Genomic DNA, 60,948 nt, shown 5'->3' with positions numbered 1-60,948 from the left:
TGTTTGTCAGTAAAGTCAGAGTCCCATGTTCTCACTTTCCTGATATTCATAAATCTAAAGATAAATTATATGATAATCTGATCCTCCATAGTGATTCCTTCATAGAGGATGATATCAACCACCTCGAAGTAGTCTCTAAGTAGCAGTGTAATTAATCAAGCTAGCAGGCCCCAACCCCCGGACCTTCTGCCACCTGTTAAGGTTTCCAAGCACAACCGGTAGAGTACGGTTTCTCCCCAGTCCCTCGTGCTGACCTATCACATTACCCAATGAATATTTCATCCATTCCTCCAGTGATAGGATCCTTCACCTCCCAGAGACCAGTGGAGTAAACACAACACTAGACAAGGACTTAATTCCTGAGGTAAGGAGAGTATCTCTTGGTGGGATTTGGCAGTTCATGAGTTCCATCCATACTCGAAGCCTAGTATACCTACTTGTCTACTTGTAAGGTTGAATCAGGTGGAATCGGACCATATCTCTGGATCTGGATTCAACATGTCGCTGAGAGCCACATCTCACAGCAACCTGCAGTGCCTCTCTTCACCAAAGCCTCTGGCGCTGGACAACGGGATATACAAGTCTTTCTCCCTGAGCAGCAGCAATATGAATGGGAACGGGGGAGGTGGCGGGAGGATAGTGTTTGGGAAGGAGCAGGTGGAGGAGGTGAAGGGGTTCTCTACGCCACACAGGAGGCCTGTGCGGGCCGTCAGACCGGTTAGTGCCCACAGCGTTAACGTCAGCGGATCCTTCCTACAGATCAACCATCTGCAAGGAGAGCTGGTGAGGAAGAGAAAGGTAAGGTCTAGGAGGGATAGGGGGATACCTCGTCAGCTCTAAAACTGAATGCATTCAACTGAAATGTGACTTCCGCATTTAACCCAACCCCTCATCGGTGCCCGGGAGCAGTTGTTGTTGGGGGTTAACTGCCTTGCTCAAGTGCAGAACGGCAGATTTTTCCACCTTCCGGCTCAGAATTCAAACCAGCGACCTTTTGGTTACTGGCCCAATGCTCTTAACCGCTCGGCTACCTGACGACAGTGTGTGCATGAATGTGTTGATTGTATGAAACCCAGAAATGTAGAAGTGAAAATGTGTCTGTCTTGTTTCCATGTTTATGTAAACCTTAGGAATGTGAAGACCTAAAGAAGGAAAATAAGTATCTATCCAATGAGATCCACATGGAGCGGATTATGATGCGGACAGAGAATGAACTCACCATGAGGAACCTGAGAAACCTTAACCAGGAGCTCCAGGCCCAGGTCAAAGAGGTACTGTCCCTCTTCCTCTCTCCAACACAGCAGAAAAGACAGGCACTATTTAACGGCGATGCAGTAGAAAACACAAGCTAATTCAACACATTGAGCAGTGCTCCCAGTTCTCATAGGTCATTTGCCAGGTCCACTATAGCTTTTCAACTCCACTTGAAAATCATTCTTAAAACGGGTCTAATCCTGCATCGTCATATTACAGCTGAGAACAGTAACATTTCTCCTCTGTGTGTAAAACCCATTCGCTCTGGCCTCCGCAGCTGAAGCACAAGGTGTACCTGGCCCAGCAGAGGGCGACGTTGTGCACCCGAGTGGCGGATGAGGCAACCGATGCGCGGGGCGAGGCAGAGAAGCACAGGGCCCTTGCAGAGGCCCGGGCCCACAGTCTAAGGCAGGACAGAGAACTGACAGAGGCAGACAGGAGCCAACTGAGCGAGGACTTGCTGAAGCTAAAAAAACAGGTATCTAAACACACGCACGAACACAGACATTCTCTCAGTTTGTGACTAATTACAGTCCTATAGTAGTGCAACAAGTAATAGTACACACTAACCTTTGGCTCAGTCAGGTTTGCCCTATGTAGAATACAAGAGACCCAGTAGCTTGTGATGTCTATGTCTCCAACAGCACCAAGACGCTCAGCTTCTTCTGGCACAAACAGAGAAGAACTATTTTGAAACAAGGCTGAAGCTCGACAGGATATCAGGAGAGAAACAGGCTCTGCTGGAAGAGAACAGATGTCTGGAGGGGGACAGGGATGCTCTGAGGCACAAACTCAGACAAATGATGGATGAGAACACAAAAGTCAACGAAAAGTAAGGCTACAGATGTGGCATCATGTAGTTCTTATGTTATATATTCTATGTATACGAAGTATAATGCATTCTGTAGGAGAATGACAACTCGATAAGACTGACACACATCCTGCTGAGGATGTCCTAATATGGACACCATAACCGTACATGCCATGCCAGGCTTTAAGGCTCTCCTATAAAATAGTTGTAGACCACACAGTTGGTGAATTAGACTATCCACTGTGATGTCTGTCTGCAGGGAGGTGAGTTCGAGGCGCAGGGCGTTGGTAGCGGAGGAGCAGAGTAAGAAGGACAACCAGGCGAAGCAGGAAGCTAACCAGGAGAGGCGGCTGGTGGAGAAGGAGAGGCAGGATCGCACAACCGAGTGTCTCAACTGGAGGGAGAAACATCAGGCTCTGGCAGACATCTTCAAAGCCCAGGAGGACCTCAAGTCTCAGAGGCAGAGCAAAGCAGTGAGTCAGACTCAGACCCCTTCTACAGCACCAAATGTATCAGCAATAATCCCACTTTTGTCTTTCAGTGGGCTATAGTGTAATGAATATCTGGGATGTCAATCAGGTCCCATCACAATAACAGAGGTAGTTGAGATGAGACAATAGCGCCATCTAGCTGTTGACCAGGCCTAGGATAAATTCTTACTCACGAGTTGTTAATTTATGTTGACTTTTCTCTCCCGTGTCAAGCTACTATCAAAAGCTTTTTCCTCTGCGTGACAGAAAATGACCAGAGGGTGAAGATTCTAAAGAATCAAGATGGCACTCCCAGGAACTTCACAGTGAGAGGGTTTAACCATCATTGCACAGAACATCGCTATTAGGTCAAATGATGATGATGGTGCAAACTGAAGGCTATTCTATACTCTTCCTTGCCCTGCTGCAATCATCTTCACTCTCTCTCTCTCAGGAAGGGGATCCAATCTTCATCTCCACACCAGAACACAGGGCTGAGGATGCTGACAGGAGCTCATCCAGGTAACCAAGGACTTGACCATTTTTATTTTTCTAGAATCCCAGTGGTTGTTTTTTTCCAACCCTTGAATAGGTTGTTCCAAGGTTGAGCTTGAAATAGACAGTTAGAGGTACAGTACTAAACATGTTCACACTTGAGTGACTGCTTCCTTTTCCCAGAAGCATGTTCAGAGTATCTGCCCCGCGAGTGGGAAAGGACCTGGGCCCATCTCACTTTGGTGATCTGTCTCCCGGCCTGGGAGGGGAGCACGAGGCCGTGCATCCACGGAGAAGCAGGAAAACGGTGGAATATTTCTGGATCCCAACAGATGAGGAATGACGGCATTACGCACATTGTTCACTGACGAGTTACAACTCATTTCGGAATAGCCTGTTTTGTTTGTTGATGCTTTTCTATTTACGAAGGGAAAAATGGAATGTGTCGTTTAAATGTAAAGAGTAGTCAACTTTCATGATGCAAAAGATGAAACAATTAATCATGATCAGCACGGGAAAGAGGAACGTGAACACCATTTATAAAGACATTTGTAATACTTTGAATTAAAAAGTGCAAAGGACAACAAGTTTCAGTGCTCAAGTATTGGACTTTATTGACAGTTATGCAATAGGTGCACAATAGTCATTCCTTGAATACAACATGATCAAAATCTATTGCTTTCTAAATACACATGGCTTGAGAGCACATTGGCTAATCTTGTTGGGCAAAGTTAAAATTGTATTTCTCATGATTTCATTAAGACTTGAGTTACTGGTCTGTTGAGCCTTTTTCCTGTTCTACAAGGGGACGACCGAAGCAAGAGTACTTTCTCTTGGTAAACCTTTATTCACCAATAAAGACAGGATAAAAATGTATTTGGTTCCAAATTTCTGGTTTGCGAAACAAATCAAATATATTGTTCTACTTTCATAAACTCAATATGCTGGGGAGAATATATTCCTGAACCCCAACTTTGACAAATTGCAGGCAAAAGAGATAGGAAACAACATCGAGTTATCCAATTCAAGTGAAGTGGATTTTTCTTACGTTCCTAAACACTAGTGAACCGCATAAGGGGAGCTCCATTGGAAGTCCAATCCAAGGTTGTATTGTGGAAGTAGACCGCGATACTCATTTAGAAGACTTCTGCATTTGCTTGGACTTTCGAGTATAAGTCTCTCTAAAAAGGATCTTCTGTATCCCAGCACAAAACACAAAGCCCATCTAACTAAGAGGTAGAAACAGACAACTTATGAAACGTTACGGCAGCACACCAATGATTAACTTACAGTTCATATGATTCCATGTTAACGGAGTCTTGCAGCAACTCAGGTATGACAGAAGGATGTGTGTGGCTTAAGTGCTTGAGAGGAATAGGTTCCCCATATACACAAATTGTAACATGTTCCTCATCAGCGACAGGGCATTGAAGAGCACTTTGGTTAAAAAAAAAATAATGGGAGAATGTATTTCAGATAAGTGTCGGTTGACCAAGCACACAAAATCCATGGTTTTACTAAAGTTGACCCACTGTCTAGATTGGGCATCTTTTGGATGACCTTTAGAGGAAATACTTGAAGGCTGAAACAGGTGTCAAATACAAGCCTTTTCTTCAAAGGGGATTAGAAATAATACCACAAGGAAATGCAATACTGCTGTCACAATGAGTAAATATGGCAAAACTAACTACATTGTCACAGTAGGAGAAAACCTACAAAAGTACAGATGTCGTTTGAGTCAGTCCATAGGCTACATTCAACTCCTATTGCAGAAACAGGACCCAAAACAAATCAACCTTTAAAGGTGAAATGGAAGGTACTATAAAAACAGAAGCTTCAGTAGCCTCTAGACCACAGAGACAGACAGTTATCTACTATGCCCTGATAACATGCTTGGCTTTATATTGCAGGACATAAGCAGTCTCTGGCAGTGGTTATGTTCAGTAGTTTAATAATGGGGGGAGGTGATGGTGGTAACATATCTGTACTGAATGTTAAAGTATGTTTCTCTGCTCTATGGTGCCTGACAGTTCTGGTTGGTTTCTCAGTCGGCCTCTTCTTCAGACTCCTCTTCCTCAGCTGTTTCCAACCAGGTTAGCCACTGGTTGACCTAACAGGGGAGAAGGTTATACAGGGCCATGTTAAGTTAGTGTAGAAAAATGTTAAGCAAAGGATAACGAAAATCTGTTACTGGACAAGTTCAGGTAGTAGGCTACCTCCCCGTTTCACACCATTTCAACATGCTTTCCACCAACTGAACGCAACCCTGTTGTGGTTGCTAGCATAAAGACTTGATTTAGTCACAGAATTAAGGACTGGGTCCACATGGTTCAGTGTATTAGCTACCCATGGGTGAAATGTTGGATTTTTCCCAAAACAAGTACCTGGAATAAAGCTTTTCCTTTTCCAGGGAATTCTTGGGTAATATCTTCTTTCCATGCTAGGAAGGCTTCTTCTTCAATGATCTCCATGTCGTAGAAGTGGACATAGTAGCGCAGCAGCATGCCTGAAACACACAGCATTATGACATCTCTACCACAGTATGCCACGGCAGAGACAGTTGCACTGAGGTCAAGACAGTAGAATATCCTACTTCCATGTCCAAAAACGATTAAAATCTTGATCACTGACAACTGAAGGAAAACAAACAAGTGAATGGGTTTCCACCACATTGACACCAAATTATTAATTTCGAATGGACAGCTTGGTCAGTGGCGTGGGCCAGTAAACCTACCTTTGGGGAAGTGGCTGGCGTTACAGTGCACTTGCAGGGCGTACAGGGCGGAGACCTGCAGCTGAGGCTGGTCATGTAGGAACTTTTGCATGACTGGTTTGAAGGACAGCAGCAGCTGCTTCTCCTGGTCAAGCTGTTCTTTGGAGGGCCCTGCCACCTGCTCTTCTCCACCACTGCCCTCCTCCTCTTCCTCCTCCTCCACCACCTCCACACAACACAGCTCCCCTGAGATGTACTGCAGGAAACTGAGGAGAGGGGAAGTAAGAGCATGTTCAAATAGAAATTGATACCATGTGTCTTTTCCACATTCCATAGGTGTATGAGTGTCTTGCCCCTCCCCCCAGGGTACATGAAAGTAAAAAAATAAAAATTGACTGCTTGAAAGGGCGATTCTTAAGGGTGACAAGTACAGTCCAGACTGTCATATTGGACTCGAGCCTTGAATGAATACCTTTAGTCAACCATAAGCAGTCTAAATACAGCCGAATTAAAAAGCAGTCTCCATCCTGGAGGTTCAGTACCTACCTGGTCATGAGGATGTTGACAAAGCCCTTGTCAGTGTGGAGCTTGGGGGAAATGTTGTCTTTGATCCACTTGTAGATGGCCTGGGGAGAGGGGTCAGCCTTGATCTGCAGCAACAGGTCCTTCTCCAGCTTCAACAGGGGGAACAAGAAGCTCAGGCCCTTACCCTCCAGGATCTCCAGCATGCGGTCCTTGTTCTGGTCTATCTCTGGAAAACCACAATGGACAGACATGTCAGTGACGCTATGGCTGATCTGACCTGGAAGATGAATGTGCTGCAGTCTCCAATGATCACAAGATGTCATCACATGACAAATTAAACATCACAGTGAAATGAAAAACATTTCAGTCAATGAAGTGCCTTTACCGGGAGTATGTAGGAAGGAGGGTTGTCTACCTACCGGGTAGCATCTTCTGCATGTTGACCTTGCTCTGTTGAAAGAGGTCAGTGAGCCACTCCTTGTCCTTGAGTCTGGCAGTCTGCTGCAGGCAGAGCAGGAAGAGGGGGAAGTGGGTTCCATTCTCCAGTGGTTGGGCCAGCTCCGCCACGCTCACGAGCTCAGATATAACGGCCCGTGCTGCAAACTGGGCCAGGTACGACTTGACCAGGGGAACGTCCACCTCGATCTTAGGACACTGGTCCAGCACGTTGAGGAAAGCCTAAGTAGTGATGGAGGGCGAGAGACCAATAAAGTTAGGCCAAAGATATTGGTGAGAGGAAAACAAAGCTTTATCAAGCGCATGATATTAATTTGACCCACGTAAGCAAAACTAAATCCTAGTGGTGTGTATTTTACATCACTGATCTTATTCCAAAATGAACATGGACAGACAGAATCAGACAATCATGTCCTAGTGATAGCATTAGCTGTAATCTGCTAACTGAAGACGTGTACCTGCATGAAGTTCTCCCCGGTGATGAGGCCCTCGGTACGTAGTGTGTGGATGAGGGTGCTGGCGTGCTCCTTGTCGTCGTCAGACCGGTCCAGCGACACCACGATGACCTTACCCAGCATCTCTGCCAGAAAGTGTTTGGGAGCCTTCATGTCTCTGATGCCGTTAACAGCTTCATCAATGTGCTTACCGTTCAGGTACTCTGTCACAACTGTCTCCTAAAGGGGAGGATTGAAAGTGGACTACGTTAGTGTTGCATCAGTGCCAATGGTAGGTCACAATAAAGCCACACGATACCAATGATATCTACATTTTAGAAAACGGTACCGTTGCATAAAGTTTAATTCTAAACTCTGCAAAAAAAGAAACGTCCCCTTTTCAGGACCCTGTCTTTCAAATATAATTTGTAAAAATCCAAAATAACTTCATAGATCTTCATTGTAAACAGTTTAAACAGTTTCCCATACTTGTTCAATGATCCATAAACTATTAATGAACATGCACCTGAACATTTATGAAGACTTAGGACACTAAAGAGGCCTTTCTACTGACTGAAAAACACTAAGAGAAAGATGCCCAGGGTCCCTGCGTGAACTTGCCTTAGACATGCTGCAAAAAAGCATGAGGATTGCAGATGTGGCCAGGGCAATAAATTGCTATGTACATACTGTGAAACGCTTAAGACAGCACTACAGGGAGACAGGACAGACAGCTGATCATCCTCGCAGTGGCAGACCACGTGTAACACAATGCACAGTATCGGTACATCCGAGCATCACACCTGCTGGACAGGTACAGGATGGCAACAACTGCCCGAGTTACACCAGGAACACACAATCCCTCCATCAGTACTCAGACTATCCGTAATAGGCTGGACTGAGGGCTTGTAGGTCTGTTGTAAGGCAGGTCCTCACCAGACATCACTGACAACAATGTTGCCTATGGGCACAAACCCACCGTCGCTGGACCAGACAGGACTGGCAAAAAGTGCTCTTCAATTATGAGTCGTGGTTTTGTCTCACCGGGGGTGATGGCCATATTTGCATTTATCGTCAGAGGAACGAGCGTTACACCAAGGCCTGTACTCTGGAGCGGGATCGATTTGGAGGTGGAGGGTCCATCATGGTCTGGGGCGTTGTGTCACAACATCATCGGACTGAGCTCATTGTCATTTCAGGCAATCGCAACGCTGTGCGTTACAGGGAAGACATCCTCCTCCCTCATGTGGTACCCTTCCTGCAGGCTCATCCTGACATGACCCTCCAGCATGACAATGCCACCAGCCGTACTGCTCGTTCTGTGCGTGATTTTCTACAAGACAGGTGTTACGGATACAGTTATCCTGTGTGTGTGTGTATCCTGTGTGTGTGTTTCTTTTCTCTCCTTCTCCCCTCACAGGTGAACATCATCACTCCCCAATCAGTCAACCATCAATCATCAATCAGAAGACACACCTCCCCATATTTCCTAAACCTATCACAGTTCCTTCCCCATGGTTTAAAAACCCCATCATTTGTTTGTTCTGGAGCTCAGCTCAATCTCTCTGTAAATGCCATGTCTGTAGGTCTCTGTGTTTCACTCTCGCTTTGTGTCGTAACCTCTCTTTTGTTTAAGCACCTCATAGCACTTTGTCATCACCTGTGAGTATTGTTTTTGGTTATGGTGTTTGTGTTTGATTGCTGGTGGAAAAGGGGGAAACCAAGACAAGTCGCCCATGGGCATACACTACCCGTAGGTGAACTTTGTTAAATACACTAGTTAGAACTGGGCGGACCACCCACTGTATTTTTGGTTAGTTAGTTAGCTGTTGTTAAAGTAGGCTAGTCTAGCTTAGGGGTGTTTTTGAATACTTATTGTTTCTTTCCTTGGGTCCAGCTCAGCCCCTTTTCCTGCTCCCCCCATTACCGTGTGTTTATAAATAAACCTAGAGTTTGACGGTAGATTTCAGTTGTCGTGCTTATTTCGTTCACACTTTTCCTTTGTCACAATAATAATTTGCATGAGTTATGTTACGAGTCTCATTACCATCCCCCCTAGACTGTCGGGCCAAAAGGGATTCGTAACATAAGTGGGGGCTCATCCGGGATATGAACCCGGGACCTCTCACACCCGAAGCGAGAATCATACCCCTAGACCAATGTCAGTGTCAGTGTTCTGCCATGGCCAGCGAAGAGCCCGGATCTCAATCCCATTGAGCACGTCTGGGACCTGTTGGATCGGAGGGTGAGTGCTAGGGCCATTCCCCCCAGAAATGTCCGGGAACTTGCAGGTGCCTTGGTGGAAGAGTAGGGGTAACATCTCACAGCAAGACCTGGCAAATCTGGTGCAGTTCATGAGGAGATGCACTGCAGTACTTAATGCAGCTGGTGGCCACACCAGATACCGACTTACTTTTGACCCCCCCTTTTGTTCAGGGACACATTACTCCAGTTCTGTTAGTCACATGACATGTTCAGTTTGTGTCTTAGTTGTTGAATCTTATGTTCATAAAAATATTTCCAAGTTTGCTGAAAATAAATGCAGTTGACAGTGAGAGAACGTTTCTTTTTTTGGGCTGAGTTTGTCAGTCACAGGTACAAAATGGTTGCCTACCGTTATTTTTAGCAGCTCTTCCCGAGCCGGCGGTGGTTTCTTGCTGCTCTTCTGAGGTTTCTCCTGAATGGGAAGAGGGTTGCTTTTGAGGCCGAGCTGTGGTGACTGGGAGAGAAGAGGGAAGCCCAGGTCAACTACATTGGACCATCCAACAGGACAGGCACCCAAAACCCCAGTTGGAATCAGTAGGGGTCAATTCCTTTTCAATTCAAGAAAATTATATTCAATGTTCAAATGAGGAATTTCAATTCTTCCGGATTTGAAATTAAATTACCCCAACAGTTTGAAATGCTGGGGTGTTAAAGTTGGGGGCTTTTGCTGGGCTCGGTCTCACCTGTCCCATTGGAGGGGTGTTGGTGCTGGGGGGGATCATAGTGGGCATCTGGGGCTGCAATTTGGGAACCTGGTTCTTGTTGAGGAGGAAAGACTGAGCCGGTCTCAGGCTGATCTACAACATAGGTCGATGTGAGGGGAAACAGTAGCAGAATGGTTATAACACATGGCATCTTGGAAAGGACAATATTCTGAGATGAGCATAACATCATGCCCTCATGTCTCAGTCAAAGGACCAGAAGAAGCGATGTAGCATAGGAGAGCAGGGAGTAGGAGACAAGAGACAGTTTAATTCAGTCGTTTTATAATCTGCTTGCTTTGAGTAGATCAAAAACCATGGAACAAATGTCTTCCCTCATAGTAAGATGTTTAGGGCTGATTTCATGGACTAAATGTAATCGTAGACCACACACTCCCAATGGTAATTCTACATTAAATGCTTTTTAATCCATGACTAGGCTTATTCTCAGTCAGGCAAACCAGCAGTGTTCAACTTCTGTTCTATAGTCAGAGGGGTTTTTCCTCTGACTAGGAATGTGGCCAGACTGGTGGTAGATTCCTGTACCTCATCTAAGTTGAGTTGTCCCTTCTTGCTGAAGCGTGGAGGCATGTCCTTGTTGGACTGGACCTGCTGGTTCTGGAAATGCTGATTCTGCACCTGGAAAACAGACCAGACAAAGAGTATCAATAGGTGGCACTAGCAAGAAGTGTAACAGGTTTCCTTTCCACAAGCAGGAAGGAGGGACAGCTCATCTCGGTTGTGTATACATGCCCTGAAAGCAATCTTTTATTTATGCTGAAAGTTGACTAAACCATCAATCTGGCCAACTCGCTCCTGTTCTTAACATTAAAACTGCATTAAATCAAAGTAGCTGATCAGATCCAATGATTACCTGCTAGTTTGATAATCATCAAGGCTGCACGATTACCTGGTTGGACTTGATGAAGGGCTTGTTGGCACCCATTTCGAACTGAGACTGTGGTTGGGGGGTGGTGTTGTGGCTGTTGTGTCCGTTGCCATTGTAGAGCGGATTGGAGCGATGACGTCCCATAGTGGGAGAGAACCGGTCCTGAATGACCCCCGGGCCCGTCCCGATCCCACCGCCTGAGAGTGTAGGAAGAGACAAAACTACATTTTTGCTGTCACAGTTTTAAAGTGCTAATCAGGATAAACCAGGGGCGTGTTCAGCAGGAGAACACTAAGATTGGAATGGGTTATCTACAACAGGGTGTTCTCAAACTTTTTGGGCTCGGGACCCATTGGGGCAGCAGGGTAGCCTAGTGGTGAGAGCATTGGACTAGTAACCGAAAGGTTGCAAGTTCAAATCCCCGAGCTGACAAGGTACAAATCTGTCGTTCTGCCCCTGAACAGGCAGTTAACCCACTAGGCCGTCATTGAAAATAAGAATTTGTTCTTAACTTACTTGCCTAGTAAAATAAAGGCAAAATAAAAAAAAATCATGATTGAATATTCATCAAGGACACACTCAATCAGAACACAACTCCAGTGAGAATAACATAAAACTTTTACTACGACATCTAGACTGCATGAAACATTTTAAAGCTAGACTAACCTAAGCCCACACCTACCTGGCATTTGCCCAAACATGTCAGCCAATCCTCCGAGAGTCTCCATTTTCATGCGGTTGGGCATGAAGGGGCCTTCCAAGAAGAAGTCCATCTTCATCCCCTGAGCCATGGTCGCTGGAATGAAAACACCCAAATCCTGTGGAGGGAGAATAGACACATACCAATGAGCTGGGCTCAAAAAGGCCCAAAACACATCTTATTTGTTGGTTCTTGATGCTGTAGTAATATAGCCATGGGCATTCTCTGCCACTTACCACTCTTAATAGATGCTTGCTCAGTGCATCTAATGGAAGCATGCGATCATTCAGAAGAAAGATTCTCTGGTGTATAATACATTGCAAGTTTCTTTTAAAAGAGACCCGGTGGGGTTGCCAGGAAGCATCAGTTATAAAACAAGCCTAGGGCTGCTGTAGCAACTGTAGTTTGGCCTGAGAGACCACAGGTAGGGCATCAAAGATTCAAAGACATTGCACCAACCAAATGCTACTTTGCCTTAAGATGTTTGTATACACAAAATTCCTCAATTTGTCCCCGTCCCCCTCACCTGAGATGGAACAACAAGACTCTCACAGTCCATAGTGTGGCCAAAATTGGAACTGACTCACTTTCACTGCCTCCTGGCGGATCTGGTTGATGGTCTTTGGTCCATTGTCGATGAATGCTTTGCGGGGGACCCAGTTGTTGTCCCGCAGCTCCACCGTGTCCTGCAGCAGGAAGCGGATCCTGGCAGGCAACTCCTTGTTGTTCATTAAGGATAGCATACGGCCAAAGTACTGGTCCATTAAAGACTGGGAAGATGGACAGTGGTGTTAGCAGACAGGAACATACACACTCACAAATCGCATTGGGCCAAAGTACTGATTGATTTAAGACTGGGGAAACAGTGGTGTTGACAGAGAGAAGTTGAAGTGGGAAGTTTACATGCACTTCGGAGTCATTTAAACTCGCTTTTCAACTACTCCTCAAATTTCTTGTTAAACTATAGTTTCGGCAAACTGGCTAGGACATCTACATTGTGCATGACATGTAATTTTTCCAACAATTGTTTACAGACAGATTATTTTACTTCTAACTTCCTGTATCAGAATTCCATTGTGTCAGAAGTTTACATACACTAAGTTGACTGTGCCTTTAAACAGCTTGGAAAATTTCAGAAAATGATGTCATGGCTTTAGAAAATTCTAATATGTTAATTGACATCATTTGAGGTGTACTGGTGGATGTATTTCAAGGCCTACCATCAAACCCAGTGCCTCTTTCCTTGACATCATTGGAAAATCAAAAGAAATCAGCCAAGACCTCAGAAAAAAACTATTGTAGACTCCCACAAGCCTGGTTCATTCTTGGGAGCAATTTCCAAACGCCTGAAAATACCACGTTCATCTTTACAAACAATAGTACACAAGTATAAACACCATGGGACCACGCAGCCGTCATACCGCTCAGGAAGAAGACATGTTCTATCTCCTAGAGATGAATGTACTTTGATTTGCACTTTTCGCACCAATCTCAGAACAGCAGGACAGGTCCAAATGTCTCCATCTACAGTAAAACGAGTCCTATATCGAAATAACCCGAAAGGTCACTCAGCAAGGAAGAAGCCACTGCTCCAAAACCGCAATAAAAAGCCAGACTACGGTTTGCAACTGCACATGGGGACAAAGATAGTACATTTTGGAGAAATGTACTCTGGTCTGATGAAACAAAAACAGAACTGTCATAATGACCATCGTTATGTTTGGAGGAAAAAGGGGGAGGATTGCAAGACGATAGAACACCATCCCAACCGTGAAGCACAGGGGTGGCAGAATCATATTGTGGGGGTGCTTTGCTGCACTTCCCAAAATAGATGGCATCAGGAGGGAAAATGATGTGGATATATTGAAGCAACATCAAGACATCAGTCAGGAAGTTAAAGCTTGGTCAAAAATGGATCTTCCAAATGAACAATGACCCCAAGCATACTTCCAAAGTTGTGGCAAAATGGCTTAACTTCTCTAGGGTAGGTGGCAGCATTTGGATGAAAAGCGTGCCCAAATTAAACTGCCTTCTACTCAGGCCCAGAAGATAGGAGATACATATAACTGGTAGATTTGGATATAAAACTCTAAAGTTTCCAAAACTGTTAAATTAGTGTTTGAGTATAATAGAACTGATTTGGCAGGCGAAAACCTGAGAAATTCATTCAGGAAGTAGGATTTTATTTATTATCTTATTCAATGCCATTACAGTATCCATTGACATAGGACTAAAAGTGCAGTTCCTATGCCTTCCACTAGATGTCAGTCTTTAGAAATTGTTTCAGGCTTGTATTCTGAAAAATGAGGGAATAAGTGCAGTCTGAATGAGTGGACCCTGCCATGTCAGAGCTTTTTCATGCACGCGACCGAGAGAGTGCCTTTCTTGTTTACATTGACAACGTTATTGTCCGGTTTAAATATTATCGATTATTTCGGCTAAAAACAACCTGAGGATTGATTATGAACATCGTTTGAAATGTTTCTATGAACTTTACGGATACTATTTGGATTTTTTGTCGTCCTGTTGTGACTGCGTTTGAGCCTGTGGATTACTGAAGAAAACGCGAACAAAACGGAGGTCTTTGGATATAAAGAGACTTTATCAAACAAAAGGAACATTTATTGAATAAATGTGTCTTGAGCGCAACCATATGAAGATCAAAGGTAAGTGATTAATTTTCTCTATTTCTGACTTGTGTAACTCTTCTACTTGGCTGGTTACTGTTTGGAATGATTTGTCTGCTGGGTGCTGTTCTCAACTAATCGTAAGGTATGCTTTCGCCGTAAAGCATTTTTTAAATCTGACAGTGGTTGGATTCACAAGAAGTTCATCTTTAAACCCATGTAAAATAGTTGTATATTTTCTGAATTATTATGAGTATTTCTGCATTTGAATTTGGCGCTCTGCAATCTCACTGGACGCGAGTTTAAATGTATTTGGCTAAGGTGTATGTAAACTTCCGACTTCAACTGTACATGAGACATACTGCTTGGCTGTGTGCCAAGTGGAGCAGCAGGGACCACAGCCAGACTGATAGGGGAAAAGAGAACATACCTTAGCTTTGTCATGGTCGAGTCTAGGGCCCACTGTTCTCATTATCTGACAGAGGCACTCCACATCCTCCCCCATATCCTTGAGCTGGACTCTCTTCTTCTTTTCCAAAAGCTGGGGAGAGGAAGATGACGGCGTTATACAAGTGGCATATTAGAGACCCGTGCCAGTAGAACATGTAACTAAGATTGTCAGGCATAGCAGAAATCAAATGTATTCAGGGACAAAGTTGTAATCGGAAGTTGTCAATCAATGATAAAAAGCAAAACAAAAACCCAAAAGAACTAGACTGAACGTACTGTTTTGATGCACTTATGAAGGATAGATTCATGGATGAGGTCGAGTTTGCCAAGTTCCGAGATGAATTTAATGTTTCCAAGCATCTTGATCTTGGCAATGGCACGCTGCTCCTCCTCCTCAGAAGTAAGAGGGTTGTCATGTTTGTCATAGACTACGGGAAGAAAAACAGAGTTAGTGTACAATGGGTGGTCTGGTGGTTGGACTTTTTCCAAAGGAGCTGTGTAGGGGAGATCTAGTACTCACTTTCAACATTTCTGCTGCGATTTTCAAATTCATCTTGAAGCTTGGAAATTAGAAGTCTTCTGAAGGTCTGCAAACATCAGGAAAACATTTGAGATTGAACACCAGGACCAGCGACATTTTATACAGCCACTTGGACATTAAGAAAATAAATATTGCATTTTCTAGACGCTAATGTACAGCACAGTTTTAAGTTGATTAGAAGACAGAACCACGCAGAATAAAAGCTATCCAAATTTGATGCTTACAGTGCTCTGCTTTTGGGATGTTTGGATTTCGGATGAAGGGCCATCAAAGTTTGGTGCGTCCTCTGCCAAACGCAGACATAGCTGAGCATAGAGCGAGCTATATTTGGGCTCTTCTAGGGCTTTGTCTACAATCTGGACAAGAGGGAGGAGAGAAAAAGGCCATTTAAAAAAACAAGTGAGTCATGCATGGAGGATGCCAAGGAATTATGGAATACATTTGCAAAGAGCAGACAGTTAAGGGGAAACAGAGCCTTACTTACCAGCAAGATGATTGCTTTAAGGACGAGTTTTGTATCTACGCCCACGTTGAGTAGCTCAAGGCATAGCTTGTCAAACTTCTCAGGCGTGAGCTTGTTGAGTATGCTACAGAGGAGAAGAGCAGGGAAAGGAAAGAACAGGAAAATGTCAAGTCAGGGGTACATGCCAAATCAAGAGGGGTTGAGAAAGCAACAAGCTTTGCTTGTTAGCCAAATAAAAGAGTTGCAGTTCTCTGCTGTAGTAAACACCACCTGATAGAGAAGCATATGCTCATGCAGGCACCAAGCATGAGAAAACCAAATCACACAACTGAGAACATCTTGTCAGTGAGGCGATTACGCTTAAACCAATTGGTGGCCAAATTGCATTTCTTGACACTGACTTACCCCCTCACTTTCCTGAAGATTGCATCGTGTCGCTCTTTTTCATTGCTGGAGTTGGCATCTCGTCTAGTGCTTCGTGAAGGAACCCATTTCGGAGCGCTGTGCCCTGGGGGTTTCCCCAGGAACTCGCTGGAGTAAGAGAAAGGAGACTGTTGAGCTACGGCTCCAAGTGATCACACTGGCCACCAGTACATAAAGGTGACAGAAAACACACAGAGGATGACATTTATCATTAAAGAGCATCATCAACTCCACTCAAACACATAGGCCTCTAGTTGACATACAAAAAAGTTTATAGGGCTCCCAAGTGGTGCAGCAGTCTAGTATTGAGATGCAGTGCCGTAGAGGTGTCACTAGACACCCTGGTTCAAATCCAGGCTGTATCACAACCGGCCACGATTCGGAGTCCCACAATTGACACAGCGTCGTCCGGGTTTGGCTGGTGTAGGCCGACATTGCAAATAAGAATTTGTTCTTAACCAACTTACCTAGTTAAATAAAAGGTGTTTAAATGTATTTATTTTTACTTTTTAAAGGCCTTAGGCTACCTTAGTGGTTAGAGCGTTTGACTAGTAACCGATAGGTTGCAAGATCAAATCCCCGAGCTGACAAGGTAAAAATCTGTCATTCTGACCCTGAACAAGGCACTGTTCCTAGGCCGTCATTGAAATAAGAATTTGTTCTTAACTGATTTGCCTAGTTAAATAAAGTTAAAGTATTTAAAAAAAAAATTAAAATAAATAAATGTTTTATTTTTTTAAATGGGGAAAATGGCCCCTGTGCAGTGTTTATTATTTGAGGACCCTTAGGGAGAGTTTCTGGGGATCATGCCTGTGTGGTAGGCCTACCTGTTGCCGACAGTCTTGGGATTGTGCTGAGGTGCACCCCTAACACCTCCTCCTCCCGAAGAAGCACTGTTAGGATAAAAAGAGAACATTATTCATTATGCAAGACCATCGCACATGAATTGTCAATGTTTTACTAATTGAAAAAGTTGCTAGCAGCTTCACACCCCTCTATATTCCAATAATGTCCTGTAAGTGGAAGCTAAAAAGTGCTTGTGATTTAAGCACCATACAGTTGGTTCCCCAAGATATGTCAATACATTACCCAGAGCCTTATGTATATATATATATATTAATTAAAAAACAAATATATACACACACATACATACACATGGCTCCGTTGTCATCTATTCATCTAGGACTTTAGCCTACTTCAAGCTTAAGTTACCACTGATACTGTCAAGGAGAATCTGGAAACACATAGGCCTATGTCAGCCATAAAGATATGACAAATCACAATGGATTGACATAGGACCGTGTTATCATCACCATAGTAATATCACCACTGTGGATTGGAACACTTATTTACATTCAACATTTTGAGCATAAAGAGTAACCCACTTTTCCTTGATTTTGCTTTGTTGAAGCCATTCTTGTTGCATAATATCCACGGTCTTAATCTTCATGGAAAGCAAGTACATTAATTATCACATTAGGCAGATCACATTATTGGGATAACATAGCCTACCCCTGGATGGGTAAACCAGTGAGGCCAAATAAACAAGTCATAACGATTCATTGCAATATTGACTGTGAAACAATGGTGGAAATAGGGTGAAATTCAGTCTTGCCATCCCTGGTTCCACCGTAACCAAAAAGGGATGTGGTGCAGATTTCAATATCAGTACATCCGAAATGGTAGTGGCGTTTTAGTGACCCTGAAATCTTTATGAATAAACATGGCTAATTACAATTGGCAACATACAGAGGACACAAAACATTTGTCACTGTCAATTGTTTGGGAGCAGGAGCTGGCTGGTACGACATTGTGCACATTCAGAGTAGGAAGAATAATCTTATCACAGTCAGTGCTATACTATTTTATGTTATACAGTGTCAGTTTGACACATTTTTGAGTCATGGCTTTGAATGTGGTTTGACAGCATCCTGACCCTAAAGCCCTTGGATGACATCAATGTCAAGTGACATGTTTGGAAGATCTCTGTGGGGCAGAGACTATAGTTGGATTGCTGTACTATTGTGTAATAGTTAAGAGCCAGGGACCATTGAAAAACATATTCTAAACATGTGTTCCTGATCAATAAAATTTTATTTGAGAGCAGCGGCTTACTGATCCATTGGGGTGGGTAGTTTCTGATCATCAACGGGCAGTACTCAACGTACTAGCCATGTACTTCCATACAGCTAAAGGGTGGGTTATGAGGAACAAATGCCACAGCACAGAGAGCAGATGCTGCTGATGAAACCCTATTGTGTGAGTAGCTATTTGGAAGTGTCCATTCATTTTCTAAAAGGGATTCCTACCAAGGGAAGAACATACCTGAAACGAGAAGCACCCCCTTCTGCAATCACACTCTCCACTTTGGCGGCTTGACAACGATGAATCTTTAAAATAATAATAGGGAGGGGTGGAGAAAACGGTGCTGTAGGAGAGAAAGATATGCATCATACACTAACGTTAACATCATGAGTTGCATACTCTACCAAAAAATACAAGGGTTGTTCACTAATTAGCCAGCCGGTAAAAGATGTCTTCGACGGCAGTCTTTGTCAAGCGCAACAAAGCAAAGGCTAGCTGGCTAATTAGCTAACGTTAGCTACGCCAGCACTCCCTATCAAGGCAAGTTTCTCCAGTTGACGTTAAAACCTGCTACTTTTAGCAATTTGTTCAAGACACACACGTTTGTTCATTGTGGAACAGTGAATGTGTACATCATCTTAGTAAAGTGAGATCAGAAATGTGTGATATTAGATAACGCTAGATTGCGCTAGCACTAATCATAGAAAAAAGTATGACTAGAACGGGCTTGGAACGTTGAATGGGGACGACGGTTCTATTTATTCTTATTTCTATGGTTCTACCGTTACCTAACTAGCATGCTAGCCACTTGGCTTGAACGTAACGAGCTAGCTAAAAGGAAGTATAATGTTCTGTATATTGTGTTGAACTGTTGATCATGTGTCAGACAGTGTATAATAAAGATGTTTGTAATGTTTCAATATTTGTCTATAATTAGCCGGTAACCGCATGGCTGCATTAAAACATGACCATGTTATTCCATCACGACGCCATTTTATGCAGTAATCAGCTGGCGAGGCTATCTAGCTAGCATAGGGTAGCCATTTTAGAAAAACTGGTGCAAATGTGTAAGGAAATTTGAATCTTACCTTTACTAAAAGAACTTCAGTGTTGTATTTTTGGTGGGCACAAAAGAAGAAATGTAAAATAAAAATATAAAAAATGGTTATTTGAAAGCGTGAGAGAGCCAATGATATCAGGTACGACAGAGTAGCTATCAGAACGTACACTTTTCCTTCGTGCTAGAGAAGACTAAAAGGTAGTCTATCTACGACGTCATTCTTGAACTCGATCTGTAGCGGCCGAAATGTCACAATATGCATTGTTCACGCAATTCGTTGCTATGTCTCTTTTAGCGAATCACAACCGAGACACATTTGAAGGCAGTGCCTACATTTACAATTACCCAATGAGAGTGGCTTTCAGCTAATGCTAACCGCCCCTTGTAGTTGATTGACGTAAATTTCACTCAGCCGCAGTGCAGGGAAAGAGATTTGACGTTTATGAAATATACAAGAAACAGCAGCCGTCCAAACCTTCCTAGGGGCAAGGATGTGTGAAATGCACACTGTCATTTTTTGTGCATGCTGAAGGTGGATAGGATACTCGTGAACGCACATTTCGAGTAGCGGAAGTGTTCGTTTAGTTCAGCCTAAAACTATAAATGAGCTTGATTTATAGAATAAGATGTTGTCTGTATCCCTGTCACCATCACTAGTGGGGGGTGAGGCAGAGATAGGTCAACTAGTCTATCTCTGTCTCTGCTCCAAATGACAAATTCAACTGTTACTGTGCTATATTATCAAAATGCATTGAAACCAATGTCTGATAGGCCCACATCTCTTCAGTGGAGCAGAAGAATATCATGGTGCTACCGAGTCAAATCAAATGTATTAATATAGCCCTTCGTACATCAGATGATATCAATTCAAGGGGCTTTATTGGCATGGGAAACATGTGTTAACATTGCCAAAGCAAGTAAGGTAGATAATATATAAAGTGAAATAAACAATAAAAATTAACAGTAGACATCACACATACAGAAGTTTCAAAACAATAAAGACATTACAAATGTCATATTATATATATATATATATATATATACAAATGTCAAATGTCATATTATATTATATATATATATATATATATATATATATATATATATATATATATATATATATATATATATATATATATATATATATATACAGTGTTTTTACAATGTACAAATGGTTAAGGACACAAGATAAAATAAATAAGCATAGATATCTCAAAGTACTGTACAGAAATCCAGCCTAAAACCCAAAACAGCAAGCAATGCAGGTGTAGAAGCACGGTGGCTAGGAAAAACTTCCTAGAAAGGCCAAAACCTAGGAAGAAACCTAGAGAGGAACCCGGCTATGTGGGGTGGCCAGTCCTCTTCTGGCTGTGCCGGGTGGAGATTATAACAGAACATGGCCAAGATGTTCAAATGTTCATAAATGACCAGCATGGTCAAATAATAATAATCACAGGCAGAACAGTTGAAACTGGAGCAGCAGCACGGCCAGGTGGACTGGGGACAGCTAGGAGTCATCATGCCAGGTAGTCCTGAGGCATGGTCCTAGGGCTCAGGTCCTCCGAGAGAAAGAGAGAAAGAGAGAATTAGAGAGAGCATACTTAAATTCACACAGGACACCGGATGGGACAGGAGAAGTACTCCAGATATAACAAACTGACCCTAGCCCCCCGACACATAAACTACTGCAGCATAAATACTGGAGGCTGAGACAGGAGGGGTCAGGAGACACTGTGGCCCCATCCGAGGACACCCCCGGACAGGGCCAAACAGGAAGGATATAACCCCACCCACTTTGCCAAAGCACAGCCCCCACACCACTAGAGAGATATCTTCAACCACCAACTTACCATCCTGAGACAAGGCTGAGTATAGCTCACAAAGATCTCCGCCACTGCACAACCCAAGGGGGGGCGCCAACCCAGACAGAAAGATCACATCAGTGACTCAACCCACTCAAGTGACGCACCCCTCCTAGGGACGGTATGAAAGAGCCCCAGTAAGCCAGTGACTCAGCCCCTGTAATAGGGTTAGAGGCAGAGAATCCCAGTGGAAAGAGGGGAACCGGCCAGGCAGACACAGAAAGGGCGGTTCGTTGCTCCAGAGCCTTTCCGTTCACCTTCACACTCCTGGGCCAGACTCCACTCAATCATATGACCCACTGAAGAGACGAGTCTTCAGTAAAGACTTAAAGGTTGAGAATGAGTTTGCGTCTCTGACATGGGTAGGCAGACCATTCCATAAAAATGGAGCTCTATAGGAGAAAGCCCTGCCTCCAGCTGTTTGCATAGAAATTCTAGGGACAATTCGGAGGCCTGCGTCTTGTGACTGTAGCGTACGTGTAGGTATGTACGGCAGGACCAAATCAGAGATATAGGTAGGAGCAAGCCCATGTAAAGCTTTGAAGGTTAGCAGTAAAACCTTGAAATCAGCCCTTGCCTTGACAGGAAGCCAGTGTAGGGAGGCTAGCACTGGAGTAATATGATCTTTTTTTTGTGTTCTAGTCAGGATTCTAGCAGCTTTATTTAGCACTAAACCAGGCTAGAACTTGTCCGTGTAGACCAATTTGGGTTTCCAATCTCTCCAAAAGAATGTGGTCATCCATGGTATCAAAAGCAGCACTAAGGTCTAGGAGCACGAGGACAGATGCAGAGCCTTGGTCTGATGCCATTAAAAGGTCATTTACCACCTTCACAAGTGCAGTCTCAGTGCTATGATGGGGTCTAAAACCAGACTGAAGCATTTCGTATACATTGTTTTGTCTTCAGGAAGGCAGTGAGTTGCTGCGCAACAGCCTTTTCTATAAAATTTGAGAGGAATGGAAGATTTGATATCGGCCGATAGTTTTTAATATTTTCTGGGTCAAGGTTTGGCTTTTTCGAGAGAGGCTTTATTACTGCCACTTTTAGTGAGTTTGGTACACATCCGGTGGATAGAGAGCCATTTATTATGTTCAACATAGGAGGGCCAAGCACAGGAAGCAGCTCTTTCAGTCGTTTAGTTGACCACTAGTCACCTGTGTTCTAGGATTGAACACTTGAGCAGGGCTCTCCAACCCTGTTTCTGAAGAGTTATAATCCTGTAGGTTTTTGCTCCAACCCTAATCTAGAATCTAGCACACTTGCTTCTAATAATTAGCTGGTTAATAAACTGAATCAGGTTAGTTACAACTAGTTGGAGTGAAAACCTACAGGAGGTTTGGAGAGCACTGCACTAGAGTAAATTAGCCTACAAGACAACCATGAGCACAAAGTTCTTATAAAACTATCATGTGTAGCAGGTGAAATCCATGCTTTTAGTTATTAATAATAATTCAGGTTTGGCATTTGGATTTATGCGTTTGACTAGGGTATGATAGAAGCTGTTGGTTTGGTAACATGGGATATGTTGGAATTGGAAAAGTGGTAGAGTAAGCAGAATGTTTGAAGATGGGTCTTGGCAGTAGGCCTACAACAGCAGTGGTTTTAGACAATATCTCAGGTTGCATAAATGCATGAATTTAATTCAGAGTATATGCAAATGTCAGCAGAGAGCATAGGTGTAGTAGAGTGAGTGGATCAGGAAATAGCAGGGTGCACCGCTCAAAATGTACAGCAGCTCTTCATCAGTGGTGGAAAAAGTACCCAAATGTCATATTTGAGTAAAAGTGAAGGTACCTTAATAGAAAATGACTCAAGTGAAAGTCACCCAGTAAAATACTACTTGACTAAAAGTCTAAAAGTATTAGGTTTAAAATATACTTAAATATCAAAAGTAAATGTAATTGCAAAAATAAAAGTATCAAAAGTAAAAGTATAAATCATTTCAAATTCCTTACATTGAGCAAACCATATGGCCTTATTTTTACGGATAGCCAGTGGCAAACTCCAACACTCAGACATAATTCACAAACTAAGATCAGAGGCAGTAGGGATGACCAGGAATGTTCTCTTGATAAGTGTGTGAATCGGATCATTTTCTGTATTGCTAAGCATTCAAATCGTACTTTTGGGTGTCAGGGAAAATGTATGGGGTAAAAAGTACATTATTATCTTTAGGAATGTAGTAAGTTGTTAAAATATGAATGGTAAAGCAAAGTACAAATACCCCCAAAAAACAAATTAAGTAGTACTTTAAAGTATTTTTACACTGCTCCTCACCTGAGGGATGAAATGAGTTCACAAACTCTTACATGGAGTTGTTCTCTCTCTCTGTATGTGTATGTGTATGTATATCATCTGAGGGATGAAATGAGTTCACAAACTCTTACATGGAGTTGCTCTCTCTCTGTATGTGTATGTGTATCATGCGTGCATACCCATAGCCATGGAAAGTAGTTTTGCTGTGGGGGTATAATGTGGCAATGCAGATTATTATTATTATTATTATTTTACATCTGTCTATTAATACAGGACTCGTAAAGCCCCAGTGTACTACTTTTGTGAAAACAGGTGAAGTTGAAGTAGTCTCTCCCCCGTCCAGGTGAAGTAGTTTCTCCTCCCTCCAAGGGAATTATTCACTCTCTCTCTCCCCAGGTGAAGTATCTCTCCCTCATTCTCCCCAGGTGAAGTAGTCACTCTCATTCTCCCCAGGTGAAGTAGTCACTCTCATTCTCCCCAGGTGAAGTAGTCACTCTCATTCTCCCCAGGTGAAGTATCTCTCTCTCATTCTCCCCAGGTGAAGTATCTCTCTCTCATTCTCCCCAGGTGAAGTATCTCTCACTCTCTCTCCCCAGGTGAAGTAGTCACTCTCATTCTCCCCAGGTGAAGTATCTCTCTCTCTCCCCAGGTGAAGTAGTCACTCTCATTCTCCCCAGGTGAAGTAGTCACTCTCATTCTCCCCAGGTGAAGTATCTCTCTCTCATTCTCCCCAGGTGAAGTATCTCTCTCTCTCTCTCTCTCCCCAGGTGAAGTAGTCACTCTCATTCTCCCCAGGTGAAGTAGTCACTCTCATTCTCCCCAGGTGAAGTAGTCACTCTCATTCTCCCCAGGTGAAGTATCTCTCTCTCTCTCTCTCTCTCTCTCTCTCTCTCTCTCTACTCTCTCTCTCTCCTCTCCCCAGGTGAAGTAGTCACTCTCATTCTCCCCAGGTGAAGTAGTCACTCTCATTCTCCCCAGGTGAAGTAGTCACTCTCATTCTCCCCAGGTGAAGTATCTCTCTCTCTCCCCAGGTGAAGTAGTCACTCTCATTCTCCCCAGGTGAAGTAGTCACTCTCATTCTCCCGAGGTGAAGTAGTCACTCTCATTCTCCCCAGGTGAAGTATCTCTCTCTCTCCCCAGGTGAAGTAGTCACTCTCATTCTCCCCAGGTGAAGTAGTCACTCTCATTCTCCCCAGGTGAAGTAGTCACTCTCATTCTCCCCAGGTGAAGTATCTCTCTCTCTCTCTCTCTCTCTCTCTCTCTCCCCAGGTGAAGTAGTCACTCTCATTCTCCCCAGGTGAAGTAGTCACTCTCATTCTCCCGAGGTGAAGTAGTCACTCTCATTCTCCCCAGGTGAAGTAGTCACTCTCATTCTCCCCAGGTGAAGTATCTCTCTCTCTCTCTCTCTCCCCAGGTGAAGTAGTCACTCTCATTCTCCCCAGGTGAAGTATCTCTCTCTCTCTCTCCCAAGGTGAAGTAGTCACCCTCATTCTCCACAGGTGAAGTAGTCACTCTCATTCTCCCCAGGTGAAGTAGTCTCTCTCATTCTCCCCAGGTGAAGTATCTCTCTCTCATTCTCCCCAGGTGAAGTATCTCTCTCTCTCTCTCTCTCTCTCCCCAGGTGAAGTAGTCACTCTCATTCTCCCCAGGTGAAGTAGTCACTCTCATTCTCCCCAGGTGAAGTAGTCACTCTCATTCTCCCCAGGTGAAGTAGTCACTCTCATTCTCCCCAGGTGAAGTATCTCTCTCTCTCTCTCTCTCTCTCTCTCTCTCTCTCTCTCTCTCTCTCTCTCTCTCTCTCTCTCTCTCTATCTCTCTCTCTCTCCCCAGGTGAAGTAGTCACTCTCATTCTCCCCAGGTGAAGTAGTCACTCTCATTCTCCCCAGGTGAAGTAGTCACTCTCATTCTCCCCAGGTGAAGTATCTCTCTCTCTCTCTCTCTCTCTCTCTCTCTCTCTCTCTCTCTCTCTCTCTCTCTCTCTCTCTCTCTCTCCCCAGGTGAAGTAGTCACTCTCAATCTCCCCAGGTGAAGTAGTCACTCTCATTCTCTCCAGGTGAAGTAGTCACTCTCATTCTCCCCAGGTGAAGTATCACTCTCTCTCCCCAGGTGAAGTAGTCACTCTCATTCTCCCCAGGTGAAGTAGTCACTCTCATTCTCCCCAGGTGAAGTATCTCTCTCTCTCTCTCCCCAGGTGAAGTAGTCACTCTCATTCTCCCGAGGTGAAGTAGTCACTCTCATTCTCCCCAGGTGAAGTATCTCTCTCTCTCTCCCCAGGTGAAGTAGTCACTCTCATTCTCCCCAGGTGAAGTAGTCACTCTCATTCTCCCCAGGTGAAGTATCTCTCTCTCTCTCCCCAGGTGAAGTAGTCACTCTCATTCTCCCCAGGTGAAGTAGTCACTCTCATTCTCCCCAGGTGAAGTATCTCTCTCTCTCTCTCTCCCCAGGTGAAGTAGTCACTCTCATTCTCCCCAGGTGAAGTAGTCACTCTCATTCTCCCCAGGTGAAGTAGTCACTCTCATTCTCCCCAGGTGAAGTATCTCTCTCTCTCTCTCTCTCTCTCTCTCTCTCTCTCTCTCTCTCTCTCTCTCCCCAGGTGAAGTAGTCACTCTCAATCTCCCCAGGTGAAGTAGTCACTCTCATTCTCCCCAGGTGAATTAGTCACTCTCATTCTCCCCAGGTGAAGTATCACTCTCTCTCCCCAGGTGAAGTAGTCACTCTCATTCTCCCCAGGTGAAGTAGTCACTCTCATTCTCCCCAGGTGAAGTATCTCTCTCTCTCTCTCCCCAGGTGAAGTAGTCACTCTCATTCTCCCGAGGTGAAGTAGTCACTCTCATTCTCCCCAGGTGAAGTATCTCTCTCTCTCCCCAGGTGAAGTAGTCACTCTCATTCTCCCCAGGTGAAGTAGTCACTCTCATTCTCCCCAGGTGAAGTATCTCTCTCTCTCTCCCCAGGTGAAGTAGTCACTCTCATTCTCCCCAGGTGAAGTAGTCACTCTCATTCTCCCCAGGTGAAGTATCTCTCTCTCTCTCTCCCCAGGTGAAGTAGTCACTCTCATTCTCCCCAGGTGAAGTATCTCTCTCTCTCTCTCCCCAGGTGAAGTAGTCACTCTCATTCTCCCCAGGTGAAGTAGTCACTCTCATTCTCCCCAGGTGAAGTATCTCTCTCTCTCTCTCTCTCTCTCTCTCTCTCTCTCTCTCTCTCTCTCTCTCTCCCCAGGTGAAGTAGTCACTCTCATTCTCCCCAGGTGAAGTAGTCACTCTCATTCTCCCGAGGTGAAGTAGTCACTCTCATTCTCCCCAGGTGAAGTAGTCACTCTCATTCTCCCCAGGTGAAGTATCTCTCTCTCTCTCTCTCTCTCTCCCCAGGTGAAGTAGTCACTCTCATTCTCCCCAGGTGAAGTATCTCTCTCTCTCTCTCCCCAGGTGAAGTAGTCACCCTCATTCTCCCCAGGTGAAGTAGTCACTCATTCTCCCCAGGTGAATCTCATTCTCCCCAGGTGAAGTAGTCTCTCTCATTCTCCCCAGGTGAAGTATCTCTCTCCCTCTCTCTCTCCCCAGGTGAAGTAGTCACTCTCATTCTCCCCAGGTGAAGTAGTCACTCTCATTCTCCCCAGGTGAAGTAGTCACTCTCATTCTCCCCAGGTGAAGTATCTCTCTCTCTCTCTCTCTCTCTCTCTCTCTCTCTCTCTCTCTATCTCTCTCTCTCTCCCCAGGTGAAGTAGTCACTCTCATTCTCCCCAGGTGAAGTAGTCACTCTCATTCTCCCCAGGTGAAGTAGTCACTCTCATTCTCCCCAGGTGAAGTATCTCTCTCTCTCTCTCTCTCTCTCTCTCTCTCTCTCTCTCTCTCCCCAGGTGAAGTAGTCACTCTCAATCTCCCCAGGTGAAGTAGTCACTCTCATTCTCCCCAGGTGAAGTAGTCACTCTCATTCTCCCCAGGTGAAGTATCACTCTCTCCCAGGTGAAGTAGTCACTCTCATTCTCCCCAGGTGAAGTAGTCACTCTCATTCTCCCCAGGTGAAGTATCTCTCTCTCTCTCCCCAGGTGAAGTAGTCACTCTCATTCTCCCGAGGTGAAGTAGTCACTCTCATTCTCCCCAGGTGAAGTATCTCTCTCTCTCCCCAGGTGAAGTAGTCACTCTCATTCTCCCCAGGTGAAGTAGTCACTCTCATTCTCCCCAGGTGAAGTATCTCTCTCTCTCTCCCCAGGTGAAGTAGTCACTCTCATTCTCCCCAGGTGAAGTAGTCACTCTCATTCTCCCCAGGTGAAGTATCTCTCTCTCTCTCTCCCCAGGTGAAGTAGTCACTCTCATTCTCCCGAGGTGAAGTAGTCACTCTCATTCTCCCCAGGTGAAGTATCTCTCTCTCTCTCTCTCCCCAGGTGAAGTAGTCACCCTCATTCTCCCCAGGTGAAGTAGTCACTCTCATTCTCCCCAGGTGAAGTAGTCTCTCTCATTCTCCCCAGGTGAAGTATCTCTCTCTCTCTCTCTCTCTCCCCAGGTGAAGTAGTCACTCTCATTCTCCCCAGGTGAAGTAGTCACTCTCATTCTCCCCAGGTGAAGTAGTCACTCTCATTCTCCCCAGGTGAAGTATCTCTCTCTCTCTCTCTCTCTCTCTCTCTCTCTCTCTCTATCTCTCTCTCTCTCCCCAGGTGAAGTAGTCACTCTCATTCTCCCCAGGTGAAGTAGTCACTCTCATTCTCCCCAGGTGAAGTAGTCACTCTCATTCTCCCCAGGTGAAGTATCTCTCTCTCTCTCTCTCTCTCTCTCTCTCTCTCTCTCTCCCCAGGTGAAGTAGTCACTCTCAATCTCCCCAGGTGAAGTAGTCACTCTCATTCTCCCCAGGTGAAGTAGTCACTCTCATTCTCCCCAGGTGAAGTATCACTCTCTCTCCCCAGGTGAAGTAGTCACTCTCATTCTCCCCAGGTGAAGTAGTCACTCTCATTCTCCCCAGGTGAAGTATCTCTCTCTCTCTCCCCAGGTGAAGTAGTCACTCTCATTCTCCCGAGGTGAAGTAGTCACTCTCATTCTCCCCAGGTGAAGTATCTCTCTCTCTCTCCCCAGGTGAAGTAGTCACTCTCATTCTCCCCAGGTGAAGTAGTCACTCTCATTCTCCCCAGGTGAAGTATCTCTCTCTCTCTCCCCAGGTGAAGTAGTCACTCTCATTCTCCCCAGGTGAAGTAGTCACTCTCATTCTCCCCAGGGGAAGTATCTCTCTCTCTCTCTCTCCCCAGGTGAAGTAGTCACTCTCATTCTCCCCAGGTGAAGTATCTCTCTCTCTCTCCCCAGGTGAAGTAGTCACTCTCATTCTCCCCAGGTGAAGTAGTCACTCTCATTCTCCCCAGGTGAAGTATCTCTCTCTCTCTCTCTCTCTCTCTCCCCAGGTGAAGTAGTCACTCTCATTCTCCCCAGGTGAAGTAGTCACTCTCATTCTCCCGAGGTGAAGTAGTCACTCTCATTCTCCCCAGGTGAAGTATCTCTCTCTCTCTCCCCAGGTGAAGTAGTCACTCTCATTCTCCCCAGGTGAAGTAGTCACTCTCATTCTCCCCAGGTGAAGTATCTCTCTCTCTCTCTCCCCAGGTGAAGTAGTCACTCTCATTCTCCCCAGGTGAAGTAGTCACTCTCATTCTCCCCAGGTGAAGTATCTCTCTCTCTCTCTCTCTCCCCAGGTGAGGGTCCTCCCCTCCCGCTCCGTGGCTCGATGACTCATTGCGAGCTCACAGAACAGAGCTCCGGGCAGCCGAGCGGAAATGGAGGAAAACTCGCCTCCCTGCGGACCTGGCATCCTTTCACTCCCTCCTCTCTACATTTTCCTCCTCTGTCTCTGCTGCTAAAGCCACTTTCTACCACTCTAAATTCCAAGCATCTGCCTCTAACCCTAGGAAGCTCTTTGCCACCTTCTCCTCCCTCCTGAATCCTCCTCCCCCTCCCCCCCCTCCTCCCTCTCTGCAGATGACTTCGTCAACCATTTTGAAAAGAAGGTCGACGACATCCGATCCTCGTTTGCTAAGTCAAACGACACACGCTGGTTCTGCTCACACTGCCCTACCCTGTGCTCTGACCTCTTTCTCCCCTCTCTCTCCAGATGAAATCTCGCTTCTTGTGACGGCCGGCCGCCCAACAACCTGCCCGCTTGACCCTATCCCCTCCTCTCTTCTCCAGACCATTTCCGGAGACCTTCTCCCTTACCTCACCTCGCTCATCAACTCATCCCTGACCGCTGGCTACGTCCCTTCCGTCTTCAAGAGAGCGAGAGTTGCACCCCTTCTGAAAAAACCTACACTCGATCCCTCCGATGTCAACAACTACAGACCAGTATCCCTTCTTTCTTTTCTCTCCAAAACTCTTGAACGTGCCGTCCTTGGCCAGCTCTCCCGCTATCTCTCTCAGAATGACCTTCTTGATCCAAATCAGTCAGGTTTCAAGACTAGTCATTCAACTGAGACTGCTCTTCTCTGTATCACGGAGGTGCTCCGCACTGCTAAAGCTAACTCTCTCTCCTCTGCTCTCATCCTTCTAGACCTATCGGCTGCCTTCGATACTGTGAACCATCAGATCCTCCTCTCCACCCTCTCCGAGTTGGGCATCTCCGGCGCGGCCCACGCTTGGATTGCGTCCTACCTGACAGGTCGCTCCTACCAGGTGGCGTGGCGAGAATCTGTCTCCTCGCCACGCGCTCTCACCACTGGTGTCCCCAGGGCTCTGTTCTAGGCCCTCTCCTATTCTCGCTATACACCAAGTCACTTGGCTCTGTCATAACCTCACATGGTCTCTCCTATCATTGCTATGCAGACGACACACAATTAATCTTCTCCTTTCCCCCTTCTGATGACCAGGTGGCGAATCGCATCTCTGCATGTCTGGCAGACATATCAGTGTGGATGACGGATCACCACCTCAAGCTGAACCTCGGCAAGACGGAGCTGCTCTTCCTCCCGGGGAAGGACTGCCCGTTCCATGATCTCGCCATCACGGTTGACAACTCCATTGTGTCCTCCTCCCAGAGCGCTAAGAACCTTGGCGTGATCCTGGACAACACCCTGTCGTTCTCAACCAACATCATGGCGGTGGCCCGTTCCTGTAGGTTCATGCTCTACAACATCCGCAGAGTACGACCCTGCCTCACACAGGAAGCGGCGCAGGTCCTAATCCAGGCACTTGTCATCTCCCGTCTGGATTACTGCAACTCGCTGTTGGCTGGGCTCCCTGCCTGTGCCATTAAACCCCTACAACTCATCCAGAACGCCGCAGCCCGTCTGGTGTTCAACCTTCCCATGTTCTCTCACGTCACCCCGCTCCTCCGCTCTCTCCACTGGCTTCCAGTTGAAGCTCGCATCCGCTACAAGACCATGGTGCTTGCCTACGGAGCTGTGAGGGGAACGGCACCGCAGTACCTCCAGGCTCTGATCAGGCCCTACACCCAAGCAAGGGCACTGCGTTCATCCACCTCTGGCCTGCTCGCCTCCCTACCACTGAGGAAGTACAGTTCCCGCTCAGCCCAGTCAAAACTGTTCGCTGCTCTGGCCCCCCAATGGTGGAACAAACTCCCTCACGACGCCAGGACAGCGGAGTCAATCACCACCTTCCGGAGACACCTGAAACCCCACCTCTTCAAGGAATACCTAGGATAGGATAAGTAATCCTTCTCACCCCCCCCTTAATGATTTAGATGCACTATTGTACAGTGGCTGTTCCACTGGATGTCAGAAGGTGAATTCACCAATTTGTAAGTCGCTCTGGATAAGAGCGTCTGCTAAATGACTTAAATGTAATGTAAATGTAAAGTAGTCACTCTCATTCTCCCCAGGTGAAGTATCTCTCTCTCTCTCCCCAGGTGAAGTAGTCACTCTCATTCTCCCCAGGTGAAGTAGTCACTCTCATTCTCCCCAGGTGAAGTAGTCTCTCTCTCTCCCCAGGTGAAGTAGTCACTCTCATTCTCCCCAGGTGAAGTAGTCACTCTCATTCTCCCCAGGTGAAGTATCTCTCTCTCTCCCCAGGTGAAGTAGTCACTCTCATTCTCCCCAGGTGAAGTATCTCTCTCTCTCTCTCCCCAGGTGAAGTAGTCACTCTCATTCTCCCCAGGTGAAGTAGTCACTCTCATTCTCCCCAGGTGAAGTATCTCTCTCTCTCTCCCCAGGTGAAGTAGTCACTCTCATTCTCCCCAGGTGAAGTATCTCTCTCTCTCTCCCCAGGTGAAGTAGTCACTCTCACTCTCCCCAGGTGAAGTATCTCTCTCTCTCTCTCCCCAGGTGAAGTAGTCACTCTCATTCTCCCCAGGTGAAGTATCTCTCTCTCTCTCCCCAGGTGAAGTAGTCACTCTCATTCTCCCCAGGTGAAGTAGTCACTCTCATTCTCCCCAGGTGAAGTATCACTCTCTCTCTCTCCCCAGGTGAAGTAGTCACTCTCATTCTCCCCAGGTGAAGTAGTCACTCTCATTATCCCCAGGTGAAGTATCTCTCTCTCTCTCTCCCCAGGTGAAGTAGTCACTCTCATTCTCCCCAGGTGAAGTAGTCTCTCTCTCTCCCCAGGTGAAGTAGTCACTCTCATTCTCCCCAGGTGAAGTATCTCTCTCTCTCCCCAGGTGAAGTAGTCACTCTCATTCTCCCCAGGTGAAGTAGTCACTCTCATTCTCCCCAGGTGAAGTATCTCTCTCTCTCTCTCCCCAGGTGAAGTAGTCACTCTCATTCTCCCCAGGTGAAGTAGTCTCTCTCTCCCCAGGTGAAGTAGTCACTCTCATTCTCCCCAGGTGAAGTAGTCACTCTCATTCTCCCCAGGTGAAGTATCTCTCTCTCTCCCCAGGTGAAGTAGTCACTCTCATTCTCCCCAGGTGAAGTATCTCTCTCTCTCTCTCCCCAGGTGAAGTAGTCACTCTCATTCTCCCCAGGTGAAGTAGTCACTCTCATTCTCCCCAGGTGAAGTATCTCTCTCTCTCTCCCCAGGTGAAGTAGTCACTCTCATTCTCCCCAGGTGAAGTATCTCTCTCTCTCTCCCCAGGTGAAGTAGTCACTCTCATTCTCCCCAGGTGAAGTATCTCTCTCTCTCCCCAGGTGAAGTAGTCACTCTCATTCTCCCCAGGTGAAGTAGTCACTCTCATTCTCCCCAGGTGAAGTATCACTCTCTCTCTCTCCCCAGGTGAAGTAGTCACTCTCATTCTCCCCAGGTGAAGTAGTCACTCTCATTCTCCCCAGGTGAAGTATCTCTCTCTCTCTCTCCCCAGGTGAAGTAGTCACTCTCATTCTCCCCAGGTGAAGTATCTCTCTCTCATTCTCCCCAGGTGAAGTAGTCTCTCTCTCTCCCCAGGTGAAGTAGTCACTCTCATTCTCCCCAGGTGAAGTATCTCTCTCTCTCCCCAGGTGAAGTAGTCACTCTCATTCTCCCCAGGTGAAGTAGTCACTCTCATTCTCCCCAGGTGAAGTATCTCTCTCTCTCTCCCCAGGTGAAGTAGTCACTCTCATTCTCCCCAGGTGAAGTAGTCACTCTCATTCTCCCCAGGTGAAGTATCTCTCTCTCTCCCCAGGTGAAGTAGTCTCTCTCATTCTCCCCAGGTGAAGTATCTCTCCCTCTCTCTCCCCAGGTGAAGTAGTCACTCTCATTCGCCCCAGGTGAAGTAGTCACTCTCATTCTCCCCAGGTGAAGTATCTCTCTCTCTCTCCCCAGGTGAAGTAGTCACTCTCATTCTCCCCAGGTGAAGTATCTCTCTCTCTCTCTCCCCAGGTGAAGTAGTCACTCTCATTCTCCCCAGGTGAAGTATCTCTCTCTCTCCCCAGGTGAAGTAGTCACTCTCATTCTCCCCAGGTGAAGTAGTCACTCTCATTCTCCCCAGGTGAAGTATCACTCTCTCTCTCCCCAGGTGAAGTAGTCACTCTCATTCTCCCCAGGTGAAGTAGTCACTCTCATTATCCCCAGGTGAAGTATCTCTCTCTCTCTCCCCAGGTGAAGTAGTCACTCTCATTCTCCCCAGGTGAAGTATCTCTCTCTCTCACTCTCTTCTCCCCAGGTGAAGTAGTCTCTCTCTCTCCCCAGGTGAAGTAGTCACTCTCATTCTCCCCAGGTGAAGTATCTCTCTCTCTCCCCAGGTGAAGTAGTCACTCTCATTCTCCCCAGGTGAAGTAGTCACTCTCATTCTCCCCAGGTGAAGTATCTCTCTCTCTCTCCCCAGGTGAAGTAGTCACTCTCATTCTCCCCAGGTGAAGTAGTCACTCTCATTCTCCCCAGGTGAAGTATCTCTCTCTCCCCAGGTGAAGTAGTCTCTCTCATTCTCCCCAGGTGAAGTATCTCTCCCTCTCTCTCCCCAGGTGAAGTAGTCACGCTCATTCTCCCCAGGTGAAGTATCTCTCCCTCTCTCTCCCCAGGTGAAGTAGTCACTCTCATTCTCCCCAGGTGAAGTAGTCATTCTCATTCTCCCCAGGTGAAGTATTTCTCCCTCTCTCTCCCCAGGTGAAGTAGTCACTCTCATTCTCCCCAGGTGAAGTAGTCACTCTCATTCTCCCCAGGTGAAGTATCTCTCTCTCTCTCCCCAGGTGAAGTAGTCACTCTCATTCTCCCCAGGTGAAGTAGTCACTCTCATTCTCCCCAGGTGAAGTAGTCACTCTCATTCTCCCCAGGTGAAGTATCTCTCTCTCTCTCCCCAGGTGAAGTAGTCACTCTCATTCTCCCCAGGTGAAGTAGTCACTCTCATTCTCCCCAGGTGAAGTATCTCTCTCTCTCCCCAGGTGAAGTAGTCTCTCTCATTCTCCCCAGGTGAAGTATCTCTCCCTCTCTCTCCCCAGGTGAAGTAGTCACTCTCATTCTCCCCAGGTGAAGTATCTCTCCCTCTCTCTCCCCAGGTGAAGTAGTCACTCTCATTCTCCCCAGGTGAAGTAGTCATTCTCATTCTCCCCAGGTGAAGTATTTCTCCCTCTCTCTCCCCAGGTGAAGTAGTCACTCTCATTCTCCCCAGGTGAAGTAGTCACTCTCATTCTCCCCAGGTGAAGTAGTAGCTCACTCTCTCCCCAGGTGAAGTAGTCACTCTCATTCTCCCCAGGTGAAGTAGTCACTCTCATTCTCCCCAGGTGAAGTATCTCTCTCTCTCCCCAGGTGAAGTAGTCACTCTCATTCTCCCCAGGTGAAGTAGTCATTCTCATTCTCCCCAGGTGAAGTATTTCTCCCTCTCTCTCCCCAGGTGAAGTAGTCACTCTCATTCTCCCCAGGTGAAGTAGTCACTCTCATTCTCCCCAGGTGAAGTATCTCTCTCTCTCTCCCCAGGTGAAGTAGTCACTCTCATTCTCCCCAGGTGAAGTAGTCATTCTCATTCTCCCCAGGTGAAATATTCTCACTCTCTCTCTCTCTCTCTCTCTCTCTCTCTCTCTCTCTCTCTCTCTCCCTCTCCAAGTGAAGTAGTCTCTCTCTCTCAATTCGATTATATTTCAATTCAAGGGCTTTATTGGCATGGGAAACATGTGTTAACATTGCCAAAGCAAGTGAGGTAGATAATATATAAAGTGAATATATAAAGTGAAAAACAATACATCTTAACAGTAAACATTACACATACAGAAGTTTCAAAACAATAAAGACATTACAAATGTCATATTATATATATACAGTGTTTTAACAATGTGCAAATGGTTAAAGGACACAAGATAAAATAAATAAGCATAAATATGGGTTGTATTTACAATGGTGTTTGTTCTTCACTGGTTGCCCTTTTCTCGTGGCAACAGGTCACAAATCTTGCTACTGTGATGGCACACTGTGGAATTTCACCCAGTAGATATGGGATTTTTTCAAAATTGGATTTGTTTTCGAATTCTTTGTGGATCTGTGTAATCTGAGGGAAATATGTCTCTCTAATATGGTCATACATTGGGCAGGAGGTTAGGAAGTGCAGCTCAGTTTCCACCTCATTTTGTGGGCAGTGAGCACATAGCCTGTCTTCTCTTGAGAGCCATGTCTGCCTACGGCGGCCTTTCTCAATAGCAAAGCTATGCTCGCTGAGTCTGTACATAGACAAAGCTTTCCTTAATTTTGGGTCAGTCACAGTGGTCAGGTATTCTGCCGCTGTGTACACTCTGTGTAGGGCCAAATAGCATTCTAGTATGCTCTGTTTTTTTGTTAATTCTTTCCAATGTGTCAAGTAATTATCTTTTTGTTTTCTCATGATTTGGTTGGGTCTAATTGTGCTGCTGTCATGGGGCTCTGTGGGGTGTGTTTGTGAACAGAGCCCCAGGACCAGCTTGCTTTGGGGACTCTTCTCCAGGTTCATCTCTCTGTAGGTGATGGCTTTGTTGTGGAAGGTTTGGGAATCGCTTTCTTTTAGGTGGTTATAGAATTTAACAGCTCTTTTCTGGATTTTGATAATTAGTGGGTATCGGCCTAATTCTGCTCTGCATGCATTATTTGGTGTTCTACGTTGTACATGGAGGATATTTTTGCAGAATTCTGCGTGCAGAGTCTCAATTTGGTGTTTGTCCCATTTTGTGAAGTCTTGGTTGGTGAGCGGACCCCAGACCTCACAACCATAAAGGGCAATGGGCTCTATGAGAGAGAGAGGCTCTCTATGGTCTCTCTCTCTCTCTCTCTCTCTCTCTCTCTCTCTCTCTCTCTCTCTCTCTCTCTCTCTCTCTCTCTCTCGTTCTCTCTCTCTCTCCAGGTGAAGTATCTCTCGTTCTCTCTCTCTCTCTCTCTCTCGTTCTCTCCCTCTCTCCAGGTGAAGTATCTCTCGTTCTCTCTCTCTCTCTCTCTCTCTCTCTCCAGGTGAAGTATCTCTCGTTCTCTCTCTCTCCAGGTGAAGTATCTCTCGTTCTCTCTCTCTCTCCAGGTGAAGTATCTCTCGTTCTCTCTCTCTCTCCAGGTGAAGTATCTCTCGTTCTCTCTCTCTCTCCAGGTGAAGTATCTCTCGTTCTCTCTCTCTCTCCAGGTGAAGTATCTCTCGTTCTCTCTCTCTCTCCAGGTGAAGTATCTCTCGTTCTCTCTCTCTCTCCAGGTGAAGTATCTCTTGTTCTCTCTCTCTCTCCAGGTGAAGTATCTCTCGTTCTCTCTCTCCAGGTGAAGTATCTCTCGTTCTCTCTCTCTCTCCAGGTGAAGTATCTCTCGTTCTCTCTCTCTCTCCAGGTGAAGTATCTCTCGTTCTCTCTCTCTCTCCAGGTGAAGTATCTCTCGTTCTCTCTCTCTCCAGGTGAAGTATCTCTCGTTCTCTCTCTCGCTCTCCAGGTGAAGTATCTCTCGTTCTCTCTCTCTCTCCAGGTGAAGTATCTCTCGTTCTCTCTCTCTCCAGGTGAAGTATCTCTCGTCTCTCTCTCTCTCTCCAGGTGAAGTATCTCTCGTTCTCTCTCTCTCTCCAGGTGAAGTATCTCTCGTTCTCTCTCTCTCTCCAGGTGAAGTATCTCTCGTTCTCTCTCTCTCTCTCCAGGTGAAGTATCTCTCGTTCTCTCTCTCTCTCCAGGTGAAGTATCTCTCGTTCTCTCTCTCTCTCCAGGTGAAGTATCTCTCGTTCTCTCTCTCTCTCTCCAGGTGAAGTATCTCTCGTTCTCTCTCTCTCTCCAGGTGAAGTATCTCTCGTTCTCTCTCTCTCTCCAGGTGAAGTATCTCTCGTTCTCTCTCTCTCTCCAGGTGAAGTATCTCTCGTTCTCTCTCTCTCCAGGTGAAGTATTTCTCGTTCTATCTCTCTCTCCAGGTGAAGTATCTCTTGTTCTCTCTCAATCTCTCCAGGTGAAGTATCTCTTGTTCTCTCTCTCTCTCTCCAGGTGAAGTATCTCTCGTTCTCTCTCTCTCCAGGTGAAGTATTTCTCGTTCTATCTCTCTCTCCAGGTGAAGTATCTCTTGTTCTCTCTCAATCTCTCCAGGTGAAGTATCTCTTGTTCTCTCTCTCTCTCTCCAGGTGAAGTATCTCTCGTTCTCTCTCTCTCTCCAGGTGAAGTATCTCTCGTTCTCTCTCTCTCTCTCTCTCTCTCTCCAGGTGAAGTATCTCTCGTTCTCTCTCTCTCTCCAGGTGAAGTATCTCTCGTTCTCTCTCTCTCTCTCCAGGTGAAGTATCTCTCGTTCTCGCTCTCTCTCTCCAGGTGAAGTATCTCTCGTTCTCGCTCTCTCTCTCCAGGTGAAGTATCTCTCGTTCTCTCTCTCTCTCTCCAGGTGAAGTATCTCTCGTTCTCTCTCTCTCTCTCCAGGTGAAGTATCTCTCTTTCTCTCTCTACAGGTGACTCAAGTCTCTCTCTCTCTCCAGGTGAAGTTTTTCTCTCTCTCTCTCTCCAGGCGAAGTAGTCTCTATCTCTCTCCATTTGAATGATCTCTCTTTCTCTCTCTACAGGTGAAGTAACTCTCTCTCTCCAGGTGAACTTTCTTTCTCTCTCTCTCTCTCTCTCTCTCTCTCTCTCTCTCTCTCTCTCTCTCCAGGTGAAGTAACTCTCTCTCTCTCTCCAGGTGAAGTTTCTCTCTCTCTCTCTCTCTCTCTCCAGGCGAAGTATCTCTCTCTCTCTCCAGGTGAAGTATCTCTCCATCTCTCTCTCCAGGCGAAGTATCTCTCTCTCTCTCCAGGTGAAGTATCTCTCCATCTCTCTCTCCAGGGGGAAGTATGTCTCTCTCTATCCAGGCAAAATATCTCTCCCCCTCTCTCTCTCTCTCTCGTTCTCTCCCTCTCTCCAGGTGAAGTATCTCTCGTTCTCTCTCTCTCTCCAGGTGAAGTATCTCTCGTTCTCTCTCTCTCTCCAGGTGAAGTATCTCTCGTTCTCTCTCTCTCTCCAGTATCTCTCGTTCTCTCTCTCTCTCCAGGTGAAGTATCTCTCGTTCTCTCTCTCTCTCCAGGTGAAGTATCTCTCGTTCTCTCTCTCTCTCCAGGTGAAGTATCTCTCGTTCTCTCTCTCTCTCCAGGTGAAGTATCTCTCGTTCTCTCTCTCTCTCCAGGTGAAGTATCTCTCGTTCTCTCTCTCTCTCCAGGTGAAGTATCTCTCGTTCTCTCTCTCTCCAGGTGAAGTATCTCTCGTTCTCTCTCTCTCTCCAGGTGAAGTATCTCTCGTTCTCTCTCTCTCTCCAGGTGAAGTATCTCTCGTTCTCTCTCTCTCTCTCCAGGTGAAGTATCTCTCGTTCTCTCTCTCTCCAGGTGAAGTATCTCTCGTTCTCTCTCTCTCTCTCCAGGTGAAGTATCTCTTGTTCTCTCTCTCTCCAGGGGGAAGTATCTCTCGTTCTCTCTCTCTCTCTCCAGGTGAAGTATCTCTCGTTCTCTCTCTCTCTCCAGGTGAAGTATCTCTCGTTCTCTCTCTCTCTCCAGGTGAAGTATCTCTCGTTCTCTCTCTCTCTCTCCAGGTGAAGTATCTCTCGTTCTCTCTCTCTCCAGGTGAAGTATCTCTCGTTCTCTCTCTCTCTCTCCAGGTGAAGTATCTCTCGTTCTCTCTCTCTCTCCAGGTGACGTATCTCTCGTTCTCTCTCTCTCCAGGTGAAGTATCTCTCGTTCTCTCTCTCTCTCCAGGTGAAGTATCTCTCGTTCTCTCTCTCTCTCCAGGTGAAGTATCTCTCGTTCTCTCTCTCTCTCCAGGTGAAGTATCTCTCGTTCTCTCTCTCTCCAGGTGAAGTATCTCTCGTTCTCTCTCTCTCTCTCCAGGTGAAGTATCTCTCGTTCTCTCTCTCTCTCCAGGTGAAGTATCTCTCGTTCTATCTCTCTCTCCAGGTGAAGTACCTCTCGTTCTCTCTCAATCTCTCCAGGTGAAGTATCTCTTGTTCTCTCTCTCTCTCCAGGTGAAGTATCTCTCGTTCTCTCTCTCTCCAGGTGAAGTATCTCTCGTTCTCTCTCTCTCTCTCTCTCCAGGTGAAGTATCTCTCGTTCTCTCTCTCTCTCCAGGTGAAGTATCTCTCGTTCTCTCTCTCTCTCTCCAGGTGAAGTATCTCTCGTTCTCGCTCTCTCTCCAGGTGAAGTATCTCTCGTTCTCGCTCTCTCTCTCCAGGTGAATTATCTCTCGTTCTCTCTCTCTCCAGGTGAAGTATCTCTCGTTCTCTCTCTCTCTCTCCAGGTGAAGTATCTCTCTTTCTCTCTCTACAGGTGATTCAAGTCTCTCTCTCTCTCTCCAGGTGATATTTTTCTCTCTCTCTCTCTCCAGGCGAAGTAGTCTCTATCTCTCTCCATTTGAATTGTCTCTCTTTCTCTCTCTACAGGTGAAGTAACTCTCTCTCTCTCCAGGTGAACTTTCTTTCTCTCTCTCTCTCTCTCTCTCTCTCTCTCTCTCTCTCTCCAGGTGAAGTAACTCTCTCTCTCTCTCCAGGTGAAGTTTCTCTCTCTCTCTCTCTCTCTCTCCAGGCGAAGTATCTCTCTCTCTCCAGGTGAAGTATCTCTCCATCTCTCTCTCCAGGCGAAGTATCTCTCTCTCTCCAGGTGAAGTATCTCTCCATCTCTCTCTCCAGGTGAAGTATGTCTCTCTCTCTCCAGGCAAAATATCTCTCCCTCTCTCTCTCTCTCTCTCTCTCTCTCTCTCTCTCTCTCTCTCTCTCCAGGTGAAGTAGTCTCTCTCTCTCTCTCTCTCTCTCTCTCCAGGTGAAGTAGTGTTTCTCTCTCTCCATTTGAAGTATCTCTCTTTCCCTATCTCCAGGTGAAGTAACTCTCTCTCTCTCCAGGTGAAGTAGTCTCTCTCTCTCTCCCTCTCTCTCTCCAGGTGAAGTAGTGTCTCTCTCTCTCCAGGAGAAGTAGTCTCTCTCTCAATTCAATTCAAGGGCTTTATTGGCATGGGAAACGTGTTAACATTGCCAAAGCAAGTGAGGTAGATAATATATTAAGTGAATATATAAAGTGAAAAACAATACAAATTAACAGTAAACATTACACATACAGAAGTTTCAAAACAATAAAGACATTACAAATGTCATATTATATATACAGTGTTTCAACAATGTACAAAGGGTTACTCTCTCTCTCTCCAGGTGAAGTTTCTCTCTCTCTCTCTCTCTCTCTCTCTCTCTCTCTCAATTCAATTCAATTCAAGGGGCTTTATTGGCATGGGTAACATGTGTTAACATTGCCAAAGCAAGTAAGGTAGATAATATATAAAGTGAAATAAACAATAAAAATTAACAGTAGACATCACACATACAGACGTTTCAAAACAATAAAGACATTACAAATGTCATATTATATATATACAGTGTTTTTACAATGTACAAATGGTAAAGGACACAAGATAAAATAAATAAGCATAGATATGGGTTGTATTTACAATGGTGCGTGTTCTTCACTGGTTGCCCTTTTCTCGTGGCAACAGGTCACAAATATTGCTGCTCTGATGGCACACTGTGGAATTTCACCCAGTAGATATGGGATTTTTTCAAAATTGGATTTGTTTGCGAATTCTTTGTGGATCTGTGTAATCTGAGGAAAATATGTCTCTCTAATATGGTCATACATTGGGCAGGAGGTTAGGAAGTGCAGCTCAGTTTCCACCTCATTTTGTGGGCAGTGAGCACATAGCCTGTCTTCTCTTGAGAGCCATGTCTGCCTACGGCGGCCTTTCTCAATAGCAAGGCTATGTTCGCTGAGTCTGTACATAGTCAAAGCTTTCCTTAATTTTGGGTCAGTCACAGTGGTCAGGTATTCTGCCGCTGTGTACTCTCTGTGTAGGGCCAAATAGCATTCTAGTTTGCTCTGTTTTTTTGTTAATTCTTTCCAATGTGTCAAGTAATTATCTTTTTGTTTTCTCATGATTTGGTTGGGTCTAATTGTGCTGCTGTCATGGGGCTCTGTGGGGTGTGTTTGTGAACAGAGCCCCAGGACCAGCTTGCTTAGGGGACTCTTCTCCAGGTTCATCTCTCTGTAGGTGATGGCTTTGTTGTGGAAGGTTTGGGAATCGCTTCCTTTTAGGTGGTTATAGAATTTAACAGCTCTTTTCTGGATTTTGATAATTAGTGGGTATCGGCTTAATTCTGCTCTGCATGCATTATTTGGTGTTCTACGTTGTACACAGAGGATATTTTTGCAGAATTCTGCGTGCAGAGTCTCAATTTGGTGTTTGTCCCATTTTGTGAAGTCTTGGTTGGTGAGCGGACCCCAGACCTCACAACCATAATGGGCAATGGGCTCTATGACTGATTCAAGTATTTTTAGCCAAATCCTAATTGGTATGTTGAAATTTATGTTCCTTTTGATGGCATAGAATGCCCTTCTTGCCTTGTCTCTCAGATCATTCACAGCTTTGTGGAAGTTACCTGTGGCGCTGATGTTTAGGCCAAGGTATGTATAGTTTTTTGTGTGCTCTAGGGCAACAGTGTCTAGATGGAATTTGTATTTGTGGTCCTGGTGACTGGACCTTTTTTGGAACACCATTATTTTGGTCTTACTGAGATTTACTGTCAGGGCCCAGGTCTGACAGAATCTGTGCATAAGATCTAGGTGCTGCTGTAGGCTCTCCTTGGTTGGTGACAGAAGTACCAGATCATCAGCAAACAGCAGACATTTGACTTCAGATTCTAGTAGGGTGAGGCCGGGTGCTGCAGACTTTTCTAGTGCCCGCGCCAGTTCGTTGATACATATATTGAAGAGGGTGGGGCTTAAGCTGCATCCCTGTCTGACCCCACGACCCTGTGTGAAGAAATTTGTGTGTTTTTTGCCAATTTTAACCGCACACTTGTTGTTTGTGTACATGGATTTTATGATGTCGTATGTTTTACCCCCAACACCACTTTCCATCAGTTTGTATAGCAGACCCTCGTGCCAAATTGAGTCGAAGGCTTTTTTGAAATCAACAAAGCATGAGAAGACTTTGCCTTTGTTTTGGTTTGTTTGGTTGTCAATTAGGGTGTGCAGTGTGAATACATGGTCTGTTGTACGGTAATTTGGTAAAAAGCCAATTTGACATTTGCTCAGTACATTGTTTTCATTGAGGATGTGTACGAGTCTGCTGTTAATGATAATGCAGAGGATTTTCCCAAGGTTACTGTTGACGCATATTCCACGGTAGTTATTGGGGTCAAATTTGTCTCCATTTTTGTGGATTGGGGTGATCAGTCCTTGGTTCCAAATATTGGGGAAGATGCCAGAGCTAAGGATGATGTTAAAGAGTTTTAGTATAGCCAATTGGAATTTGTTGTCTGTATATTTGATCATTTCATTGAGGATACCATCAACACCACAGGCCTTTTTGGGTTGGAGGGTTTTTATTTTGTCCTGTAACTCATTCAATGTAATTGGAGAATCCAGTGGGTTCTGGTAGTCTTTAATAGTTGATTCTAAGATCTGTATTTGATCATGTATATGTTTTTGCTCTTTATTCTTTGTTATAGAGCCAAAAAGATTGGAGAAGTGGTTTACCCATACATCTCCATTTTGGATAGATAATTCTTCGTGTTGTTGTTTGTTTAGTGTTTTCCAATTTTCCCAGAAGTGGTTAGAGTCTATGGATTCTTCAATTACATTGAGCTGATTTCTGACATGCTGTTCCTTCTTTTTCCGTAGTGTATTTCTGTATTGTTTTAGTGATTCACCATAGTGAAGGCGTAGACTCAGGTTTTCCGGGTCTCTATGTTTTTGGTTGGACAGGTTTCTCAATTTCTTTCTTAGATTTTTGCATTCTTCATCAAACCATTTGTCATTGTTGTTAATTTTCTTCGGTTTTCTATTTGAGATATTTAGATTTGATAGGGAAGCTGAGAGGTCAAATATACTGTTAAGATTTTCTACTGCCAAGTTTACACCTTCACTATTACAGTGGAACGTTTTACCCAGGAAATTGTCTAAAAGGGATTGAATTTGTTGTTGCCTAATTGTTTTTTGGTAGGTTTCCAAACTGCATTCCTTCCATCTATAGCATTTCTTAATGTTACCCAGTTCCTTTGGCTTTGATGCCTCATGATTGAGTATTGCTCTGTTTAGGCAGACTGTGATTTTGCTGTGGTCTGATAGGGGTGTCAGTGGGTGACTCAAGTCTCTCTCTCTCTCTCCAGGTGAAGTCTTTCTCTCTCTCTCTCTCTCTCTCTCTCTCTCTCTCTCTCTCTCTCTCTCTCTCTCTCTCTCTCTCTCTCCCCCCTCTCCAGGTGAAGTAGTCTCTCTCTCAAATTCATATTCAAGCTGCTTTATTAGCATGAAAAACATACATTGTAATAAAATAATGAATAATAATATAAAATGGCAGTAAATAGTAAACAAATATAGAAATAGCTAAAGAAAATAACAACAATAAAATGGTAACAGTCAATAGTAGAAATATAATAAATATAAAAGGCTAAACATAGTTATAGTTTTATTTTCTAACTGTCATTCTAATCATTACATCAGTACTACAACTACCATCATTATTACTGCTACTACCACCATCATTAAACTGCTATTATTGCCATCTCCCCTACCACCCCACCACAACTATTTAGAATATTAATAATAGTAATAACAATAATACAAATAATAAGTAAGTAACTGCTTACTATGCAGATGTTATTATTCAGTATCCATCAGGTTATGTCAGGCAAATGCATATTTGGCTGCAAGAGGAGACGTTGCTGCTTCGCCCATGAGTATTTTTTGTTTTTCCTCTGGGTTTAATAAGTTCATCTATCTCTGTCTGTGTGTGTGTGAAGTAGTGCAATAGCTGAGCAGCACTGACAGAGCATTGATATCAGTAGCCTGATGGGGAGTAGAAACCTCTGTGTTTTATGAGGAGAACGAACGGCCCTGAACCCAATTATCTTTCTTTGTTAAATAAAACTCTGCTGGCCCTCATTTCAACATTCCCCCCCCCCACCCCTCCCCCTCTCTGCTGTTTTTACACTACAAAGTGATTTAATTAGCTGAGGACCTTGCTTCAGGGAGACTCATGAATCTATATTGATATTTCTGCAGAATGTGGAGATAGGGCCTCATCCTCATGATGAGCTATGGAGACGCTACTGGAGAAAAAAATAAAGGAGGATGAAGTGATGATTTGCAACTTTCACTCTCCTGTTTACTTTTTCCCCTGAGGCTAATATTTTTATTGCTCTACGAGGATGAGCAGCATGGCTGAATTATGCAGAGCATGGCAGCAGCAATCAATGCTGTCTCACTGTGAGTAGCTTGGATTAAAAGAGGCCTGCTGTCAGGAGAGCAGCATTTCTCCTAATGATGAGGATCAGTAATCACAGTTATTGATTTTGTTAGACAAGCTCAGTCTTGAGATATCATCATTTACAGCGATATTCAATGCGTAATCACACGCGCACACTTACTACACACACTTGCAGGTGTACACTCACTCACACGGGTTGCATTTAAATAAATTGTTCAACAATACAGCAATTGGCCTCTGAGTGGGGCTGATGATTCAAGAATGGGATCAGTGAACATCACATCTTTATTTCACACCTGCCCAAAAGAGACTAAATGGATGGCTTATTCCAAACTACTGTGTCATTTAAGTGGTGATCAGATTGAGGTATCAAAATCAATTCAAGACAATGTTATGAACTCCCTCTGGGGCAATTCAGAGGGCATTGTCAGACCACAAACACAATGACATATATTCTCAATATAATATCTGCAACCTGCATTCAAACTGTACAGGTGTAAAATAAAGGTTGAATAGAAATAATCAAAAAATAGGGGAGAGACAATACGGACACTTCTGGTGCTTAAATTGACTCTCTCTGTAAATAGGCTTTAAAGGACAGGTTCACTTTTTTTCCCACTTAATCTGTATTTTGAATGTAAATGGCATGTTATAGAAGTGTCCAGACACGTTTCTTTTGTGATTTCAGAAACGTGTTGGTTTTGAGAAACTTACCCCACCAGCGATAGACTTCCTCATGCTCATTCTGCAGTTGCAGTGCCACAGATAAAACATTAATAAAGTCTCCAAAAACAACCAAATACATCCTGTTAGAAACAAAACAATGATCCTCATGAAGTAGCTAGGTTTGCTTACTAGCTAGCCAACAATTGCCTAAAATCAGACTGATACCTCTGATTACACAGTCTGAGATACAAGTAAATGACATGTATTTGTTTGGAACATTTCCCCTCGCGAGCTCTAAAAGCCAGAATGTTGAATTTACTCTACTGGTTCGGTTATCTGTGTGGTTCGTCCTTTTTGAGAAAATATGTCCACAGGAAATTGTTATTAAAGCGACATTTCAAAACACTGGTACTGCCAATGAGAATTCTATCACCTGGCACATGCACAAAACCATGTAAACACCTGCAAGACCTTGGTTAGTATGCATTCATCACGTGCATGTACTTCTGTCTATTTTTGCTTCATGAAGTAATCCAAAAATGTATATGTCACCCTCTCAGAGTATTTTTCTCTTCTCTCATTGATCGAAAAGATGGGTACTCCAAAGTGCTGCACATCATGTGCAAGACTCAGAAATCAAGTGTCGCTTTTAATAATACTCACCTATCTCAATCAATGAGAGAAGGCAAAGACAATTGAAGATGGCAGCATATACAGTAGCAGTCGAAAGTTTGGACACACCTACTCATTCAAGGTTTAAAAAAAAAATATATATATTTTCTACATTGTAAATTAATAGTGAGGACATCAAAACTATGAAATAACACCTATAGAATCATGTTGTAACCAAAAAGTGTTGCACAAATCAAAGTATATTTTAGATTTGGATTCTTCAAAGTAGCCACCCTTTGCACACTCTTGGCATTCTCTCAACCAGCTTCACCTGGAATGCCTTTCCAACAGTCTTGAAGATCCCACATATTCTGAGCTCTTGTTGGCTGCTTTTCCTTCACTCTTCGGTCCAACTCATCCTACACCATCTCAATTGGGTTGAGGTCAGATGATTGTTGAGGGCAGGTCATCTGATGCAGTACTCCATCACTCTCCTTCTTGGTCAAATAGCCCTTACACAGCCTGGAGGTATGTTGGGTCATTGTCCTGTTGAAGAACAAATGATAGTCCCACTAAGCACAAACCAGATGGGATGGCGTATCGCTGCAGAATGCTGTGGTAGCCATGCTGGTTAAGTGTGACTTGAATTCTAAATAAATCACAGACAGTGTCACCAGCAAAGCATCATCACATCCCCTCCATGCTTCATTGTGGGAACCACACATGCAGAGATCATCCGTTCACCTACGATGCGTCTCACAAAGACACGGCGGTTGGAACAAAGAAATTGCAAAAAATCTTCTTCTTATTGGTGTCTTTTTAGCAGTGATTTCTTTGCAGCAATTCGACCAAGAAAGCCTGATTCACGCAGACTCCTCTGAACAGTTGATGTTGAGATGTATCTGTGAAGCATTTTTTTGGGGCTGCAATCGGATGTGCTGTTAACTCTAATAAACTTATCCTCTGCAGCAGAGGTAACTCTGGGTCTTCCTTTCCTGTGGTGGTCCTCATGAGAGCCAGTTTCATCATAACACTTGATGGTTTTTGTGAATGCACTTGAAGAAACTTTCAAACTTCTTGAAATTTTCCATATTGACTGACTTTCATGTCTTAAAGTAACAATGGACTGTCATTTCTCTCTGCTTATTTAAGCTCTTCTTGCCATAATATGGACTTGGTCTTTTGCCAAATAGGGCACAACACAACTGATTGGCTCAAACGCGTTAAGAAGGAAATCAATTCCACGCACACCTGTTAATTGAAATGCATTCCAGGTGACTACCTCATGAAGCTGGTTGAGAGAATGCCAAGAGTGTGCAAAGCTGTCATCAAGGCAAATTGTGGCTACTTTGAAGAATTTAAGATCTAAAATATTTTTAGATTTGTTTAACACTTTTTTGGTTACTACGTGATTCCATATGTGTTATTTCGTAGTTTGATGTCTTCAATATTATTCCACAATGTAGAAATTAAGAAAAACTCTTGAATGAGTAGGTGTGTCCAAACTTTTGAGTGGTACTGTACATTGTTGGATTGCTTCATGGAGGAAAAACATATTTAATTTACTTTCAAAATTCCATCGTTCCACCTGCAACAAGCCATGGGAGTTTGGAAGGCACCAGTGACTTCTGAATCGAGAACAAAGAAAGTGTTACCAAGTAAAGGTTCTGATTATGGCTAAACAAAAGCATCTTATCAATGGCTATCACAAGCTAATTCAATTAATTAGCTAATGATGATAATTGTTTGATTTGATATAGACTAGCCAACAGTGTGTGATTCAAAATTATCATAACGAACCCCTTTCAACTGTGGTGTAGTCTTAATAATCGCTAGAGATCTAACAATGCTGTCATCCCTTATGAAAAAAAATTGCAGTCAGATTGCAGTATATGTATAGCTGCAGTATTCTTCAAATACTCAAATCCAAAATAAAAACATTTTACTGCAGTAAGTTTGCAGTGTAACTGCAGTTACAGTGCATCATAACTGCAGTTATTTCTGCAATTACTGCATCCAAAATACCACAGTCGACTGCAGTTGCTGCACTTTTACAGCAGTTTCAAAACTTTAATCCTTTTTTGTAAGGGATGTTTTGAAGTAGGTACGGAAAATCTCCTTAAACGAAAACTGACAACAATCTTGTTAATATGTCAAACTACTTACAAAATAAAGGTAGTGTGATGATTCTCGGCAAGTTGTACCAGAACTGAATGTTGAGATTAGGTGAAACAGATATGATTAAGCCTATGATTGAGTCTGTGTTCTTCCCCCTACCAACTGAGCCACACTTGAATGCCTGCTAATGCTCTCTTCTCACCGCCGTTGTAGGTTGTGAGATGAAATATGCTTAGAACTCTTTTATTCATTACTCCTCAGGTTCATTGTCCTATGTCTCCATGTCTCCATGTCCCTCTCCCTGGAGTAGTGTGGAATATCTTTATTAGTCTGTTGTTGTCTATCCTATTCCCACCAGCCAGTTTACTCATTTTTCCTGGCAGCCTAGACGTCCTCTATCTGTTCGACAGGGTCATTCACTCTGCCAATAATACACAACCATCCTACCTATTTCCTCCTCTGGACACCATAGACACCTGAACTTAATACAAACGTAAAGAAAACACCCAGAGAGTGTCTGACACTTCTCACACTCCCAGTCATTCTGATGTAATTCGGTGGAGATATATCTTCGCTATTTCGCAATATGGATTTTTTTTCTTCAATACTGGGTCATAGTAATGGGGATTGGAATGGGTTGTGGTTCAAAACTTCAATATTACCGAAGATGGACTGTGTGCGACCCCTTACTCCTTCCCCCTGTCCCCGGAGTCTTGTTGAGAATCACTGGGAACAGTGATCGTCAGGCTGTCTGGCTGCAGAGAAACTGATAAAGTGCAGAAGGTTGACACGTGGCCCTTTTTACAGGTGGATCAATAATGTACAACGATCTCATTTTTATTTCTCTTGGTAAATTACATTTTACATGACAGGCTCATGTGATGGGAAATGATGTCTTCTCTTTACCTGGCTTTTGACTGTTGGTTGTTCCTCAGATAAGAACTAGGCCTATTATTTGTGTTTTGGTCTGTTAGAATTTGAAGAAGTAAAGCAAGATGATTTTGTCAAACCTCAGGCTTCACATCGACTGTGAAAAGAAAGGGAATTCACATGTTAAAATCAATAAAATCAACGGATTTCTGCCTAGACTTCGGGCTGTTGATTTATCAAAGAAAGTGCACTGATTGGAACAATTGATTGGTTGTTCAAAGCTGCTGCACTGTGTCAGACAGATGAATGATACCCCAACACTCAACTATATTTCAGCAATGAAACAGTAGGATTTCTTCTCTGATTACTGAAGTTGTACTGTAGTTTCCAAAGTTGTGTTGGTATTGCAGGTAACCTTTGCCTACTTTACACTGGGGTCAACAACAGTGTTCCTCAACCTCTGTTTCCTGCTCGGATGATTCTGTTTAGTCCCTGAAATGGTTCTGACAGCCTAACACTAATGTAATTGTTTTAAGATGGTCATACTATGAATTATTTAGCAATTTGATTTTGAATTTTATGACCCCTTTAGGTATCCCAAAAAATATAGAAAAAAAATGAATTTGATAAAATATTGATTTTGGCCATAACTACTAAATCCTATACAAAGACGTTGAACAACACATTAATAAATGGCAAAAAGGACAGTCAAAAAATAAATAATAAAAACAAGGTTTTGATGTGTCTGTCCTGAATATAGGAGATATATATAGATATATATATATATATATTTTTTTTTACACATATTTAACCCCTTTTTTGGGGTAGGCACAAATCTACCTTCTAACTTCCATTCATTTCTACTGGTACCGGTTACCTTCAGACAAGTCCCACTTGTGGGGGTATTAGAGCAAAATGGAGAACACCATTGTGTTCATAAGCAATATTCCTACACATTTCTTGGGGCAATTTTTTGGTATTGTGAGCGTAAACGTGAAAGTTGTGAGAATTTTGTGCAACTTCCTGTGTGCGTTTACAGTGAACACTGAGGCTGTGCCCTTACAATTTTAGAAAGTAGCCAATAGGCTATTGTGGCTATTTGAGCATAATGTAGGCCTACCAACAAAACCAATGGAGCAAATCCCATAACATTTTCACATGGAAATAGCTTTTGATTTCTATGATATAGCCTACAGTAACCTATATGTGGTGTTCAATGCAGGCCTACATTGCATGAGACTTAAAAAAAATGTTTTTACATTATGAAGGGCTTGACATTAATTAATGATCTTTTACTTGATCTGTAACACCATGGGCCAAATAGGTGACTGTAAATTGTGTTGTATACTGAAAGAAACTACTTTACAAATTCTAATGAATTATTACCATACACATAATTAGACAATGTAGGCTACCCCTCTGCCTACATATTCAAGCCTTTCTGAAAATATAACACTGCCCCTTTAATTAAGACGTAAGCTTTTTACCTGACTGGCTTTTCAAAGACAGCTTGAAATGTATCCTACAAGTTTGGTACTCTTGTAGGAAGCGTAACTCCCCATTGCTGACCTATACTTTGTTGAATTGAAAAAGGGCTGATAAAATGTTGATTCAATCACAGACTAAATGTTGATATATAGTGCAAGCTAATGGGGTGAACTCAGTGGAGTTCAATCAGAGCATGGCATTTCTTCTATGTGTCAGTCCTGGAGGAAGTGCACGGCTGCCACGCCCCTTTCCACATTGGGGTCCCATTAGTTTGTAGCCTAAATGGTTCAGACGCTACCAAACAGAAGTTGGCACATCGATGGTCCTAACTTCAGACGAGTCTCCTGACACTTGTGGGGGTCGTAGAGAAAAACTAGGAACATGACCATCGTGTTCGTGAGTGTCTCCCCTTTCCATAGAGTGGTCATAAGTTTCTAGGTCAAACCGTTTGTACGCTGCAGAAGTTTATGTGAGAAGACTGATTTTCGAGATGTCTCATGGTCTATGACAAACACCCCACTTTCACGCAGATGCGGAAGTGTGGTGGATTGAGACGTAGCCAATGCAAAAAAACATATCTCCAGCTTAATCTGACAGATTTTAATGCAGATTATTTCCTTATGTAATTTAGATTGACGCACCGGTGCATGAATGGACTCTAGGGGGATAAACACAAATTGTTTTAATAGTCACCATTGGCCTCATGGTGAAATCCCCGAGCAACTTAGTTAGGAAGGATGCCTGTATCTTTGGAATGACTGGGTGTATTGTTACACCATCTAAAGTGTAATTAATAACTTCACCATTCTCAAAGGGATATTCAATATCTGCTTCTTCTTTTTTTACCCATCTACCAATAGATGCCCTTCTTTGTGAGGCATTGGAAAACCTCCCTGGTCTTTGTGGTGGAATCTGTGGTTGATATTTGCTGCTCGACTGAGGGACCATACAGATAATGTGACTTGTTAAGTATATTTTTACTCTTGATCTTATTTAGGCTTGTCATAACAAAGGGTTTGAATAATGATTGACTCAAGACATTTCAGCTTTTCGTGTTTTATTAATTTGCAAACATTTCTAAAAACATCATTCCACTTCGACATTATGGGGTATTTTGTGTAGGCCAGTGAAACAACATCTCAATTCAATTTTTGTTTAAATTCAGGCTTTAACACAACAAAATGTTAAACAAGTAAAGTAGAGTGAATAGTTTCTGAAGGCACTGTATAGGCCTACACTGCACAGGCAATGATAACATCTGTGGCCAATAACTTTTCTGAGCTATGCTCTAACAAAAACAATTTCTGGGAGGAAACGCTGAAAGATGTTTGTTTGTTTGTTTTTCTTTTCACAGAATGTGTTTCTGTCATGGGAGCGAGGGATTCAAATATTAGCACTTCCTATTCAAATGCTTTCACTCCACTTCACAACAGTATAGATATGAACTTCATTATGTAAAAATGTTCAAAGCAACTTCAGTCCCACAGGGATGCCTCTCACTAGGAGGCTTCCACACTGTTTGGACTTGGGGATATGTCCTCCTGAAGTAATGAAAGATTCTGATTGAAAGTAAATGTTTTTCAAGTCTTCTTTTTAAGTGAGGGGTGAGTGCCATGTTGTTGGTATAATTGAATCAATGAGAGTTTATATTTCATTTAAAGGTGTTTTGTTCCTTGGTCTTATGTTTGGGTAATTTCGGCATGCAGAGACTAATAATTGAGGGACATGAAAGGGAAATCCTTGCATTGGTATGTAATCGATCTCTATACACAAATGTTTTGTTTGTATTTTGGGAATATACTTTATCAGGAACTGATTGCGGTTCAGAAGTGTTCACATGCCATGATATAGTTGTTACATAGCCTTGGCCTATATCATTAGTAAGCAGCCTTGCTAAGACAAGCTGCTATGAGCCAATCTGCTGTTTCTGTAGCATGAGGTGCAAGTACACCGCCTGGACAGGATGCTAGTCCATCGCAGGGCCTTAACCCAAATCTATCTATCTCCTTAATGCTGAGTGCAAAGCAGAGACGTATTGGGTCCCATTTTTACAGTCTTTGTTACAACTTCGCTGGGGATCAAGCTCACAACCTTCCAATCTCAGGGCGGACACTCAAACCACGAGGCCACTGAGTTGGTTGCAGCAGTTACAATAGACTGCTACAATCATTTTACCAGTACCACTCCCATCAATTATATCATCCCATTTAATGGTAATGGTCACCCGAACATAAGGGTGGATAAGCATCCTGAAATTATTTGATGGACTTAAAATGGTCTGACTGCTGACGAGGAAAGAATGTGGCCCCTCTGGTAATTAAAAAGTCATCGCTAACAGGGATCTTCTGCCTCATTAAAACCCCTCAGCCCTCGTACAGTACAGTAGACTGCCTGACTAGTGAAATTGTATCTGTCAGCTGGATAGAAAGAGGGATAGAAAGAAGGAGCATCAGAGAGGTGGCATTCAGAGGTTAAGGCTCAGAGCATCAGAGAGGTGGCATTCAGATGAGAAGGCTCAGAAGAGCAGAGAGATGGCATTCAGATGTTAAGGCTCAGAGCATCAGAGAGGTGGCATTCAGATGTTAAGGCTCAGAAGAGCAGAGAGATGGCATTCAGATGTTAAGTCTCAGAGCATCAGAGAGGTGGCATTCAGAGGTTAAGGCTCAGAGCATCAGAGAGGTGGCATTCAGATGTTAAGGCTCAGAGGAGCAGAGCATCAGAGAGGTGGCATTCAGATGTTAAGGCTCAGAGCATCAGAGAGGTGTCATTCAGAGGTTAAGGCTCAGAGCATCAGAGAGGTGGCATTCAGAGGTTAATGCTCAGAGCATCAGAGAGGTGGCATTCAGAGGTTAAGGCTCAGAGGAGCAGCTCCGTATCGACTGGATGACATCAGATCCTAAGCAGACATGCACACTGAACACTATGTAAGCTACAGTGGGTATGAGAAATAGTATAATAATAAATAATATATCCCATTTAGCAGACGCTTTTGTCCAAAGCGACTTACAAGTCGGCTGGGGCCACTACTTTTACATATGGGTGGTCCCAGCGGGAAACGAACCCACGACGCTTGGCGTTGCAAGCGCCATGCTCTACCGACTGAGCCACACAGGACCCTGAGCCACACAGGACCCACACAAATAGGCTACCAAATTGAAGATCATGTACTGTATTTCCATCAGGCCTTCTCCTCTCTGCTCTCCCTTCACTCAGTTAGTCCAATCTGTTTATTGTGACATCTCGAGATGGCAGCCAGTAGTCTCATACTGTTGGTACCCTCTCCTGGGCGAAAACCTCCTGGAAGACCACATGAAACCTTCCTGGACAACATCTGCCGGGGCACTGGTCTCAGAACAGAGGCGCTTCCAGGTGTCATGAACAACAGAGAGCTATGGCATGTCATCATCTGGTGCATTGCATCGCCATAAGCAAGGAGACTTCATATAGGTATAACTATAGAGATATGACCTACAGACAGACAGAACCCACACACAAGCAGAAATCATGTCTGCATACAGTTTGCAGTGCAATCAGCAACATTAAACATGCCTGTTAAAGACATAATTATAAATGTGAGTGCCAAACCTGGTCCAGAAATGGTGGGTCTGTGTGATTGCAGCATCTAATATACAATACAGGAGAGGGTCCATTTGCAATACAGGAACAAGAGATGAGTAAAAAACATTAACACCATCATTAGAGTTATATTCAAATGAGCTGTACACAAGAAAATTGGATTTTATATTATCTTCCAAAGGCATTGTTATTTTTATGTTAACATTCATCTCTGTGGATCAGAGGCAATTCCTCATTTTGCAGCACAGAAAAAAGGTACATCCACAAAGAAACATCATGCACCAAAATTAACATCAGCTCCATTGTCAAAACCTCATCTCCTTCTCTTCTGCAAGGAGTTGCTAAGCTAACACAATATCCCCTGGCCCTTTAAGAAATATATTATTTTCACATTTACACATGAAATACACTCTTTATTTTAACATTAACTTCAAAGCAGAATAAATGTAGGACAGAACTGGGTGAAATCCCTTCATGGGGCAGAAATAAAGTAATTCAGTTTAGTGCCCCTGAGGAGGACTTGGACCAAGACAATGTTGTGTCCTAAATGGCACCCAATTCCCTACATTGTGTACCCTATTCCCTATGGGCCATGGTCAAAAGTGGTGCACTATGTAAGGAATAGGGTGCCATTTTGGATGCAACAAATAATGAGATGGTTGACATCATCCATCCCTCAGTGCTCTGTCACTGTTGTGATGATGTCATTCTGAAAAGAGTCATTATGATGCAAGATGACCTGTTGTGATAGATAGAGAGTAAATGGCTGACTACATGGCAGAAAAAGATGACCTGTTGTGATAGATAGAGAGTAAATGGCTGACTACATGGCAGAAAAAGATGACCTGTTGTGATAGATAGAGAGTAAATGGCTGACTACATGGCAGAAAAAGATGACCTGTTGTGATAGATAGAGAGTAAATGGCTGACTACATGGCAGAAAAAGATGACCTGTTGTGATGGATAGAGAGTAAATGGCTGACTACATGGCAGAAAAAGATGACCTGTTGTGATGGATAGAGAGTAAATGGCTGACTACATGGCAGAAAAAGATGACCTGTTGTGATGGATAGAGAGTAAATGGCTGACTACATGGCAGAAAAAGATGACCTGTTGTGATAGATAGAGAGTAAATGGCTGACTACATGGCAGAAAAAGATGACCTGTTGTGATAGATAAAGAGTAAATGGCTGACTACATGGCAGAAAAAGATGACCTGTTGTGATGGATAGAGAGTAAATGGCTGACTACATGGCAGAAAAAGATGACCTGTTGTGATAGATAGAGAGTAAATGGCTGACTACATGGCAGAAAAAGATGACCTGTTGTGATGGATAGAGAGTAAATGGCTGACTACATGGCAGAAAAAGATGACCTGTTGTGATAGATAGAGAGTAAATGGCTGACTACATGGCAGAAAAAGATGACCTGTTGTGATAGATAAAGAGTAAATGGCTGACTACATGGCAGAAAAAGATGACCTGTTGTGATGGATAGAGAGTAAATGGCTGACTACATGGCAGAAAAAGATGACCTGTTGTGATAGATAGAGAGTAAATGGCTGACTACATGGCAGAAAAAGATGACCTGTTGTGATGGATAGAGAGTAAATGGCTGACTACATGGCAGAAAAAGATGACCTGTTGTGATGGATAGAGAGTAAATGGCTGACTACATGGCAGAAAAAGATGACCTGTTGTGATAGATAGAGAGTAAATGGCTGACTACATGGCAGAAAAAGATGACCTGTTGTGATGGATAGAGAGTAAATGGCTGACTACATGGCAGAAAAAGATGACCTGTTGTGATAGATAGAGAGTAAATGGCTGACTACATGGCAGAAAAAGATGACCTGTTGTGATAGATAGAGAGTAAATGGCTGACTACATGGCAGAAAAAGCAACGTAAAAATGTATTCAATGTAATTAGTATGACACTGCTTTGTGGAAGTGTCAGTGTCTAGTTAGTCATTGTGTAGCCTAAAGGATGACGGTCGTGTCATAATGCTATATGCTGCCTGTGTCATTATGGAAGTCATTGTTTGTCAGTGGCTAGGAAAAACGGATAACTCATGTTACTGTAGGTCTCGGTAAATAAATTAAGAGAACTCTGAATATATAAGGCCTATGTAATGAAGTGTATGGATACGCCTACAGAAGCTTGCATGTCAGTGACTGACTGTATCCACTAGGTAGTCTATAATTTCAGTTTTAAAGTGTCAATGGTGTTGTAGGGATGACTGTTCAATCCAATAACAAATGCAAACACGGCAGCGCAAAGATAAGGTTTGATTACATTTACAGTGTTGCATCCTCTTTCGTCCTTTCATGTGAAAATGTGTCTCCTGGGCTGTATATTGATATCAAGTTCCTCGTAAAAAAAAGTTACATTTCATCCACACCGAAGCTGAGCAACATGAAATTCGTATGTTTAATTTATGTTTATCTCTTTCAATATTTAATGATGCCTCCAGATAGTCTTTGGAAAAACACAGACCAGAAACTCAAAAATGTATATGCAAATCAAAGGACAACATAAACAAATGTGATGCTAGAAGTCTCCCCCTTAAAACAGTACAGATCACACAGTCACACAGTCCAACAACTCCAACCTCTGAAGAAATACAAATACGCTACAATTTAATAATCCATCTAATGTTTCCTGTTTTGTTTGTTGGCAAAAGCCATAGTTCTGAGCCAAGATATTCCATCAATGTTGGCACACACTGGCCCAGCGTTGCCTCAAAATCGAATTGATTTTACAACCCAGACCGGGGAGTGTGTTGAGTGCTGCTGGTGACTTAATTGTAATAAGGTTAATTAAGATAATGTGTAATTATTCTCCTCAAACAACAGGGAAACGTCAACAGTGGATTGGCTGTCAGTGAAAAGAGGAACTGGATTACAGCTGAATGATGTAGTGGTGAAACAGTGATGGCTGTGCATGTCTGAATTAGACTGAATTTGGGAGGTTGGAAGGCATTAAGTTGATGGCTGATTAGTGATAGGTTTCTCATTCATTTGATAATATTATTTTGTAATAATAATTAGTAACCTATTATGTATAGTATTATAAAATAATTTTAGAAATATTGGAAATATCAATCAGCATGTCAATTATACTTGATCTAATAGCAGGTTTCTATCAAACGTTATATGTTAGATATCTGTGTGCAGTTCAGGAATACTGTAGAGGTCTCTACCTGGAGATATAAAGGGACAATCCGAAGCATTTCTAAATGTAGCCATTCGCCAGGGCTGAGAAGTCCTTTCAACTCCCACACCCACAACCTTGATGGAAGAAAGGGAGTCAGAATAATGAAATTCCAGGGAGAAGCTGAAGAATGGAGTGGTGCATTGTAAATCATTGGTGGAAGAGCCACCAAGGGCTTGTTATGGTTACACTATATAAAGTTTGATGACTCACAGCCTAATCATGTCACTCACCATGGATACATAGAGGTCCACAGTAGCAACAGCACAATGTAGCCTACACTATGTAGTGCAGATATTCCCAAATGTCGTCGGGGGTAAGCCAAATACAAATGTGATTCAGGTTTGAAAAAATATGTGTATCTTTTTTTTCTTCTTCACATTTTCAAACAGTCCATTTATATTTTCCAACGGGGCTATACATTTGGATGAGGTTTTTTTCTTGCCCGAGTAGCTTCGTTCACTGCCAAAAATCTAATTTAACCATCTAGTGTTCAGAGAAACAACAACACAATGTCAAATACAGGTAGCCTAGTCAAATAATTAACATCCAATCACAGAAACCGCTACTCTCGTGGGAATTCCACTAACGGTCCGTATGTAGTCAAACATAGTTGCTGCTCATGCTGGAATCTGTACTTATGGTGCAAAAGCCATGACAGAGAGACATAGTGGAGTGGTAACGCGTGTGCAAGCAGTTGCTCCTGACGCCACTTGGGTACATTGCAACATCCACCGAGAGGCTCTTGCTGCCAAGGGAATGCCTGACTGCTTAAAAGACGTTTTGGACACTACAGTGAAAATGGTTAACTTTGTTAAAGCAAGGCCCCTGAACACTCGTATATTTTCTGCATTATGCAATGATATGGGCAGCGACCTTGTAACGCTTTTACAACATACAGAAGTACGCTGGTTATCAAGGTGCAAAGTATTGACACATTTTTTTAAATTGAGAGACGAGCTTAAAATGTTCTTTACTGACCATAATTTTCACTTGTCTGACCGCTTGTATGATGATGAGTTTCTCACCTGACTGGCCTATATGGGTGAGGTTTTTCCTCGCCTGAATGATCTGAATCTAAGATTACAGGGTCTCTCCGCAACTATATTCAATGTGCGGGACAAAATTGAGGCTATGATTAAGAAGTTGGAGCTCTTCTCTGTCTGCATTAACAAGGACAACACACAGGTCTTTCCATCATTCTATGATTTTTTTGTGTGTAAATGAACTCAAGCTTACAGACATTGTCAAATGTGATATAGCAAAGCACCTGAGTGAGTTGGGTGCGCAATTACGCAGGTACTTTCCAAAAACGGATGACACAAACAACTGGATTCGTTATCCCTTTCATGCCCTGCATCTAGTCCACTTACCGATATCTGAACAAGAGAGCCTCGTCGAAATTGCAACGAGTGGTTCTGTGAAAATTGAATTTAATCAGAAGCCACTGCCAGATTTCTGGATTGGGCTGCGCTCAGAATATCCTGCCTTGGCAAAACGCGCTGTTAAGACACTGATCCCCTTTGCAACCACGTACCTATGTGCGAGTGGATTCTCCGCCCTCACTAGCATGAAAACTAAATACAGGCGCAGACTGTGTGTGGAAAATGATTTAAGACTTTCTCCAATACAACCTTGCAAAAGTATTTACCCCCTTGGCATTCACACCCCTTACAACATAGAATTAAAATAGACTTTGGGGGGATTTGTATCATTTGATTTACACAACATGCCTACCACTTTGAAGATGCAAAATATTTTTTCTTGTGAAACAAACAAGAAATAAGACAAAAAAGCTGAAAACTTGAGTGTGCATAACTTTTCACCCCCCCCAAAGTCAATACAACTTTTGCAGCAATGACAGCTGCAATTCTCTTGGGGTATGTCACTGTAACCTTGGCACATCTAGACACTGAGATTTTTTCCATTCTTCAAGGCAAAACTGCTCCAGCTTCTTCAAGTTGGATGGGTTCCGCTGATGTACGGCAATTTTAAGTAATACCACAGATTCTCAATTGGATTGAGGTCTGGGCTTTGACTAGGCCATTCCAAGGCATTTAAATGTTTCCCCTTAAACCACTCGAGTGTTGCTTTAGCAGTATGCTTAGGGCCATTGTCCTGCTGGAAGGTGAACCTCCGTCCCAGTCTCAAATCTCTGGAAGACTGAAACAGGTTTCCCTTAAGAATTTCCCTGTATTTAGCGCCATCCATCATTCCTTCAATTCTGACGAGTTTCCCAGTCCCTGCCGATGAAAACATCCCCACAGCATGACGCTGCCACCACCATGCTTCCCTATGGGGATGGTGTTCTCAGGGTGATGAGAGGTGTTGAGTTTGCACCAGACATAGCATTTTCCTTGATGGTCAAAAAGCTTAATTTTAGTCTAATCTGACCAGAGTACCTTCTTCCATATGTTTGGGGAGTCTCCCACATGCCCTTTGGTGAACACCAAACGTGTTTGCTTATATATATTTTTCTGGCCACTCTTCCGTAAAGCTCAGCTCTGTGGAGTGTATGGCTTAAAGTGGTCCAATGGATAGATACTCTAATCTCCTCTGTGGAGCTTTGCAGCTCCTTCAGAGTTATCTTTGGTCTCTTTGTTGCCTCTCTGATTAATGCCCTCCTTGCCTGGTCAGTGAGTTTTGGTGGGCGGCCCTCTCTTGGCAGGTTTGTTGTGGTGCCATATTCTTTCCATTTTTTAATAATGGATTTAATGGTGCTCCGTGGGATGTTCAAAGTTTCAGATATTTTTTTTTAGAACTCAACCCTGATCTGTACTTCTCCACAACTTTGTACCTGACCTGTTTGGAGAGCTCCTTGGTCTTCATGGTGCTGCTTGCTTGGTGGTGCCCCTTGCTTAGTGGTGTTGCAGACTCTGGGGCCTTTCAGAACAGGTGTGTATGTACTGAGATCATGTGACAGATCATGTGACACTTAGATTGCACACAGGTGGACTTTATTTAACTAATTATGTGACTTTTGAAGGTAATTGGTTGCACCAGATCTTATTTAGGGGCTTCATATAGGGGGTGAATACATATGGACGCACCACTTTTCATTTGATTTTTTTGGAGAATATTTTGAAACAAGTGATTTTTTTCATTTCACTTCACCAATTTGGACTATTTTGTGTATGTCCAGTACATGAAATCCAAATAAAAATCCTTTTAAATTACAGGTTGTAATGCAAAAAAATAGGAAAAACACCAAGGGGATGAATACTTTTGCAAGGCACTGTGTGTGCATCCTTTCAAGCACACCCTTCTCATTAACCTGTGGTGAGTTATTCACAATTTTCAATTAACAAATAAGGTTTTATATGTAAGATGGTTAAATAAAGAGCAAAATATTGATTATTATTATATTATTATTTGTGCCCTGGTCCTTTAAGAGCTCTTTGTCACTTCTCACGAGACGGGATGTGACAAAAACACTCATTCTTATGTTTAATAAATGTATTGTATAGTGTGTGTGACAGGCTTACAATGATGGCAAAAAATTACATTTAAGAATGCACCGACTCTGGTGCTAGAGGGGGTACGCAGCTGGAGGTTGAATGTTTCTTAAAGGTTAAAGGTTTGGGAACCACTGATGTAGTGTATTAAATACTGTAACACTTTGTCCTGTTTTGAATCCAAAGTATCAAGGAGAGATCCACCTCCATTTTTTTCTTGTGTTATGTCAGCACATTGAATAGAAAGGGTGCAAACAGAAATTATGTATTTTTAAGATGTGGCACACAAACAAGATTAGTCATAGGGCAAATGTGATTGGCCAATTACATTGAGTCTTTCCTAGATGTGTTGAGAGCACTGTGGTTCCCAGCACGATAGACAATCGAAGAAATGGCTCTTGTTGGTAATTAGCCGTTATGATGAGTCTTCCCTCAGTTAACAACACACTGAATGGTTTTCTGCTTTCCTCTTGTGATTAATCATCTGATT

General features: G+C 43.8%; 1 protein-coding gene across 2 annotated transcripts; it reads right to left on the bottom strand.

The window, feature by feature from the left end:
- Positions 1-3,618: 3,618 nt before the first annotated feature.
- On the bottom strand, positions 3,619-19,600 carry eif4g2b (eukaryotic translation initiation factor 4, gamma 2b). 2 transcript variants are annotated; one of them, XM_064929332.1, is made up of 22 exons: positions 19,391-19,600; positions 18,543-18,645; positions 17,603-17,661; positions 17,045-17,110; positions 16,200-16,325; positions 15,816-15,918; positions 15,556-15,687; positions 15,311-15,377; positions 15,067-15,218; positions 14,771-14,881; positions 12,301-12,483; positions 11,696-11,831; positions 11,035-11,210; positions 10,671-10,763; positions 10,107-10,220; positions 9,773-9,877; positions 7,183-7,398; positions 6,688-6,946; positions 6,290-6,494; positions 5,765-6,009; positions 5,415-5,536; positions 3,619-5,140 (listed from the first exon to the last, which is right to left on the bottom strand). In XM_064929332.1, the coding sequence occupies exons 3-22, from the start codon at positions 17,641-17,643 to the stop codon at positions 5,075-5,077; spliced, it is 2,718 nt and encodes a 905-aa protein (XP_064785404.1). In that variant the 5' UTR covers positions 17,644-17,661; positions 18,543-18,645; positions 19,391-19,600; the 3' UTR covers positions 3,619-5,074. The 2 variants fall into 2 exon arrangements, with proteins under 2 accessions (XP_064785404.1, XP_064785405.1); XM_064929333.1 differs by lacking the exons at positions 18,543-18,645; positions 19,391-19,600 and adding an exon at positions 17,367-17,451 and having other exon boundaries at positions 17,603-17,632.
- Between the last annotated feature and the right edge of the window lie 41,348 nt (positions 19,601-60,948).

Source organism: Oncorhynchus masou, chromosome 22 (genome assembly GCF_036934945.1).
Source record: "Oncorhynchus masou masou isolate Uvic2021 chromosome 22, UVic_Omas_1.1, whole genome shotgun sequence".
Lineage (NCBI taxonomy): Eukaryota > Metazoa > Chordata > Actinopteri > Salmoniformes > Salmonidae > Oncorhynchus > Oncorhynchus masou.
The sequence above is the reverse complement of the archived record's forward strand: the minus strand, read 5'-3'. Positions and strand labels throughout refer to the sequence as shown.

What these genes read in the sequence shown, in the direction of transcription:
- eif4g2b (XM_064929332.1), bottom strand. Translation starts at nt 17,643, where the DNA reads ATGCAACAAGAATGGCTTCAACAAAGCAAAATCAAGGAAAA. An exon ending in CATGCAGAAGATGCTACCCG is followed by an intron (nt 6,495 to 6,687) that starts GTAGGTAGACAA and finishes GTGGTTTTCCAG; the next exon opens with AGATAGACCAGAACAAGGAC. An exon ending in CGCCAGCCACTTCCCCAAAG is followed by an intron (nt 5,537 to 5,764) that starts GTAGGTTTACTG and finishes TGTGTGTTTCAG; the next exon opens with GCATGCTGCTGCGCTACTAT.